The sequence below is a fragment of the Amaranthus tricolor genome, chromosome 3, assembly GCF_026212465.1.
Source record: "Amaranthus tricolor cultivar Red isolate AtriRed21 chromosome 3, ASM2621246v1, whole genome shotgun sequence".
NCBI classification, from domain to species: domain Eukaryota; kingdom Viridiplantae; phylum Streptophyta; class Magnoliopsida; order Caryophyllales; family Amaranthaceae; genus Amaranthus; species Amaranthus tricolor.
In genome coordinates, this window is record NC_080049.1 from 18,543,137 (window position 1) to 18,610,636 (window position 67,500).

General features: G+C 31.6%; 3 protein-coding genes and 1 pseudogene across 3 annotated transcripts in view; 1 reads left to right on the forward strand and 3 right to left on the reverse strand.

Annotated features, from left to right (window-relative positions):
- Nucleotides 1-31,271: 31,271 nt before the first annotated feature.
- Nucleotides 31,272-31,718, reverse strand: LOC130808409 (uncharacterized). The gene has a single exon (XM_057673886.1). It carries the CDS (start codon nucleotides 31,716-31,718, stop codon nucleotides 31,272-31,274), a length of 447 nt encoding a protein of 148 aa, XP_057529869.1.
- Nucleotides 31,719-57,237: 25,519 nt separating this feature from the next.
- LOC130808410 (uncharacterized) lies at nucleotides 57,238-59,007 on the reverse strand (annotated as a pseudogene).
- Nucleotides 59,008-59,341: 334 nt separating this feature from the next.
- On the reverse strand, nucleotides 59,342-60,037 carry LOC130808412 (uncharacterized). The gene is made up of 2 exons (XM_057673887.1): nucleotides 59,968-60,037; nucleotides 59,342-59,874 (listed from the first exon to the last, which is right to left on the reverse strand). The coding sequence occupies exons 1-2, from the start codon at nucleotides 60,035-60,037 to the stop codon at nucleotides 59,342-59,344; spliced, it is 603 nt and encodes a 200-aa protein (XP_057529870.1).
- A 5,323-nt stretch (nucleotides 60,038-65,360) lies between these two features.
- The window catches only part of LOC130808165 (transcription factor MYB92-like), a 2,793-nt gene continuing 653 nt past the window's right edge, over nucleotides 65,361-67,500 (forward strand). Inside the window, exons 1-3 of the mRNA XM_057673624.1 lie at nucleotides 65,361-65,633; nucleotides 66,394-66,523; nucleotides 67,230-67,500. The exon at nucleotides 67,230-67,500 is cut by the window's right edge and continues 653 nt beyond it. Coding sequence (XP_057529607.1) covers nucleotides 65,501-65,633; nucleotides 66,394-66,523; nucleotides 67,230-67,500 — 534 coding nt within the window. The 5' untranslated portion in view covers nucleotides 65,361-65,500. The remainder of the gene's footprint in view (nucleotides 65,634-66,393; nucleotides 66,524-67,229) is intronic.

Here is a 67,500-nt window from a genome sequence, read left to right on the forward strand (position 1 = left end):
ATAATACTTTTAAATATATCTAATAGATAAAATAAAAAAAATAGAAATTTAAAACTAAAAATATATCAATAAATACTATGTAAATATTGATAATAGGATATATCCATTATAAATAAAAAGAGTGTAAGGCTTCTTCACGTTCACTATTCATATTTTGGAAATGAATAGTGTTTTTACTTAGTCATCTTCCACTTCATCTTTGGTGTTACACGCATGTGGTGGATTGCATGTAGGTTGGTTTTGTTTTATTGTGTTTTTGCATGTAGGTTAGTGTTTTTCCTTAGTCATCTTTGTAGAAACGGTTAGAGATGGTGGAAGACAACAAGAGGGGGCGTGAATTGTTGTTTGATAAGTTTAAGTATTTTTTACTTATTTTTGCGGAATTAGATTGCGGAATTAAATATTAAACTTGATGCCAAAAATAAGAAAGAGACAATGCAATTTTATGTGGAAACCTTCTAGACCTCAATAGAAAGAGAAACCACGACCTCTCGGGATTTCAAAATTCTCTATTATATTTTAGGCAATAGTTACAATTACATAAAGCAAATAAACAAACTAGGCTAACTTCTCTTTCTCCTTCTCCTTCTCCTTCTTCTTCTCCTTCTCTTTTTCCTTCTCTTGCTTCAAACAAGGTTTCTCTCTTCTCCCCTAGACTTACCCAAGTCTAGTTACAACAATTCTCTCAAAGAAAAACCTTTACAAAGGACAATTTTCTAAGGATAAAATTAATGAGTTGCACAAGAAAATATTTTAAGTTAATTGGCAATTTTTAGAGCAAAAATATTTCTTGTTAATTTTTGATCTCACATATAGACACTCTTACACACACACAAAACCAATTGAAAAACAATGACTCCTTTTATATAGGACCTCACGTGGCTATGTGCAAGAAATAACTACCCACTACATCCTTAATCCTAAGATTAAGGAGAAGTAAGTGGAACATGGTTTGCAAGTAATAAAGCCACGACTATTTTTATTTTTTATTTTTTTAAAATTAGGCAAGTTAGTTTTTCTTAATTAAACCCATAATTCAAGCCTTTATGTGGAGAAAAATAAGGAAAAGTTTTCTCCACTTTTAGAAAATGTGCCGATTAATTTTAAAGAAGTTATAAAAATATTTTGCCAACTAACTTATTAAATTAATATTGCAACAAATTAATTTTAATCAATACCTCAACTAAAAATCAGAAAAATATATTCTACAGATTTTTCAGCTGACGTTGATTCTTCTAGACTTCAGTTTTATGAATAGAGTATTCTCTCCATCAACAAGTATCTTCAGATCATCAAACTTGGGAACAGTAGACCTCCTGTCTACATTTGACATCCTAAGCGATATCCCTTTTCTAACTTCTTTGGATACATTTGACATGTACAACGTTCATAGACTAAGTCATAGGCACTATCAACGATCTTTATCAAGACCGAATATCGACCTGCACACAATCTCTAAAATACATTTGTTTATGATAAGTGTAGTCATCATTAAAGCCTAAAAGGTCCAACAAATTCCCCCCTTTTTGATGATCACAAACTTATCAACAAACTTAAATGAAATAAAGTAAATCTAGTGTCATAAAATAAGCCAGAGATAAAAATTATTCTATATAGAACTTAGGAAATTAAATTATTACAATCGAATTTACCAAATACATATGATAAACCAGATTACTCTAATAAAAGCAAAATATTTTTAAATAATCCTAAAAATAAAATCAACATAAGTTACCAAGATACTAAGTGCTAACAAATTAGGAGCAGAGCAAAACAGTACCCGACGACTATGAAACTATGCCTAAGAAAAATTCTATCAAAGCATACATATCAATTTAAATATAATCAACAAAGCATGAAATTGATACTACAAACCAATTAGATCATAATTCCTTATCATAATTCCCAATTAGAGCATATACTACTATCCGTAGGCAAAACAATAAAGAAAAATTAAAAACTATGTCATACACCAAGTATACTTCTTAATTTTGTGTAATTATTCCCCCTTTTGACGTCATTCACAAAGGAGATGAACATTCAAACCACAGCACTAACAATATATGTATAGCAAAAAGAAAGGTAAGTAAGGAGCAGGGAAATAAAGTAAGTACTAAGAGATGCAGTTAAGTTAATGCAATGAGTAAACGTCATAGACCATAGTAATAAAAGTAGCAGTTTTCAAAAGTATCAAATTACAACATTGTATCATGCTTGATACATCAAAAACCAAAATAAAATTCTTTGTTTGTTAGATGGAGCAGCAGAAGAAAAGATAATGATGAGATAGATCAGGCAGCAGGTTCTTCTTCATCCACAAATTCGGTCTGCATCTCCACAATATCAAGCTTAGCACCTAGACGTACCTCCATTTGAGTGAGCTGATCAGTGATGGATGCAAAAGTGACACGAACTTCATCTTGAAAGGAATAGAACTGGGACTGAAGATTTTGGAGTTTGTTGAGGATAGGGTCTAAAATAACTGCAAGAACTGAGGAAGGATTAGAGAAACCAGCAAAACCAAGACCTGGTGAAGTACGTGGAAGTGGGGAAGCAGGTGTAGTAGTTGTTGGTGGAGGTGTGGAAGGAATAGGTGAAGGTAGAGGTGATGGTATGTGATGAGTAGGTGGTGTGGCCGGTTTTGGTGAGGAAGAGTCATCATCCAAACTAACTACTTGACGTTTTCCCTTGAAAGCTAGCCGACTACTTTTCCTTGGAGTCATAATGGACTTCTTCTTCATAGGCATCCGTACCTCCTCATCACTAGATGAATCATCATCATCCAGTTCCTCAGCCTCTTCTTCCTTAGAGGCTTCCCCCTCGGTTAAATCTTCCTCCTGTTCACCTAATTCCTAAACTTTCTCTTGTGCTCCCTGTGAACCAACTTCTGCCTCTTCATGAGTGGTAGTGGGAACAGTCTCCTGGTCCTCCTTAAAGCAGTTGTGCAGGGGGGACAATGTATTGTGACTTATCCTACCCTTTTTCTCATTAATCCGTAAAAATTTAAGCACTGTCTTTTCATTAATCTCAGAAAATACAAGCTTCGAACCCACATAATATGTATCAAAACCGATTGCAGTACCTTAAACCATTCGCCTAACATCATGCAATTAAATTCTATTTTAATCTCCTTGACTACACTCGAACAAACCTCATTTTCAATAGAAAAATTTGAAATGAACTCACGCATAAGGTTAGGGTAAATTGGATTGCAACAACAATCAAACATTAGAGTTTTCCAATTTTTATTTTTAAGAATGGCGTGAAGTTGGGGGAAAGGAGTAGAATCATACCAATACTTGCCAAAACCAAAACCAATGGACATGACTTTAGCAACTTCATCAGAACTGTTGGGATCAGCGTTCTTACTTTTCTTTGTAGGCCTGGATGATGAGCCTCCTCCTTTTGGGGTTGTGTTAGGGCGTTTAGAACCGGCATGCATGGTTAATGAACTCGGTTGATGGGATGGTTTTGGTTTAGAGGGAGATGATGGTGGTGAAATTGACGGTTTGATAGAGATTATAAGTATTGAGTAGTTTATGAAGTAGAAGTTGATGTGAGGGTTTAGTGTAATTGAGTGACGTGACATGAGTGAGTGGAAGTGATAGGTGTTATTTTATAATTACGGTGTAAGGACGGTTTCATGGGTTACTCAAGAGATTAATTTTTTCTTTCAATTAATTAAAAGTGAACGAAGGTGTATGATGAAGAGTTAGTGGATAGGTTCATGGAATAGGCGGTTAGTAACGGTTTTTCGAAACAGTTTACTTGGTGATGATCCGACTCCCACCATTTTAAATATTTTACATTGACCATCTTAATTAATGAGTACTTGGGCTAGCCAATTTTTGAAACATAATGATGCTGGGATTTTTGAAAACAAGATCAAAAAGATAAAAATGTTCTTGTTTTTTTTAATATGAGCACTATAACACATAGAAAAAACAAATGATGTTTTGGTCTGATCAATTTAAACATGCATTCAAGAAAGCAATAATAGCATATACTTTAAATAACTGCATACCTGAACCTTTTAATGATTGATTTCTCAATCAGGATTTTTTTGGATGAATCAACCCTTCCAATTTTTATTTTTCTTTGAGAGGAATGCTTGTCATAAACTTTAGCGGAGCTTGCTTATTCCAAGTTCTAGCCTCATCTTTTCATGTTGTTCCCTTGGAAGTAGTTTATTCATAATATCTGCTATTTACTCATTAGTAATGACATGCTTAACTGATATATTTTAATTTTCCACATTATGCTTAAGAAAATGATGTTTTATATGAATATGTTTAACCCTCGAATGATGCACGGGATCTTTAGATATGCATATGGCAATAGTATTATCACAATAAATAGGAACACATTCAAACTTAACACCAAAGTCTCTTAGCTGTTGTTTGATCCAATGCATTTGGGAACAGCAAGTTGTTGCTGCCACATATTCTGCTTCCGCAGTGGATAATGCAAAGGTTTTTTTTTTATGGAACACCAAGACACAAAACAAGAGCCAAGGTATTATACCATACCTGAGGTGCTTTTCTTGTTTATAAGATCTCCTGTATAGTCTGCATCACTATAACCTTTCAAATCATAGACATCTTTTTTTGGATAAAATAGGGACAATCATCTGTTCCCTTCAAATATCTCAAAATTCTTTTTATTGTTATATGATGTGATTCTTTGGGATTTGATTGAAATCTAGCACACAAAACAACACTAAATGCAATATCGTGTCCACTGGCGGTTAGATATAATAAAGATCCAATCATACCTCTATACATGGTTTGATTAACATTAATACCATTTGTATCTTTATCTAATCTAACATTTGTAGCCATGGGTGTGTGATTTGTTTTAGCATTATCTCAACCAAATTTCTTAAGAAGCTCTTTTATATATTTTTGTCTTGAATAAAAATTCCATTAGCCGTTTGTTTAATTTGCAAACCAAGGAAGAAATTTAATTCTCCCATCATACTCATTTCAAATATAGCACTCATAAGATTAGCAAATTCTTTATCATCAACATAAATTTGTACAACCAAAATATCAGAACCTCTATTCTTGAAAAACAAGGTTTTATCAATTTTACCTCTAACAAAATCATTTTCAATCAAAAACTTTGATAATCTTTCATACTATTGCCTAGGAGCTTGTTTTAGTCCATAAAGAGCTTTATCAAGCTTATAGACATGATCAGGAAAAAAAGTATTTTCAAAGCCAGGGGTTGTTCCACAAAGACATGATCAAGCTTCATCAAGAAAACCATTCAAGAAAGCACATTTCACATACATTTGATATAACTTAAAATTCATAAAAGCAGCAAAAGAAATTAGAATTATGATAGTTAAACAGTCAAAGAAATTAACCTCATTTCATTCACGAATTTGACGTTAAAATTTATTTTATTATTGATGGTAGTAATTTGAAAATTTTTTACGATGATTAGAAACTTGTTAATTTGTAATGTGGTTATGAATAGTAAGAAGTAACGTAAACTTTGGAGGTAAAATTTAAAGTTGAGCAATTACCAACTACAATTTGGAAAAATTATAATACTAATTCGAAAACTTTATTTACCCATGTTGAGAATAAATTAAATATTTTATACACATATACAAGTGATTTTTAAACATGAAATACAAGTTACATAACTTGTAACATGTATAAAAATTTTTACCCAAACTTTAAAATATCTTAGATAAATATTTCCTACACCATAATAGATCAATTGAAGGACAAAATCTATCTCTAAAGAGCCCCAAAAATCAGCCACATATTGTTGTCTCAAACCCTCTTTTTAGCCCTTTATACACATACATACTCAAGCTAAACACTCCACCCAAAATCCTCTTTTGTTCTAATCTATTATGCATCATTACAAGCATGTAAAGGCTAAAATAAGAAGAAAAAACAGCCCATAATATGCCATTTCATCCAGCCATAAATACAAATACATTGCTCCCATATTCATCCAAGAACATACACTAGAATCCTACAAAGTTTCAAATACTAAAATACATTCTTTTCTCATCAAATCTTCTTCAAAAACACATCTAAAACTTCTGAAAATTTATGTTTATAAACTCAAATATTCCATAAAAATAATCTTCATTTCAAGAGTTTTCCATAGACACCAAACTTGAAGAAATCCACTAAGAATAGAGTAATTTATGGTTATTCCTTTATCTCACTAATTTTGTTAAAACTTCCTCATGTAAAATTCTTTTTACATGAAATCTTTTATAAACTAAGATTACTATAAAATGGAAATTTCATCATAATAACTAAGAATAATAATCTCCTAAGAAGGCCTAGAAATTTCGGCCAGAAGAAGGAAATTTAAAACATTTTTTCTTTAATCAACTCACAATCTCCTATTTGTATTTCCTAGCCAAAAACTCTCAAGTTGTGGGACTTGTTTAACAAGTGTTGCTCAACACTAATGAATCTCCAAATTAACAAAATATCAAAGGGTAAGTAAATGTAACAATATTTAGTTAAAAATCAAAAGCTACCAAGTTACATAGAAAGATCCGAAATAATGCTATTTTTGAATTCTTAAAAAAATGATTGTAGCAAAGGAGTTGGATCTTAGTTATTGAGAAGTTGTACCAATGGTTGAGTAGCACTTTTGGAGCTAAGGATCGACGTATGTCACATGGGGTGATTTTTAAAAGATTTAAGAACAAGTTGGGAAAGTTTTGTATAAACTTATTTTTTAAAATAAAAATTCCCAAATGGAAGTTCTTAAATCTTGAAAAATGATATCGAAATGATAATTTTGAGTATGGAATGATTTATTACATTTATTATTATTGTGGGCATCATGCATGTTGATTTTATGAATTATTGTATGTTTAAAGGCATAATTAACACTACTTTGTTAAAGTAATTGTGATGTAAATGGTTATATGGACTTGGAAAATATTTGAAGTGCATTTTAAAAGTAATTTTCAGCAGCTATGTGTTAAGAAAATCTCTTGGATATTTTTATTGAAAATTATTCGTTAAAATGATATTTTAATGGATTTTAAGGTGTTAAAATATTCTTATTATGAAACATGGTATTAGATAAACTCTTTATCATCAAAAATAATTAATAACATCATATTATAATGTCTCCAACAAGATTTGGCCAGAATATAGTGAGTTTGAAATTTTGATGATTTTTGAGTAATCGTTAAATTGTTTATCGGTAAATCAGAAATAGTAAAATATAAAATAATTACCGAATAAAGATGTTTATCACATACTCATATGGATAGTAACTAATATTGGTAAAATTTTGTGAAGATTTTATTGACGTTTAAGGACCTTAATAAGTTTTATTCGGTTATTAACAATCGGTAATCTAGAAAGCGGTAAAATATAAAATAACTATTAAATCACATCTTTTGTACATGAAAAGTTTATGAGACACTTATATAAACATTAGATACATTTTACAAAATTTATATGGATTTTCATGACAATATATGGATTTAAATAAATTATATTTGTTTAATCGATAAAATACGACATTAATTATTAAAAATACCCAATGTGATTTTTAATGGTTATTTAAAATTTTCTATCTCTTAAAATAGTTTCTGAAACATCATAGAATTTTTATATTATTTTATTCAGACTTAAATAATTATAAACCGATTTTATTTTATTTATCAATAAAATGCCTATACAAAATAATTAAATATCTTACATGACTTTTATAAGTTTAAATGGCCTTATAAATGTGTTATATGACTTTTAAAAGTTTGGTATTAATTTATGAAGCTAACTATTAATTATTTACTAATTTATAAAATTAATGGAAATTATTTATTTATTAAGAGGTGTAATATTCATAATTAAATTGGAATAAAAATAGATATATATATATATATATATATATATATATATATATATATATATATATATATATATATATATATATATATATATATATATATATATATATCAAAAAGTTATAATTGTATCAATATCCTACTGCCTCATAGTATAAAATATGTTTAACTTAGATGGTTTATAAATTTTATGGATTTAAAACATCATTTAAATAATGATAAATACCTAAATTGTCGAAAATATTCGTAAACTCGTTATAAATTGACATAACCAATTATAATTTGATGGGACAACCTTAAAATCATTTTAAATAAGGTATTACAATGACTTGATTAAATTGGGCCTTGTTGGAGACTTAATATGTATTTTGTAAATCAATTATCGATTTTATTACCGGCAAAACTATCTCGTATTTAAGAAAATAGTGTTTTATGAAATCTTCTGTGATAATGATTTTATAGACTTATGAACTATATTCTAGTTGTTTTGAATGAATTTCAAAACTCTTTTAAGTTATATTTACTTTAAGAATGGTTTCCTTGAAAAATCGTATTGAACTTTAATCACTTTTTGTTACGATGTATTTCCATACATGCTAGTGATCCCCCAATATAATACAAAGGTTACGTTTGATGATACGATTATGCTAATCATGTTATACCCATGTGGGAAGATCATGATTTGATTTTGCTATGTTGTAAATAAAAGATGTTTATCATATGGAAAAAGTTAATATTTTTGACTTTTCAAATGCTATTAAAATTACAAGATATATATTATATACAAAAATATTTTAGCCTAAATGGTGGGTACAAATGTCACAGCAAATGTTGTGTGCATGATTAAACGGCTCACCAATGTTGAGCGTGTATTTTTCACAATACCATTGTGTTACACTTGCTAGACATGTCATGGACGGTAGATCGACTACCAACCGAGTCACAAAATGACTCACAGAGTACTCATGCAAACTTATAATTTGAGTTCGAAGTTGAATTGGATCCATTGAGATCTTTTGATTAATGATGAAAAATGAGAACTTGGAATTATTATGAAACCATTGAATTGAGTTTGAATGATGATATGATTTATCAAATGAAAAAGCATCTTTCAAAATGAATTTACTTAAACCAAAATGTTTTAACAACTTCTTTGACGGGCATTAGTGTGTTATACTCAACCTTTTGCTGAAACTATGCTTTGTATGTTTTCCAATGGTTTTTGTTTTCAGAGTGAACCCCCATGACACCTCGACGGAGAAGTGATATGTGAGCGAAGGATGAACGTGATTTGGAGTTTGACTCCCTTTTGTTTAGATCTCTTTATTGTATCTGAGAGAGTATTAGTACATTTGTTTAGATTTGGACTATTTTAAAGATATAATTCGAACTTCAGACTTATTTTAATTTGGTTGTAATTTTCCTTTGTTTTGGACAGCTAAGACTTTTGTTATAGTGTTGTGGTTTTGGTTCAAGTATTTTACTTGGACATTGGTTAAACCTTTAAGTAACCCCCTTAATTGTGCTGGCAAAAGTGAGCTTCCGCTTGATTAATACTAAATTTCAATTAGTCTTTGCCTTCATAATTCGAGCCAGTTATAGATAGCCTCTAATCTGGCTACCGGAGCAAATTTCTCTGTATAATCGATTCCTTCTTGTTGATTGTACCCTTTAACCACGAGCCTCGCTTTATTTCTTACTATGATTCCATGTTCATCCAATTTGTTTCTAAATACCCATTTTAGTCCAATCACCTTTTTGTGTTTTGGTTTTGGTTCTAAATGCCACACTTTATTTCTTTCAAATTCATTCAATTCATCTTGCATGACAACAACTCAATCGGAATCTTTTAAGGCTTCTTTGTGATTTTTGGGCTCTAATGTTGAGAAACGCAAAGTGTGCATAGAAATTTCTCATTTAGGATTTGGTTTGTATGCCCTTATTTAAATCACTAATGACCAAGTTAAGTGGATGACTTTTTTGATATTTCTACGGTTTGGGCACAAATTCTCTTGTAGGAACAGTTGTGGTAACAGAGTCATTAACTTGATTGATATTCTGCTCAGCTTCAACTTGATCATTATGTTCATTTCTCGGAACAACTGGATAACTACTTCGGTTTCTTCTTGATTATGTTGTTCTTCGATTGTTCTTTGATCTTGCTCTTTAGTTACATCTTCATCATCTTCTAAATTTGCAAGACCTATTTTAAAATTACTTGTTTTCTGTTCACTTGTCGTAAAGTTAGTCTCATCAAAAATGATGTGAATGGATTCTTCTACACACAGTTCTTTCATTGTAAACTCTACAAGCTTTACTATGAGATGAATAGCCAAGAAATATTGCTTCATCACTTCTTTCATCAAACTTTCCTATGTTTCTTTTTCCATTAAGAAGAACAAGACATCTACATCCAAACACATGAAAATAGAAAATATTCAGTTTTACACCTTTAAACAGTTCATAAGGTGTCTTAAAAGTGATAGGTCTAATTAGTACACAATTTAAAATATAACATGCAGTATTAACAGCCTCCGCCCAAATATTCCTAGGAAGACGACTAGCAATTAACATGGTGCTAACAATTTCCTCTAATGTTCTATTTTTTCTTTCTACCACACCATTTTGTTGTGGTGTTCTCGGTACAAAAAAATTATGACTTATGCTATGCTCATTTCAATAATTCATAAAAAACTTGTATTTTCAAATTCTTTACCATGATCTGAACTTGTGTAAACAAGTTGATTATTACTAGATTTTTGTATTTTATTAGCAAAAGAAACAAACTTTAAAAGCCTCTTCTTTGCTAACTAAAAATATAGTCCACGTAAATCTACTGTAATCATCAACAATAAAAAATACATATTGCTTACCACTATGGCTTTGGATTCTCATAGGTCCACAAAGATCCATATCGATTAATTCAAGTGGTTTTGAGGTGGTCACCACATTCTTAGGTTTAAATGAAGACCTCATATGTTTTCCTTTGGCACAAGGATCACAAATTTCATCCTTTTGGTATTTAAAGGACGGTAAGCCTCTTACTAAGTCTTTTGATCTTAAAGTATTAATCAAAGAAAAGCTAGCATGACCTAGACGTTTGTGCCAAAGAAGAGAGTCTTCTTCTATGACATTGAGACAAGTCAAACTTGATTTGGGAACAGTGTTGATGTCCACAACATAAGTGTTCCCCTTACGGATTCCTTCCAAAACAATGTCTCCTATGCCACTCTTAGAAATAATACATTTTTCAGAAGTGAAGTTTACAAAGTTACCTTTGTCACAAAACTGAGAAATACTTAGTAAATTCTGTTTTAAATTCTCGACCAAAAATACATTATCAATTGCATGGGAACTTGACCTTCCTACTTTTCCTTTTGCTATGCTTTCGCCTTTCATGTTGTCACCGAAAGTCACAGTTCCTCCATCATAGATTCCTAATGAGAGAAATTTTGATCTATCACTTGTCATGTGCTTGGAACACCCACTATTGAGATACCATGAGTTGTTCCCCCTCACTAGAACCTGCAAAACGAATTAGTTGTTAGAATCAAGAACCCAGTCTTCCTTGAATTCCTTGTCGATTAGACATGAATTATATTTCTTTACCCAAATGCGATCGACATAACTTTTGTTAGATTTATCATGCTGTTCCCTTTTGGCACATTGATACTTTAGGTGTCCTGTTTTTCCACAAAAGGTACAAACATTACTACTTGGGAGATCGACATAGACCTTTTTCTTTTTATTATTCTTATTGTAACCCAAGCCTTCAGTATTTTTTATTTTAGCATCAAGAAACCATTTAGGTACATTTTTGATTTTCCCTTTTCCTCTTAAATTTAATTCAAGCTTTAATTTTTCATTTTGGGCTTAAGTGGATTCTAGGTCAATTTTTAATTTTTAAAAATCAGTTATAAAGTCATGAATAGGTATGTCGTTAAAGTCTTTGTTTAACCCTAATAATTTATATTGCATTAACTCGACATTAAGAATAATGTTCTCTTGTTTTACCCTTTCCAATGATTTCTTTAAAGTGATGTTTTGATCTAACAGATTAAAGAATTTATTTTGAACATCGGATCTAAAAGAGTTTAGATAGAAAACATGGTCTTTACTGATCTTAAGGTCTTCTTCAATTTGGAGACATTTAACACTATTTTCATCCAATTTATCTTGTATCTCCATAAGCACTCAATTAATTTATGTTTATCCAAACTAAATAGGTGGTTAGGAAATGAATTAGAAGACAATACCTCTTTTCTTTTAGACTTTTCATTCTTGCTGTCGTGTGAACCTATGAGACATAAATTGGTTGTTTCTTCATTTACGCGGATCTCTGTCTCAGCTTCACTCTCAGATTCTCCCCATGCAGCAATCATAGCTTTACGAAATTCTGTTTTATTGAGATTTCCTTTCATCGGTAGTCTTTCGGTTTCCTTTGCCTTTCCCTTGCCCTTTTCATTTTTCCATGTTGGGCAATCTTTGATGAAGTGATCAGTATTTTCACATTTCTGGCATTCGTAGTCGGATTTGGAATTTACAGATTTTCTTTCCTTTTTGTTTCTTTGATTGGCGTATCTGCTAATCCTGAAGAATTTCTTAAATTTTCGTACCAACATAGCAGCCTCCTCCTTATCATATTCTAACTCTTCTTGATCAGTCACTACTAGAGCCAAACCTTTGTTTCTGGAACTGTCAATTGTTCCCAAATGCAATTCGTGAGTCATAAGAGAACCGACCAGCTCTTCCACATTAAATTTTGTAAAATCTTTAGATTCCTTGATGGCTGTGACTTTGGTTCTCCAGCGTTCATCTTGAGGGAGACTCTATAGAATTTTCCTAACCTTTTCATCAATGGGAATATGTCTTCCAAGAGAGACAAGTTCATTTTTTATGTTTGTGAACCTGGTAAACATCTCTTGGATGCTTTCTGTAGGTTCCACAACAAATCGTTCATATTTAGACATTAACAAGTCTATCTTGGAGCGCTTTACTTCACTTGTACCCTCGTGGGTAACTTCCAGGAGATCCCAAATCTGCTTGGCAGATTTGCAACCCATAATACGGTTATGTTCGTTTAGCCAAAGACTGTGAAGTAATTTGATGGCAAGAGCATTCATCTCCATTTTCTGAAAATCTTCCTTTTCATATTCGGTTATAGGTTTAGGAAGATTTCGTTATTGAAGTTTGTAGTAGTTACCTTAAAATCTCTAATTTCGATAACTCTCCATACTTGATAGTTTTCGGATTTAATGAAGATTTCCATTCTATTTTTCCAGTACGTGTAGAACTTTCCATCGAACATAGGTGACCTTTGAGTAGAGTACCTCTCCTCTATTCGTTCATTCATATTCAACATCTCTAAAATACCAGGATATTGCTCACATAATTTCCTAATCAGTTGAGGAACATGGCTCTAATACCAATTCTAGAAACGGTTAGAGATGGTGGATGACAACAACAGGGGGGGTGAATTGTTGTTTGATAAGTTTATGTATTTTTTCCCTGTTTTTGCGGAATTAAATTGCGAAATTAAACCTTAAACTTAATGCGAAAAATAAGAAAGAGACAGCACAATTTTACGTGCAAACCTTCTAGACCTCAATAGAAGGAAAAACCACGACCCCTCGGGATTTCAAAATTCTCTATTATATTTTAGGCAATTAGTTACAATTACATAAAACAAATAAACAAACTAGGCCAATTTCTCTTTCTGCTTCTCCTTCTCCTTGTTCTTCTCCTTCTCTTGCTTCAGACGAAGCTTCTCTCTTCTCCCCTAGACTTACCCAAGTCTAATTACAACAATTCTCTCAAAGAAAAACCTTTACAAAGGACAATTTCCTAAGGATAAAATTAATGAGTTGCACAAGAAAATATTTTAAGTTAATTGGCAATTTTTGATCTCACGGATGGACACTCTTACACACACACAAAACCGATTGAAAAACAATGACTCCTTTTATATAGGAGCTCTCGTGGCTATGTGCAAGAAATAACTACCCACTACATCCTTATTCCTAAGATAAAAGAGAAGTAAGTGCAACATGGTTTGCAAATTATAAAGCCATGGTTATTTTAATTTTTATTTAGAAAAAATTAGGTAAGTTAGTTTTTTCTTAATTTAATCCATAATTCAAGTCTATTTATGTGAAGAAAAAGAAGGAGAAGTTTTTTCCACTTTTAGAAAATGTGTCGTTTAATTTTAAAGAGGTTATAAATGTATTTTGCCAACTAACTTATTAAATTAATAATGCAATAAATTAATTTTAACCAATACATCAACTAAAAATCAAAAAAATATATTCTATAGATTTTTCAGCTGACGTTGACATTTCCAGACTTTAGTCTTGGGAATAGAGCACTGTCTCCATCAACAAGTATCGTCAGAATATCAAACTTGGGAACAGTAGACCTCCTGTCTACATTTAACATCCTAAGCTATCTTCCTTATCTAACTTCCTTGGATACATTTGACATATACAACGTTCATAGACTAAGTCATAAGCACTATTAACGATCTTTATCAAAACCAGATATCGATCTGCACACAATCTCTAAAATACATTTGTTTATAGTAAGTGTAGTTATCATCAAAACTTAAAAGGGTCAATAATCTTCATTTGGGGTTACACATGTCACGTATTGCATGTAAGTTGCCTTTTTCTACTGTGTTTTTGTATGTAGGTTGCTTATATAATGCACTAAACCAATTCTAATTCTTGATCACATTGCTTCTCAACTTTTTTAAAGAAACCAAAATCAAAACCCTGTGATTTTGGGTGATATAATTGAATTATTCTTCTTTTTAATTTTTGATTTACATTCATTGTTCAAAGTAAGATTCTTATTTTGTTTTCTTAATTGTTTTGGCAGGTTTTCTTTAATGCTACATGAAGTTTGGGTAGATAAAAGATCAAGGTTTCACTGAGGTGATTATGAACTTTTGTGGGTTTTGATGTTTGTATGGGAACATAGAGTTGCAGCATATGTTAATCAATAGTTCAAATTTACAAGTTTTCGATCAATTGTTTAGTGAACGAATTTCAGCCAACTTGTTCATGTATTGTCCATGAGTATTTTGATTATTCTGAATCCCTATCTACATTAAATATCATCATCATTCTCCATGACAGGAGATTGATACTTTCAAGCTGTTTAGATTTGACTATTGTACTCCATTGTGCTTCTTGTTGCGAATGTCCTTAGTATGAATTTTATTAGAAATATTTTGATTACGTAACCTTCAAATGACATTAACCTAAATAAAGATCTTTGTATAATCATGTCCTATGGTGCTAAAGTGCTGTTTAACATTGTCAAGTGGCGAACTATATATAGCAAAACATGAAGTCAAGTAAACTTAGATAACTATGTTATAATAGGCAACTTAGCTAATTTTTCTTGACGCCTTGAATTTGCGCGAATGCATTTGTGAATTCTTTTCGGTTTGAGTATGATCAGAAATGTGTGGATGAAAAGCTGCTGCTTGAACTTCAAATTGTTGGGTTATATCCAAAGACTGTGGTAAGTCTGTATTTATGTCACTAGAGTGGTCATTTTTAGTGATGTGCTGTCTGTGTGCAATTCTGAGACCTACATTATTGAAAAAAATTAGAATAAATCTGTTTGATGATTGCTTGATTCTTTTGCTTTACTATACATGCTAATACATGTGAGGCTTGTTAGCATTCTGAAATTTTCTCTCTCTTTTTTTCAGCCTGAATTAACAGAAGAAGAAGATGATTTGGCTTCCTTAATTCCCAAGAAACATGGATTTTTCACTTACTGTTCTGCGGATATGCATTTCTAGATGATATTGGTGTTGGCTATAGTGGATCTTTGATTTAATTCCTACTTTTTGCTTCTATTATGACTTCATTCTGAATAATTGTAACATGCATTACGGAAATAAACAGCTTGTGTAGGGGTTGATGTTTTAACCTTTACTGCATATATTTTATAAATAATGAGAATTCCACCTACATTAATGAAAATTAGGCAATTACTTGATATATCTTTAACCTCTACTGCATATATTTAATTACTAATTATATACTAAATCCTCAATGTGATAGCATATATCATATCTTTATCGCATATGAGAATTCTTAGTCCTTTTTTGCTAGTCACTTTAGAAATTGTGACGTAAAATTATCTATGACTAAAAATAGTCTTAAATAGAAGTAACATACCATTATGGGAATGTGTATGTCGTTGACTTTCACAGTCATCGCAAAACAAAGTGTCAGTGGGAAATGCCTTCTTTGAATAACAATTGGTATTTCAGAGTTATTGCAAGATCATAATAACTCTGTCCTTTACTAAATCATTGGGTTTGATGTGTTCATAAGCCTTTTGCGCGAAATTATCCCACTGTCTTACACTCAATTTCAATCCTCTAAATTTAGACAGATAAAACTGTAATAAACAGTGAATTAGTAACCTTTCGATAATATGTTGAGTATATACTTTATGTCCCAGAAATTATAATTTACGTATCTTTCATCCTTTAGTAAAATATTCATAGTCTTCTTGAATGAATTTCTATCATAATTGTGATATTCTACAACTTCATCTAATACATCTAAATAATAAATAATTATTTATATAGTTTTTTTATTAAAACTTTTTCTTGAAAGCTATTACTTAAAAGAAAATGTTAGAATAATTACCTAAAAGAAAATTTTATTAAGAATTTCAAGAAAAGGAACTAATTTGAAAATTAATTTGGTAATTTTCAGATCTGAAATTTCTTCAGCTATTGTTGTTTTGTAGAAAAAAAGATTCCAATCATGTTTCGTTGATTTATACTCCCATGATTTTTAATGAGTTGAAATAGTGAATTTCCCCATTGAAGCCATAATAGATATTCCCTAAACAGATGATTTAGTTAGTTAATTTATATATAAAATATTACTAGAATATTATATAATTTAAACTGAAAATGTTATATCTTCTCGCTTGCTAATATTAAATGAATAAAGGTTGTCAAATCTTTGTCCTTAGAGCATCCTTACTCATGACAAAAAAAAAGATCATCTTATTATTTTATAACTTTTTTCTCTTCTAAAAATTCATCTTTCAATCTAATTTTATTAACAATAACCTCTTTTCAAAGGTCCTCATCCTCTCTTTCTTACTTTCTTTCTACCCCACCATAATTTCTCTCCTTTAATTTATCTAACATTTATCTATACTTTTTTATAATAATATTTTCATGTACAAAGTTAATATAATTTTTTATTTGATTAAAATAGATCTACTTTTTTATTAAATAAAAAAAATTATTCTTTTAATAAAACTAATATTTTTAATAAATATAAATATAGATATTAATAATAATTAAGAAAAATTCGTCAAATTCAAATAAAGATTACAATGGGCATACATATAATAAATACACAAATTATAAACAATACTTAATCAAAACATAATTAAGACATTACATAATTAAATCATCTACTTACGATTGTAATTCTAAAAGTATTGTCCAAGTTGAACGATCATATCAGCTTCCCTGATTGAAGATTTTTCTTTTGCTTAATGTTTGATAGATATCCCAATTCATTCGATATTCTTCTATTTGAAATTGTTTTTGTTTTCGGGCTTCTCTTTGTTCTTGAAGTTCTGTCTTCTCCTTCATTATTTCTTAATTAAGTCGAAGACTCTCTCCAAATGCACTCAAAGCTTGAATTGATTGATCTGCAACCATTTTCCCAGTCATGCGAGCCTTAGCCTTCTTCACACCCTCGGGGTGAGTAGATGATCCTCCTTGAGGTTCACTTGTTGGTGTTTCAGAATCTTCTTCTGTCCTTGAACTTTTCCCACTACTTTCACTAAAAACACCACCAGTTGGTTGTTGATCCAATCGTTGTTTTTGATTACTTTTTACCTCTTGTTTCCACTTGTTATACTTTCCTAAAATTTTCCATTACTCAATCAAGTTAAAGTTACCGTGTTTTCTTTGATGGATTAAATGCACTTCTTTAAGCACATCTTTGTCTCTTGTGCCACTCTTCTTCCTCCTAAGAGCCTCGTCATAACTTCCAGACCACTTTCAAATATGCTGGAGAAACTCTACCGCAACGACATTTAAGCATGTCAGCGGTTTTTCGTGGGATAAGATGGGGTCATTCCATCCTCGCTGCTTCATAAGCTTCCATAACTTTTTGCCACTTCACTCTTATCTTTTGGTTGGTGCTCACAATTGGATCTGTACTTGTGTCCATAACTAAACATGTGAGAGCAATATCTTCAATCAAATTCTAACTTTTCTTTGAAGGTATAGGGGCTTCATCATTAGGATGTTGTTGAGATGGTTGAACCAATTGAGTGAAGCTCGGTAGCGAACCAAATTGTGAAAGTAGATCTTGAAATGATGGTTGGATGTAGAGATTAGCATCAACATGATGAACAGAATTTCCTCCATTTTCACCGTATTGATCATCTTATTAGAGTTGAATAGTTATCAATATTAGAGTTGACATTGTGAGATTGATGATGGTGGTGAAACATAATTTGAGAATTTTGGGTATTTTAAGGAACTTAATAAGATGAATTTGGGATTTTTTGAGGAATATAATAAAAAGAATTTAGAGTAGAGAAAATGGAGGATTAAGTGGAGCATTTTGATAATGAATTTGAGCACTTTGATTGTTAGAAGATTTTTTTCTTGGTTTTTTTTTAACATTGATTTCTTCCATAATTTGGATTATTTGAATCCATATTTTTTTTGGGATTTTTGAAATGATTGTTTTGGGTTTTTTTTTAACAAAAAAAAAGTAGGAAAATAAGAAGAAAATATGTAAATATAAAATTATGTCAAAAAATATCAATATGGGTCTCATTTTATAGATCTCGAAAAAAATGACCGTTGGTATAATTTTTTTAAAAAAATTAATTAAATACGAAAATACTCGTTAATTACAAAAAACGGGTATTTTTTTGCAGCCAATCACAACGCGACAAGTGGAAGGGGGCAGGTCGCGTGTCAGGGACAGCAGGCAGCCACTTTTCATCGCCCAATCAAAACGCGACATGTGGCGAAATTTTTTTAAAAAATTGGGGTGACCGTTCACTTGAACGGGTCACATGATGACCAATTTTGCTCGCCTTTTCCCCAAGCCACCCAATATTAAATCACCATAAATATTAATTTTCTTCTAATTTGGTCATATGACCCAGAATTAGATCATCATTATTGATGCTCTTAAATTCCCACATATGTGTAAACTTTGTCCTCACCCTCCATATTTCCCAGTCACTTTGTATTTCATAAAGATAATTTAAACTCATTATTACTCTTACATTAAAATATAGTGCTGACTTGTTTATTATGATTTGGTGTGTAATTAGTTTTACAGGTATCAAAAATAGTTTAAATATGAACGCTTTGATGTGTGGCCATTTTCTTTAAGAACTGTGCTCACCCAGATGAAAAACAAAGGCTGGACATTGGTATGATACTTAGACTAGAGAGCAGGTAGGTTAAGTTTTGGTTTCAAACTCGTCGAACACAATGAAATATAGTTTTTCTATTATTTCTTACATTTCGTTAATCAGGAAGTAGTATTTTTACGCACCGTTTGATTTGTGGTATCCGAGTTTTAGGATTACTTTTGATGAAAGATTATGCTATGTCATCCAATGGTGGCTAAGCTTTCATCTACAGGTATGTTTTTGTCTTTGCGGTTTTTTTTCACTGCCTAATAAAACGTTTTTATGTGGCAATGTATATTGGATGAAAATAAAATTGTGAAGAAAATATTATGAGTAGGACAAGCATGATCATAAACCTTGTCAAGGTAACTTGGCTAAATTACATCATTTTTCCATTGTAATTCCATCATTCAATACTAACAGCCAAACGAGCTTCTATTACTTATTCTTGAACAACGTGTATGGAAGCACGCTTTGAACAGTCGCAAATGGAAGGCCATGAAAATGTAGTCCTTAAGCAAGATATGACAGACTTAGGCAAGAGAACATTGCATTGAAGGATGCTATTAGAAACCCAATGTGTCAAAATTGTGGAGGCCCGAATATATTAGGGGAAATATCGATGGAGCAAAACCATTTAAGGGTTGAGAATGTCCATTTGAAAGATGGACTTAGTCGGGTTTGTACTATACGATTCAATTGCTACATAATGCCCATGAACTTATAGTCTCACATACAATCTCAAGCAATGGTAGTGAATTGGAGTCCTAATATACAAGTGGAAAAAAGGTAGTTAGACTAAACTTGATTATACTTGTATAACAGAAAATAAATGATAGGGCAATTTAGAACAAGCATGATCACGAAAATACTACACTTATCAATGAAGCGTGAAGTTTTTAGTGTCTCACGTTTGAAAGCGAGTTGGCTTGTTACTTAGCTTTGTGTACTTGTAATGTGAACTACTTATAGGCTATAGCTGAGTTGTTATCTCTTTTTGTTCTTATCGTATACTTCTATTTGTCAACCTATGCGAGTGGTTTTTTTTATTCTTCTGTACATGCTGAACTTGAGTATCATCATCATACTCAATATATCTTGCTCATAGAAGCTATGATCAGGGTCTGAGAAGGTAGGGAGATCGCAAACTATACCCTTACCTAAGAAGATAGAGAGGTTATAGTCAATGAACTTGAGCATCATATATTTGTCTTTTGACATATCTTGTGTCTGACAGATTACAACTGGAAACAATGACAAGAGATTCCAACTATACGATCCTGGTTATCTCAATACTGCTCCAATTCGATCATCAATTTGCTATATTGATGGTGACGAAGGGATCCTTAGGTATAAAGGCTACCCTATTGAGGAGCTTGCTGAGCGTAGTTCATTTCTTGAAGTTGCCTACCTTCTGAGTAAGTACTCCTGAACCTGATACGCAAGTCTGTTCATAATAGGCTTTTGGTAGACTGGTAAATGCGTCTTTTTAAAACATTTTATGAAGATTGTTCTTCAGTCGATGACATCAAGAATAAAGTTAGTTGAGTAATGGTATGTAATTCATCGTGCTCAGACATCTGTCTTGTTTGATGTCGTTACTGATGAATTCTCAATTTGATGATCATGAGATAACTTTCTTTTTGGAAACCAACTGAAGTGAGGGTTATGGTTTACATGTGATGAGAAGGTAACAATTCATAATAAAAAATTGTGTACTTTGCAGTGTATGGAAATCTTCCTTCTAAAACTCATCCAACCTATTTTTAACAGGATATCATACAAGCAATGCCTCATGATGCTCATCCTATGGGTGTTCTTGTTAACGTGATGAGTGCTCTTTCTGGTTTTGACCCTAATGCTAATCAAGCTTTAAGAGTGAGTAAAATGTTGAGTTATTCATTCTACATTCTTTTCTTTCTTGTTCTAGAACTTCTCTTAGGGGTTTTTTGGCACATGGATTTGGCGAAGGGAATGAGACTTTGTTCCAAAAAAGTCCAAGTCTTTGTTTGTTTAAAAGGAATGGGTATGAAAAATGAGAAAGTCCCTAAGAATTAAGTCTTGTGAGGAGGGGGGTAATTGGTGAGACTTTCATTTTCATTCATTTTTTGCAAGTCCCTAACATGCCAAACAAGAAATGAAACTTTTAAATCTTCAAAGTCTCATCTAAAAAGTCTCACAAGTCCCATTCCCTTGTGCGAAACACCCCCTTAAAGAAAAGCATGCATTTGTCATTATTCTACGATGTAATAAATCGGCTTTATTTGGTTTTCTTACTGTTGCTTTAAAATAATTTTTTCTTTGATATTGGAAAATTTGACAAAATTGAAAGAGAAATAAGCATTACCCTTGGCTAACAAAAAACTCTTATTTTTTTTGGGTAATGTCAATTTAAGGAGAATTTTATTGCATTTTCTTGGTTTTGATTTATGTAGTGATTTTTGTTGGGTATTTAATTATTAGCTACTTACATTTGAAACTTTATGATTCTGGTTCGGTCATAATTTAGCTGAATCATTTCTAATATTAGATTCATATTATATGATGTAGCGCTACTGCTCACACGGATACACAGTAGGGATCGTAAGGACTCTGCAGTCTGGACTGTTGTTGTCTCACGCTACGGCAGCTTCTGTAAGTGTGTTGGTGCCTCAAGGCTACATCTGGAAAGAGGCTGCCGCTACTGCTGCTGTTGCTGTTGGTATGAGGCTGCTGCAGCAACTTCTGTAAGTGTGTTCTCAAAATCTTAATCACTTCAAAACATCTACATTTTTATAAATGTGAATCTAATAGAGTTGGCTATTGCTGTCAGTAATTGTAGAAATCAGTCTATGGATTGATGTGTACAACAAAATTACGCAAAAGGTAAAAAAAGATTGATTTCTTATTAATGAAAGAGCAAGCAATACATAGCTCTAGCTATACTATTATATAGACAGAAGGAAGAGGAAAACTAAGCAATTCAAGAAACAAGAAGTTGGATAAGCTATAACCTATAACAACTTTATAACAAACTAGGATCAGGTGTCAATCTTGTAACAAACTAAAAGTTGTATTAATACTCAATAAACCCCCCACCCCCTCAAACTGGAGGATCAGCGAAGAAGACACCAAGTTTGCCTAAAAGAGTCTTCAAATGTGCGGAAAGAAGGATCTTGGTTAGTAAATCAGCAAGTTGGTGCTTTGTAGGCAAATATGAAAGTTGTAGAAGACCTTTAAGAACCTTATCCCTTGTGAAGTGGTAGTCTATTTCGATATACTTTGTTTGCTCATGAAATATTGGATTCTTGGAAATGTGTATGGAAGATTGGATGTCACAATGTAATGTAACTGGCTGGAGATTACTACGGCTGAGCTCTTGTAGAAGCCTGACCACCCAAGTGACCTCAGAAGCAGCAGCTGCCATGGCTCTGTACTCTGCCTCGGAACTTGACCTTGATACAACACTTTGTTTCTTAGACTTCCAACATATAGGTGTTTTTCCTAAAAGATGATTGTATCTTGTAATAGATTTTCTTGAGTCTAAACATGATCTCCAATCCGAATCAGAATAAGTTTGAAGATTCAAATCATCACAACGTTGAACCAAAATACCTTGGGAAGAAGTGCCATAAACGTAGTTCAATGTGTGTTTCAAGGCTTGCCAGTGAGGTTCTCTTGGTTGATGCATAAATTGGCTTAAAGTTTGAACCGTATAAGCTAAATCAGGTCTGGTATTAGTAAGGAAATTCAATTTTCCAACTAAACGCCTATAGCTGGATGCATCTAAAAGTAATGCTCCCTCATTTGCTGTTAATTTTAATCCAGCAGGGAGGGGAGTAGCAACATGTCTAAAGTCGGTAAAACCAGAATCACATAATAAATCTTTAACAAATTTTCTTTGGGTGAGTATAATGCCATCACTAGAGTATAAAACTTCTATACCCAAGAAGTAGTTTACCAATCCCAAATGTTTAATACCAAAGCTATTATTCAAATAGGTCTTGATGTTACTGATTTCTTGAATGTCATTGCCAGTTATAAGAAGGTCGTTAACATAAATAGAAATTATTTTTGTTAAAGATCTTTATTATTTATGGAACAAAGAATAGTCATATTTTGATTGTGTATATCCTTGATGAAAACGATGCTATATTAGAGTTCGAATAATGTGTTTCAAACTCCAATATTTCCAAGATCGAATGTATGAGGTTTTGTGACAAACAAATTACACTATCAATGATATCGATGTTTGTAGGAGAAAGTAAAGCAATAAAACAACACAAAAATTTAACGAGGTTCACCCAACTTAGGCTACGTCCTCCGGTGTGTAGTATCTCCTATATTATCAAAAGGAGTTCAAAGAACTCTCAAATATGGAGAATTACAGTAGAGAAGAGATATAGGCTAGTGTTTGGCTTGGGGTGTATTTTTTGTGGATGACTACAATGTGTGAATGATAGCTCTCTATTTATAGTAGAGATCTCACTAAGTAACATTAAGTACATTAAAACTATGAATAAATGATAACAAAACATCCCCAAGAACTTGAAGAGTCAAAAACAGTATCCTAGGAGCATCAGAGACATCGCTCGACCAAAGCAGAGGCTCGCTCGGTCGAGCGGCCTGGTCGAGCGAGCTGCGGGAAGTTTCTGGTTGCATTCTGTATGCTTGCTCGACCCATTCTGTGTTCGCTCGACCGAGCGAGATGGTCGAGCTGCACTTCAGAAGGCTTCTGACAGTATTGCTCGACTTGCATAGTAGAGCATCTTGAATTAAACCTTTCCACTTCTTCATTAAGTCCCATAACTCCCATGATTAACTCATTAATTCATACTTTAATCATCATCATAAACCACAAATATTAAGACACATCTTAATACACCCATCCATGACATACTTATGGGATTCCATCCCAAGAGTCACCACATGAATACACCCATCAAATGTGCACTCAAGTCACACCATTCATAACACTTGAGTATTTAGAGCTTCAACTAGTTTTGAAAACCATTGCCGTGAAGCTTGTTTTAAGCCATATAAGGATTTTGTTAACCTACATACTTGATTAGCTTTTCCTTTTAGTCTTGGAGGCAATTTCATATATACTTCTACATGTAAGTTCCCATTAAGAAAAGCATTATTAACATCTAATTGGAAAACTAACCATTTCTTGCTCATAGCTAAAGTTAAAATGCACTTAATAGTTGTCATTTTTACAACCGGGGAGAATGTTTCTTTATAATCTATTCCTTCCTTTTGATTATAGCCTTTGGCAACTAAACGTGCCTTATATCTTTCAAGGCTGCCATTCGCATGGAGTTTAACTTTGTATACCCATTTGCAACCTATGGATTTCTTACCATAAGGAACAGTGGTCGTATACCAAGTATTGTTATTTTGTAATGCATCTAACTCCGTTTGCATGGCTGCCACCCACAGAGGGTTGGAGGAAGCTTCTTTATAAGAAGTTGGTTCAACATAATTTGGTTGATTTGGAGTATTTGAATGATGAAATTTAACTAGATTACACCGGTGTGAAGAGTGTGAAACATTACATTGAAAATTTTGTAAGTAAGACGGAGTTTGCTTATGTCTTTGTGACCTTCTTAGTGGACGTATGTCAAGTGTAGAAGGAATTGATGTTGTAGTTGTCCTATTGCTAATAGTATCCTGGGAGGATCCTATATCATTTACAATAGTGGAATTATCATCCTTGTCTGAAGTATTGATTGGACCAGAAGATATAGGCCCAACAGAATCAATGTTTGTATTATAATGTTCATGCTCCTTACCAACTGAAGAAAATTCTTCAAAAATTGAATGTGTGGTTTCCACCTTATTAGACCAATTAATATGTTCATTTGGAGAAAAAGATTGATTGATATCTAAAAAAGATTCTAAAGATTGTTGCATTTGTTCTAATTCTTGAGAATCTTTTACTGTAGAAGAAATAGGTAGATAGAACTTTTTAATGGTGTCATTGGAATCAATATGCTGAAAAGGAAAATGCCTGTCTTGGAATTTTACATTTCTACTAACAAAGGCACGCTTATTTTCCAAGCTATATACTTTATAGCCTTTTTGTTGTACTGCATAACCTATGAAAACACACTTTTCAGCTCTAGGAGTGAACTTATTATGTCTATGTTGTTTAAGTGTGGATGCGAAGCAAAGGCATCCAAAAGCCCTTAAGTGGCTATAATCTGGTTTTATATGGAATAATGTTTCATAAGGAGAAAATCCTCTTAAAACTTTCAAGGGCATTCGGTTGATTATGTGTGCAGCACATTGTACAAAATCATTCCAAAAAGTTAAGGGCAAGTTTGATTGAAAGTACAAAGCCCTTTATGTTTCTAATAGATGTCTATGTTTGCGTTCAACAACACCATATTGTTATGGTGTTCCAACGCAACTAGACTGAATTAATATGCCTTTTGTTAGGAGTAGATTCTTTGCTTCTCCTTCGATTAATTCTTTAGCATTATCAGACCTAATGGTTTTGAATTTAGTGTTAAAATGTCATTCCGCATAGGAAAGAAAATTCTTCAAAATAGAAACATATTCACTTTTGTGTTTAACAAAATGAACCCATGTAAATTTACTAAAATCATCAACAATTGTGATGAACAATTTGCATTTTATTCTTGTATTGTGTCTGAAAGGACCCCAACTATCTACATGTAAAAGTTCCATAGGAAAATGTGAAACAGCTTCTCTTGAAGTAAAAGGGAGATGTGTTTAGCAGCAAAGCAAACTGTACAAAAAAAAATTTTCTTTACAATATTTTCTTTAATAGAAGGAAACAAAACATTAAGTCTAGAAAATGGTATATGACCTAGTCTAAGATCCTATAATTTGGCTTCTTCTAACAAATTTTCAATAATATTGGCAGCAACTAAGACAACTTTATTTTTGTTGAGAAGAAAAGGAGTCAAGTGAGAATTATTCAGCAATTCTTCATGAAGATAGTACAATCCTTTAATACTTCTACCAAGAAGCCAGGGTTTCATCTCCAAATGGTCCTGAACAAAACAAGAGCCAGGAGAAAATAAAATGTTTACATTCATATCCGAACATAATTTGTGGATAAAAGTCAAATTATATTTAAACTCAGGCACAAACAAGACATTGTGCAAACTTAATTTCTGCGTTAGAACAACAAAACCAGAGAATTTGACTTGCACTTTCCTTCCATCTGGTAATGTTATAAAATGAGCCTTATTATAGACTCTAGCAAATTAATTAAAATGTTTCAAATCTTAGCACATATGGTCGGTAGCACCAGTATCTAATATCCAAGAAGATAAATGATGATTGAAAAAAGTCTTACCAGCTAAACAGGCACTACTACTGGGAGCCTCTATGGTGCTTGGAGTATCTAACATTTCAAGAAGTTTTGTATATTGAGACGATGTTAACTTGGCCGAAATAAAATGCTCCCCATCTCCTTGAACTTCTGTGTGCACAGAATTTGCCCCACTCTTGGAATCTTTCTTCCAAGTGTTGGACTTCACACCTTTTAGATACCCATGAATTTTCCAGCATCGATCAATGGTGTGGCCATAAATCTTGCAATGGTCACAAAACCATGTGGGTCGTTTAGCAGATTTTTCTTGCTCATTTTTGGATACCCATGAAGGTTTTTTGCTCTTTTCAACCTTACAAGCTAAAGAATCAGGAACATCAGCATTATTAGTAATGCTTTGATGAACTTGTTCTTAGAGTACCATTTGATAGGCATTTGAAGATGTTGGTAATTCTGGTAATAATAAAATGGTGCTTCTTACTTGTTTGAATTTGTCATCCAATTGCATGAGAAAGTGAATTAACCTGTGCCCTTCTTCTCTCTTGGAAAGTTTGGAATGTACATTACAAGAGCAACCTGTACAAACACATATAGGAATGGGATCCAAACAATTTAATTCATCCCATAAACCAGTGACCTTAGCGACGAAATCTTCATGTTGAAACAGATTGTATTTGATTTAGAAAATGCATTTGAAAATAAAGAGAAAGAGTTTAGGAGTAGAATATTATTAATGATCTGAATATCATTCTCTTGATTTACAGGAGGAGGAGAAGCAATCTATTTATACAACAAGATTGATAGTTAATTCCAGTTGTACCTATTTGTTGCAAGTTGTAACAAACATAATAGAATAATAACAAACTAACTAACTAATTTCTTAGATTAGCTAACTAACTGTTCTAGGTAGAGCATTCTGTTTTCTTTGAGGTCTATAATAACCAATACCCCCCGTCAAGCTAGGGTTGGTAGTGTCTACCAAGCCTAGATTGGACAATAGGTGTTTGAAATGAGGAGATGGTAAGGCCTTAGTGAAGAGATCAGCAAGTTGTGACTTAGTGGGGAGGTAAGTCAATTGAATTAATCCTTCCAAAACCTTTGTCTCTCGTGAAATGGCAATCAACCTCAATGTGTTTCGTTCTATCATGAAAGGCGGGATTCTTGGCAATGTATATGGCTGACTGATTATCACAATGCAGAGTTATAGGTTTTAAATCAGAGACACCTAATTCCTCAAGCAATCGTACTAACCAAGTCAGTTCACTTGCTGCAGATGCCGTAGCTCTATACTCAGATTCAGAGGAAGATCTTGAAACAACTGCCTGTTTCTTGCTTTTCCAAGAGATGGGAGATTGTCCTAGTAGAACTAGATATCCTGTTACTGATCTCCTAGTATTTAGGCATGCAAGCCAATCTGCATCTGAGTAGGCTTGTAATGTGAGTTTAGAAGTTCCATTAAGAAGGATGCCCTGATTCTGTGTATCATAAACATATTGTAGGACATGCTTTAGGGAAACAAGATGTGGTGCTTGAGGTTGCTGCATAAACGTACTTAGTGTTTGTATAGCAAAGCTTATATCTGGTCTTGTGTTTGTAAGGAAATTAAGTTTGCCAATTAGTGATCTATAGTGAGCAAAGTCTGATATAGGTTCCCCTTCATCATTATGTAATTTTAGGTTAATAGGTAAAGGTGTAGGTGAAGTTTTTTGTAGCTCAAAGCCATTAAAGGCAAGAAGTTCTTTAGCAAATTTGCTTTGAGATAAAACAAAACCTTTATTTGTATTTGTTACTTCCATGCCAAGGAAGTAATGGACGGGGCCTAAATCCTTAATACTGAATATAGAATGTAGATGTTCCTTTAGGGTTGTTATGGAACTGGAATGATTACCTGTGAGCACAATATCATCTACATACACAGCAGCAATAGTGACTTGATTCTCTGATTTTTTTATGAATAGGGAATAATCTGACTTGGATTGAACAAAACCCTGAGATTGCAGTTCAGTCACAAGCTTTGCAAACCATTGCCTAGATGCTTGTTTCAGACCATATATTAATTTCTTTAACCTGCAGACTTTGTGATCAGGATTAGGTATGCCTTTAGGCATCTGCATATATACTTCCTCATGTAAATCCCCATGTAAAAAGGCATTGTTCACATCCAATTGATAAACAGGCCAATGGTTGTGTGAAGCTAAAGCTAGGATGCATCTTAAAGTAGGCATTTTGATGACTGGTGAAAATGTCTCATCAAAATGTATGCTAGGTTTTTGTGTGTAACCTTTAGCCACTAATCTGGCTTTATATCTCTCTATGTCTCCATTGTATTTTAGTTTAATTTTGTATACCCATTTGCAGCTGACTGATTTCTTTCCTTTAGGTAGGGGAACTTCCTCCCAAGTTTGGTTGTCTCTTAGAGCTTGTATCTCCTTATGCATGGCTGTAATCCATTGTGTATCAAGGACAACCTATTCATAAGTTTCAGGTTCTTTTATGGCAATGGTATTAGTATCAACGGAAACCAAGTTGCACCAATGTTGATGATTGAGATGACATTGATAATCTTTGAGATAGGAAGGAGGTTTTGTTATTCTTGTGGAATGTCTTGGAATATTTTGTGTTTGGGATGGTGTACTGGAAGTAGTCGGATGCTCAGTAGATGAGAGGTCAACTGTAGTTGATGAATCAGTATAAGAATTGTCAGTAAGGGAGATGGATGCATCAGGGATATCAAAATGGGAGATATGGGTGAGGGGAGTAGAAACTGGAAGATATAAATGACAAGTTGATGAAGAAGAGGAAGCAGATTGTAAGTGGTAAGGGAAATGTAATTCATGAAATATTACATCTCTGGAGATGTGTATTTTGTGAGACTTCAAATCAAGAACTTTGTATCCCTTTTTTCCAATAGCATATCCTAGAAAGACACAGGGGAGGGCTCTTGGATTGAATTTTGGTCTGTATTGTTTTTGTGTTGTCATATAACATAGGCAACCAAAAGTTTTAAGGTTAGTGAAATCAGGAGCCTTATTATAAAGAATTTGATAGGGAGTTTGAAATTGTATGGGTTTCAATGGCATTGTATTTATTGGGTTTGTGGCACAAAGTAAGGATTCACCCCAATATTGGATGGGAAGTTTGGCCTGAAAATGTAAGGCTCTGGCTGTTTCAAGAATGTGTTTCAAGAATGTGTCTATGTTTCCTCTCAACAACACCATTTTGTTGAGGGGTGTCAAAACAGCTGGTTTCATGTATAATGCCTTTTTGAAGAAGTAACTGTTTCATTGAACCTTGGCAAAGTTCAGGGGCATTATCTGATCTTATTCTTTGCACTTGACTGCAGAACTGAGTTTCCACTAGGAGAAAAAATTGATGCATAACAGCGACTACATCAGATTTGTATTTGATTAAATGTGTCCAGGTATACCTTGAGTAATCATCTACTATAGTAACAAACTGATTACAATTATTCTAAGTGTTAATCCTATAAGGACCCCACAAGTCTATATGTAGTAATTGAAAATTTCTAGTAGACTTTATTAAACTTGTAGGAAAAGAATGTCTTGTTTGCTTAGCAAGAGGGCAGATTTGACAGAATTGATTTTGCATAAAATCAGTTACTAGACAATCAGGAACAACATGTTTAAGCTGAGAAAATGGAATATGACCTAATCTCAAGTGCCATAATTTGGCTTTATTTATACTAGTACATTTGGAAGTATGTGCAGTAGGCAATCTAGGAGATGGTGGTGGAGGTAGAGAATGCTTGAACTGATATAATCCTTCAGCAAGATTACCAAGAAGAGTTGGAGGCCCTTTCAAGGAGTGCTCCTGAATGAAACATGCTTTATTAGTAAAAAATATTGTGGAGGAAAGATCTAAGCATAACTTGGTGACAGAAAGAAGATTGTATTGAAAAGCAGGAGCATGTAGAATATTATGTAAAGTAATTTTTGAATTTAGTAGGACAGTGCCAATGTGACTGATTGGAATTCTTTTGCCATCAGAAATGATGATAGAGCCAGAAAAGGGTTTAGATGAAATAAATAAATTTAGATCATTGCAGATGTGATCTATAGCTCCACTATCAATTATCCATTGAGAGATAGAACAGGAAAGTAAACATATATTACCTGCTAAGTTTGCCTGAGAGCTAATTTCAGGATCATCATTAGGTTCAGTTATGGAAGTAGAATGAGTGTGACTGTTTAGAACTTCCAATAGATAATTGTATTGATCAATGTTGATATGTTGAGCAGATGAAGTATATTCTGTATTTGTGGAAGTTGGGCTTTGCTGACTTTGAACTGAGGCAACAATCCTTTTATCCTTAAAACCCTTAAAACCAGGGGGATAACCATGAACTTTGAAGCATCTTTCATAACTATGTCCTGAGACCTTGCAATGGCTACAGTAGTAAGATGAGGCAGGTCTCTTGTTATGATTTTCAGATGTAATTCTGGGAGGCATGTATGGTCTTGCTAGAATAGAAGGCTGATAAGGTTTGTAGTGTGGAGTTTTAAATGATTGATTATAGGGTTTATTGTGAGCAATGGCAAAAGCTAAAGGGTCTTGAATTGTAGTATTTTGGGCTATTTCTTTATGAGTCTCCTCTTGAGAAAACAGTCTATATGCTTTAGAAAGGTGTGGTAGGACTTTCATCATCAATATATTACTTCTAATACCTGAGAACTATTCTTGAAGTTTCATCATGAATCTGATAAGTTTCCTGTTCTGTTGTTGCTTGGCAATTCTTCCAGTGAGATTGCAAGTGCAGTTGTTACAGAAACATGTAGGAGTAGGATCCACAACATTAAGATCATCCCAAAGTACTTTAAATTTGGTGTAGAAATCAAGAATGCTAAGAGTTCCTTGAGTAATGTCAGCCAATTGTCTTTCTAAATTAAAGATTTTAGTATGAGAGGTATATGCAAATCTCTGCTCAAGATCAGTCCATATATCCGAAGCAATGCAAAAGGACATAACACTTTCTGCAATCTTAGGATCAAGATTGAATATGATACTTGACATGATCATGTCATTGCATCTATTCCAGGGTGAAAAATTAGGGTCTGTGGGTGCAAGTTTAGGGAGCGTGCCTTGAAGAAAATCTAATTTGTTTCTTGTTGAAAAGGCCATGAGAATGCATTTCTTCTAGTTGTTGAAGCCTGTTCCATTGAATTTGGTGGAAACAAGAAGTTGAGGTGTATAATCTGAAGGGAATGTAGTATATGCTTGATGGATCATTATTGGGAAGTAATCGAATGGGAGTGGGAGAGGTTGTGTCTAGTGCCATTGATGAGTTTGGAAGAAAAGAAAGAAGAAAGAAAAGAAGAAGGAAAACAAGACTAACAGTACAACAAAATCGATTGAATGTAGAGAGCTTAATACCAGATTTGCAGTTTTAGGAACGTGGATGAAATTGGATGAACTGATTGGGATGACAGATTTAGTCCAGCTCTGATACCATGTTGAAACATATTGTATTTGATTTAGAAAATGCATTCGAAAATAAAGAGAAAGAGTTTAGGAGTAGAATATTATTAATGATCTGAATAATAACAAGATTGATAGCTAATTCCAGCTGTACCTAATTGTTGCAAGCTGTAACAAACATAACAGAATAATAACAAACTAACTAACTAATTGCTTAGATTAGCTAACTAACTGTTCTAGGTAGAGCATTCTGTTTTCTTTGAGGTCTATAATAACCAATACTTCAACTGACATATCAGAGGAATGTGTGATTTTATTGAGTTGTTCCTTGATAGAAAACAACCTAGCTGAGGAAGGCAACCCATATCAATTAGTGAGTTCAATCCATATTTCTCTTGCACTCTTGCGATAAAGAACAGTCTTAACTATAGAGTAATCTAAAGAACTAAACAATCAACCCATAACAACATTGTTAGCCCTTTCCCATGCCTTGTGCTTAGGTGAACTGACAATGGGCTGAGTCAAGGTGCCATCTACAAACCCAAGTTTGTTTTTACCCGATAAGGCAATGGTTGGTGAAGGTAAAAAAAGATTGATTTCTTATTGATGAAAGAGCAAGCAATACATAGTTGTAGCTATACTATTATATAGACAGAAGGAAGAGGACAACTAAGCAATTCAAGAAACAAGAAGCTGGCAAAGCTATAACCTATAACAACTTTATAACAAACTACGATCAGGTGTCAATCTTGTAACAAACTAAAAGTTGTATTAATACTCAATAGTAATGTAGATGTTATAATGAAAATGTCTTTGTTCTACACACTGTTCTAATAGAGTAATGTAGATGTTACCTTGAACAATCGCCAAGGGTAAATGGCAATGTTATAATGAAATCAGGATATAGTTTCAAATGATCTGGTATTTAAAGTATTATCATACAGGTTAAGGTTTTTATTTCTGTATCAATGATAAGTAATTTACTAATGACTTATCAAGTAATTGATTTTGTAAGAGGATTTACATAGTTATTTTAAAAAATTAAATACCATATATGAGCGATAATGTCGTTCCAGACCTCTAAAAATAACTAATAAATTAAAAAAAACCATTGTTAAGTTTTTAATTATAACTATTGCAATCCATTAGTGCAATAGTTTGTTTCATATCTATTCTTCAACATTCATAAGGATAGTTTGTTTTTTTCACTGCTTGATCTTTGAGTTCTTTATCCATTCATAATTTTGGCTGGTGTTGTTTGATGATGTATGTTACTTCATTTCGTCCTCAAAATCGATTGAACAATGTAATATTTTTCCAATTTGGTTTTTTTTGTTCATATCTAAATTTTAACTATTTGAAGGGGGTTTTATTTGCTTTTTGGTTGCTTGATAGCTTTGGCGGTGAGAATGGAAGAATAAATCTATGAGAAAGAGTTGAATTTTTAGCACTAAATTTTAATGGCGCTCGCAGATCAAGGGCCACCATTTTTGTTTCCAACATAACTTTAAGTAAGCTTAGCTCACATACACAATTATTGACCTTGAAAATTTGTATGAATGGTTAAGTGATGAGCAAGTATGTGAAGACAATGTTCATGCAAGCTGCAATGGCCACCATGGATGAACTGCTTGTGTTGGCTCAAACCGATAGTCCCTTGTAGAACAACAACTGTTAAAGTCATTAAATTTATAGAACATCTATTAAAGTCAAACGATCTTTAGAATGTGATATCCATTATTTGTAAAATGTGAGAAGGTTGTTCCTACTATTCATTTTTACATAGAAGAAATCATTCTCTAGCTAGGTGGTCTATCTCTTGCTTTCTGAATTTGACTAATATTTCCTCCGAACCAATTAAGTTGTCCCATTTACTTGGGCGCGGTTATTAAAGATGGTGTGGGTCTATTAAAAAGGGTAAATAGTGAAGGGTAAGTAGTGAAGGGTAGTTGGGTAAGTAAGGTATATGGGGATATATTCGTAATTACGTGTGTGAACTAAGGATATTTAGGTAAAAAAAATTGACAAAAATATAAATGTGACAACTAAAATGACTTTGCCAAATAAGGAAATGGGACAACTAAAATGATTCGGAGGGAGTAATAATTAGCACCAGGGTTCATATTCCACTCTTTTTTACTTGGTATGATCAAGCTCCACTAAAGTAGTTGCATATATTTCCCATTGAAGCATCATGAGAATGAAAAAGTCAGGAATCAATCTCAATATCTTGATTGAAAATCAATTATTGCATGGATCAAGTAAACACGTAATAAAGTTTGTACTATGAATGCTTTTACATTTGCATGTTGTTAATTCAAACAGACCAAAGCAATATGTTCATTATTTTCTTCATAATAATTCATAAAATCATAATTAATTTCTTTATTTCCTATTTTTTTATTTTATTCATATTTCACATTTTTTTTACGGTCAACTTAAATTGAGAGCTTTTGGGAAAACGGTTCTTCTTCACTCAAGTAATGCTAAGGCAATAAAGAGATGGGACTTGGAGGAGTAACCGTCACTTCAATCATTTAAAAACCCTGCTTCACGTCATTACCCATTACTTGCCCAAACCTTCTCTCAATCTCTCAAGAAACCGTCCTTCCTTCTTTCTCAAAACCTTCAAAAATTCAAAAATGAAAACCCCCAAATCCTCTAAATCAGGCAAGAAAACTCTCAAATCCTGTATGCCCGATCAACCAAAACCACTAAGAGTAATTGTTCCACCTCCATTACTGCAGGATGTACCACCAACACCAACTGAAACCACACAAGAATCACCAAAACACTCCACTGAACCCACTAGTACCAAAAGAAAAATGTCAACAGGTGATTCATCTTCTAGAGTAGTTAAGCGATCGAAGCAGGTTGATCCAAACAGCGCAGAAGAAGTTTCAAAGGAGATGACTGTAGGGTTCGGGTTGGACAAATATTGGTATGATTCTACGAACTTTCCTAGATTGCATGAGATTTTACAGTATCAAGAATGGGAACTGTTAATGTCAAATTTCAGTTGCAATTCAATTTTTCCAAACCTAATGAGAGAATTTATTGTAAATTTCTCTAATGATGGCGGTATGTGTACTAGTGTTGTTAAAACTGTTAAAATTGAATTTAACAGCGCATTATTAGGGGAATGGTTTAATGTTCCCAATGTTGGTTTTGATACATATCATATTGGGTCAAAGATTGCATTTTCTGGCATTAATGAACGCACAATTTTAAAATTTTTAGGAGTTGATAAAAAGGGGAAGATCAGTCACAATGTTCTGTCCCCTATGCATAAATTGTTGTACAATGTTGCTCGCAGATTTATCTTACCACGAAACTCAAAACGTAGTCAAGTGAGTTTGCGTGATGCCACCTTGATTTACTGCATGGAAAAACATATTAAAATAAATTTTCCTTCGTTGATGATCTCTCATTTATCAGACTGCATTGAAAAGAAAAGTTTTATTGGTTATGGAGGGTTGTTAACATGGATTTTTAGGAAGTTTGAGGTCCCATTGGAAGGGTTGGAGTTCCCAATGGGTCCCAATATGAAAATTGGTGCTAAATGTTTACAAAATTTGCATTTGAAATTGAATGATGAGGGAGTATTGATGTATGAAGGGGTTGTTGAAGTAGAATCTGATGAGGAAGATATTGAAAAAGAAGAAGAAAAATTGAGAGAGAGAGATCAGGAAGAAAAAGAGGAAAAGGAGCAAGAGCCTGTTCCCACTGACCATATTGAAACAGAAGAAAAAGGGGAACAGGATGGAGAACCTAGTAAGGGGGAAGCAGAACAGGAGGGAGCCTTAGGAGAAGAGGCTCATCACAATCTTTGTGATGATACAAGTGATGAAGAGATTGTGATAGCTCTGAGGAAAAAGGCTAAGTCAATGCAAAGGAAGAGTAGGAGGTTGGCCTCGAAACGCAAGGCTACTTTGGTTGATGAAACACCTTCTGACACCATCCCTGAGCCCACACCTGATAAACCTACCTCTCCCAAGCCAGCCAATTCACCACCACATCGAATTCCATCACCACCATCATCACCTATACCGTGTACACCACCACCACAATCACACACTTCACCCAATATTGGCTGTACTAACTTTGACTCTGTCCCTGCAGTTTCCTTACATTCCATTCTCTCCAAGCTCCTTGATCTACAGTCTCAATTCATTGCATTTCAGGATGAAACTCGTGTCTCGCTTGCTTCTATTGTGGATCAGCTAAACCAAATGGAACAACGCCTTGGTGCCAAGCTGGACACAGTGGAGGTGCAGACTGAGTACATTGATGAAGAGACTGACCCTTGATCCCTCTGCTCAAAAATTTAATGATTTGTTGGCTGTATTACTTAACAAACAATTTTTCTTTTTGCCTTGTACCATCTGGGGTACATGGTTGTTGTAACTTTGAACAAATTGCTATTTTTCTTTGTTTTTATTTTCATGGTCTGTGACAATTAACTCTATGCAGGTTTGATCATTGTTCATAGCACTTGCTTTTATTATTGTTGTTTGTTGTTTTCATCCCTAACAAATCTATATGGTTTGTGCTGAGATTTGATAACTTCCAATTCTTTTTGATTGATGTCAAAAGGGGGAAGATTATGCACAAACTTAACAGGAGCAGTGAATACACAGTTACATATCTTGTTGATTTATATTGATTCTTATGAATGATATGTGTGCTGCTGTGTTTATGCTAGTTTAGTGATCATCTGTGTTGCTAAGTTTGTTGAAGTTCTCATGAAGTCCTCATGAATATTTGATTCTGTGAAAATACTTAATAAGTTATGTTTATTATTATTAGGTTTATTATAGTTTTATTATGATAGTTTTTATTTATTTTTCTTATTATGTTAGTTTTTATTTATTATGTTATATTAAGTCTTTATTTATTTTCGTTTAACTTAGTTTATTTCATTTAAGTTTTAAGTTAATTAATTTTGAAAAATTTTGAAAAATATTTGATATTTTAGAGTAAACTGTTTGTTTATGAATGCTTGGTAAATTATATTCTAACAAGTTGATTTGCTAAGTTAATTAGAGTTACTTTAATCTCTAGTATGCTCTATGAATTTTGTTTTACTCTATTTTTACTTAAGTTTGTTTATAAAGTTTGCCATCATCAAAAAGGGGAAATTTGTTGGCCTCTTAAGGTTTTGATGATGACTTCACCTTTAAATAAACAAACATATTATTAGAGATTGTTTTGTAGGTATATATCCGATTTAATGTGAATCGTTGATGAAGCCTATGACTTGATTCGTGAAAGAAGTACATGTCTCAAATATCCAAGAAGTTGGGAAATTGCTCTTGAAGACAGTTTACTGTTCCTAGAGTTGAAGTTCTGACGAATGTTGTAGATGGAGACAGTGTGCTGTTCCTTATGATACAGGTCCGAAGAAGACATTGACTGGAAGATTACGAAAATTAAGTTTTCTGTTTTTTGTTAATGTAAAAGGTTAAAATTTAATTAGTTGCTTAATTAAATTTATTTATTAATTGGCAAAATAATTTTAATTCGCCTAAAAACATGGAGAAAATCAATTCCTTGTTTATCTCCTATAAACTCGGAATTCAAGAGACTTGTTCTCTACTTTGAATTGGTCTCCTATAATTTAGGATCTTCCTTAATCCATGATGTTTTAACCGTGCATGTGTACAGCAGTTACATTCCACTCCTACCTTTAACTAACTTTCCATTTTCTTTGGGAGCAAGTAAGTTATGGAGAACGTGGGATATGTGCAACTCGTGGAGAACGTGGGCTGAGTGCACTGCTTGCTGTTTCCCTTATAAAAGAGGGAAATTACGGTTCAGTATGGATGGATGGATGAATGAATGTTGCATTGAGAGTGTCCATCTAAGGGAGATTTAATTGAGAAAAATATTCTAAGTTTTAAATGCCAATTAATTTATAATATTTTTCTTAAAGCAACAAATTCATTTTGATCTTTATGAGAATTGGCCTTGTAAAGGGTATTTGAGTGTTTTGTTGTAATTAGACTTATGGGAAGTCTAAGGGGATAGAGAATAGAATCGAGAAAAGAGAAAGAGAAGGAGAAAAGAGAAGAGAAGAGAAGAGAAGAGAATTAGGCCTAAGTAGAGAAGTTTTGAGTAAAGCGTTTAGAGAATTGAGAAGCTTCAAGTGAAGCAAAACATTGTTATGTGTAATTGTAATTGATTGCCTTAACATAGTGAGAATTTTGAAATCCCGGGGGGTCGTGGTTTTTCCTTCTTATTAGGCCAAGAAGGTTTCCACGTAAAATCTTTGTCTCCTTTATTATTTTTCTTTTCGTTTTTAAGTTTAAGTTTTGTTCTTTACTTGATACAATTCCGCAAAAAGTTGAGCAAAAAATCTTAAACTAACAACACAACAATTCACCCCCCCCTCTTGTTGCATTCGATCATCCATTAGTATTTCTACAACAAGATATTAATTAGTAGTGAGTTGTTCTTATATTATGCATGTAAAATGAAATGCCACATTCTGCATTAGTAATATCATCTTTCGAAAGTAGATGCAAATTAAATACTAATTATTACAAATTCAATTCAATTATGATTGATAGTTTGAAAGAGAGATACATGAAAAACTTTTCTCTGTATTTTCTTCAATGAAGGCCAATGGATTTTATGTGTTTATATCCTAGTAATCAAGATCTTGGCTAATTATGGAAAACCCACTAATCTACCCAAAATACAAGATATTGATGTGTTGAAAATATCCTAATCAAATCACCTAAGGATACTAACAAAGATTTACATATATTTCCATAATATTTCCCGTAATTTCCGCAATACCCCCCCTCAAGTTGGAGCATGGGGATCATGAATGCCCAACTTGGAGAGTAAAACATCAAACTGTGTCTTGCCAAGAGCCTTTGTGAAAATATCTGCTAACTGTGAAGAAGTAGAAACATGACCCGGAGTAATCAAACCTTCAGTTATGGCATCACGAACAAAGTGACAGTCTATTTCAATATGTTTTGTTCGTTCATGAAAAACAGGATTCTTTGCAATATGCAAAGCCGACTCACTATCACAAAATAATTCAATAGACTTTGGATGATTAACGCCCAAACTTAAAAGCAAACCTTTGAGCCATTTCAACTCACAAGTAATAGCAGCCATTGATCTGTATTCAGCCTCTGCTGAGGAACGAGAAACAGTATGTTGCTTCTTAGTCTTCCAAGAAACAGGTGATTTGCCCAAAAAAACTAACCATCCTGTAAGAGAACGACGAGTGAGTGGACAAGCCGCCCAATCTGAATCACACCAACCCTGTAGAGTCAAATCACAATCTGAATGCAACAGTATACCCTGACCCGGAGTACCTTTCAAGTACCGAACAACTCGTAACGCGGCCTCCCAATGTTCTATTCTAGGCGTCTGCATGAATTGTGACAAGATGTATAAAGAGTATGCTAAGTCCGGTCTTGTTACAGATAGATAAATTAAGCGACCAACAAGTCGACGATAAGCTTCCGGATCAGTAAGAAGCGCCCCAGTAGCCAAACCGAGCTTATGATTTTGTTCTATGGGAGAACCACTCGGCTTGGCCCCTAATAAACCTGCCTCAGAAACAATATCCAAAGTATATTTTCTTTGGCACAAAAATAAACCTGCACAACTACGAGCAACTTCAATACCCAAAAAATACTTCAAAGGACCTAAATCCTTCATCTTAAAACAATCACAAAGATATGCCTTAAAAACACGTAACGCAGCGGAATCATTCCCAAAAATAATAAGATCATCAACATATACTAAGACATTTATCTGAATTTTTGCCTTAGTGTATGTAAAAAGGGAATAATCAGAGTAGGATTGAAGAAAACCATACTCTTTCAAAGCCATTACTAGCTTCGTAAACCAGCACCGGGGAGCCTGTTTCAAACCATACAGAGACTTTCTCAACCTACATACCAAGAACGGGTCAGAGCATTCAAATCCAGGAGGTAATTTCATGTAGACTTCTTCATCAAGATCACCATGTAAAAATGCGTTATGTACATCCATTTGATGAAGTTCCCAATTCTTGGATGCAGCTATAGCCAAGAAAGTACGAACCGTTGTCATCTTTGCAACTGGAGCAAACGTTTCGTTGTAGTCAATCCCTTCTTGTTGATGATTACCGAGTACTACTAACCTGGATTTCAATCTTTCAACCTCACCGTTGGACAAGAATTTTGTCCTATAAACCCATTGACAACCGAGGGCGCGTTTTCCTAGAGGGAGAGGTTCCAATGTCCATGTACCATTTGCCTCCAAAGCCTGAATCTTTTCTTGCATTGATTTCTTCCAATCAGTACTTTTCATTGCTTCTTTAAAAGACTTTGGATCAGTATTATTAACAATAGCAGCAATAAACTTTCGGTAATTTACTGAAAAATTGTCACAATGAATATAATGTGCTAAAGGATACGGTGTACCTGAAGGATGATCAGAAGATAGAGCCGGGAGAGATGGAGACTGACTTTTAGCAAACACAGTATGAGTTACATGATCGCGGAGCAAAACCGATGGATACTTCTGTCGAAGTCCACGTCCCAAGGCCTCAATGGAGTCATCAACATTAGTCATCAAAGGTGGCGGTTCAGTGTCATCATGAACCAGCAAAGGCGGAGGTTCAGCAGCTTCAGTAGTGGGCTGTGCAGACGCAGCTTGTGTTGGCTGCTGGTCAGAACCGAGCCCATTGCTGGCAGCTGGGAGGGCGCTGGTTCGTGGCTGCTGTGGACTGCTTATTTCTCCTGTATTACGATCTCCCACTTCATCATTAAAAGCATGCTCATCCCTCAATTTTACACAATCATCATTACAATGTCCATAATCTAAAAAATCTGCATCAATACCCATACTTTCAACATGACTAGATTTTATATTATTATCTTCCGGACAACTAAACGGAAATACATCCTCAATAAATTTTACATCACGAGAGGTAAAAAATTCCTTCAAATCGAGATCATACAAATACCATCCCTTTGTGCCAAAGGGATATCCCATAAACACACATTTTCTACTTTTACTAGCAAATTTATCCCCCTTCGTTTTTTGATTGTGAGCAAAGCACAAACATCCGAAAGTACGAATGGCTTCAAAAGCCGGAGGTTTATTGAAAAGTATTTCAAAAGGGGTTTTATTTTGTAGAATGGGAGTAGGAGTTCTATTGATCAAGTGAGCTGCAGCAAGAATACATTCCCCCCAAAAATAAATAGGCAAATTAGCTTGAAATCTCAAGGCTCTCCCTACACTCAATATGTGTTTGTGTTTTCTTTCTACCTTCCCATTTTGTTGAGGAGTACCCACACAAGAAGTTTGAAAAATTATTCCTGTTGCCCTAAAATATGCAATCAAACATTTAAACTCTGTGCCGTTGTCACTTTGAACAATTTTAACAGTTTGAGAAAATTGTCTATCAACCATAGCAATAAATGACATGAACATTCGAAATACTTCAGTTTTATCAACAATTAAATAAACCCAAACAGCTCTAGAAAAATCATCCACAATAGTTAAAAAATACCGAGCTCCACAAGACGACGCATGTCTATAAGGACCCCACAAATCACAATGTATTTTTTCAAAAATTCGAGAACATTTATTGTCACTCAAGGGAAATTTATCTCTGAAGTGTTTAGCGCGAAAACACACTTCACACCCGTTATTTAGAGTACTCTTACTACTACCAATATGAGGAAGCAACTTAACGACTTTCTCGGACGCATGACCCAACCTTCGATGCCAAAGTTCCAACTCTGAAGTAGCGTCAATTGCGAACACCACCTCGGGTTTGCTAAAATAGTACAATCCATCTCTCCTAGTGCCCATTCCAATCGGATCCTTCATTCGGTCCTGTATAACACATGAATTAGAATCAAATGTGACATTTGTATGTAAATTATCATTAAGTTGTGAAACCGAAAGTAAATTACAACTCAAGTTAGGTACATAAAGAACATTGTGTAGAGTAATTGAATTAGACAAACGAACCGAACCCTCCATAGATGCAAATACAGTATCTCCATTAGGTAAACCGACAGGACAATGAGATTGACGAACATCAAATAACCAAGAGTTATCACCTGTTACATGATGTGTTGCGCCAGTGTCTATAATCCAAGAAGTGCTATCAAACTTACCATTGAGACGATTTTCTGGTATGGTAGTATTACCCAAAAATCCTGCAATTGCCTTCCACTGCTCGGATGTAAAGACTTGCCCATTTGACGTGCTGCTGCTGCCAGATGTGGCGTTTGCTTTCACCACTCCACGACCTTGCCCAGGTGCTACACTTGATGATTTACCACCCTTATCACTCTCGGACCACCCCTCCGGGTACCCAATAATCTCATAACAATACTTTGCAATGTGACCCTTCTTTTGACAGTGAGTACACACTTATAATGAGTAACAATTTGCAGCAATATGACCTGGTTTTTTGCAGTAATTACACATGGAAACTGACTTGTCTACACGACTTCTCCCTCGGCCCATACCACCCACACGAACCGAAAAAACCAGCAGCATGAGAGGGTTCATCTTTAAGACGATCAAACCCACGGACTAACTCTTCTTGAGTCAACTGTTGATATGCTCGATTAAGAGAAGGTAATGGGTCGTGAGCAAGAATATTTGATCGGGATTGTGCATAATAATCAGAATAAAGGCCAAGCAAGAATTGTTGTAATTGATCATTCTCCCTACGTTTTTTATGCTCTCTACCTAAATTAGATTCACATTTACCACACTTACAAACAATTAAAGGTTCAAGCTTGGCTAATTCATCCCACAATACCTTTAATTTACCAAGATAAACAGCAATAGACATATTTTTTGTTTGTTCACAGGAATTAATCTGAGATTTCAATTGTTGTATGCGAGGGCCATTAACTACACAAAATCGTTCTTTCAAGTCATCCCATAAACACTTTGCATTATCATAATTAGAGAGCATAGATTTTACCTCGGGATCAATGGTATTCATTAACCATGATACGAGCATGTAATGAACAACTACCCAATCATCCATAGTTGCCGGCGGTACAAAAGTGGTGATGGTTCCATTGAGGAAGCCAAATTTTCGTCGGGATGAAAGAGCTACAAAAATGGCGTGTGCCCAAGCATCATAATTGTTTAATTTTGAGACGAACTGGGGTAATAAAATCTCCCGGACGATCATGTGCGCCAAGGTAAAACGGGTTATTTGGTGCAATTTGTGATGGTGGTGGGTTATCTTCATTACCAGCCATTTCTAAAGAAAGGAGAAACAGAGAAAAAAAATCGAGAGGAGAGAGAACGAGGAAGGTGTAAAAAAAAGAGGAAGGTGAAAAGACTTTGTTAAATTGGAAGAAGCAAGAAAAAAATTAAAAAAATAATGATAATAATAATTAACCTGCTCTGATACCATGAAAGAGAGATACATGAAAAACTTTTCTCTGTATTTTCTTCAATGAAGGCCAATGGATTTTATGTGTTTATATCCTAGTAATCAAGATCTTGGCTAATTATGGAAAACCCACTAATCTACCCAAAATACAAGATATTGATGTGTTGAAAATATCCTAATCAAATCACCTAAGGATACTAACAAAGATTTACATATATTTCCATAATATTTCCCGTAATTTCTGCAATATAGTTCGATTAAACTTAAAATCTTCATTAAAATAGGATTTCTTGAGGAGACTATTAAACTTTGTCACGAAAAAGTGGAACGTATGTAATTGTGAGAGAAGATGAGGACATTGGCAGCACGATTTTATTTTGGTAATAGTTACTAAAAAATTAAACAAATTATGAGTGGGGGAAGACTACAATTCTTGCTTAAGCTACGCCCTTACAATGTTCTACAATGGAATACTTTTTTATACTCCCTAATTTAGTAAATTGATTTAACAAACTAATTTTATACTCCCTTCATTTTCTAATATTATTCCCGTTTAGAGTATTCTATTTTGGAGAGAGAAATTTGATTATGATTTTTAAGACATATATAGATGATTAAATATATTCATATGAGATCTTGTTATATTTGTCTTAATGTATACTTTTTTATCATATATTTTTTATAATTTTTTATAAATTTTTATAATGTGTATTTAGAGATATTGAGGCTCGAAATTTACTTTGAAAACTATACAAAAAGTAAATGGAAGAACAACAAAGAACGGAGAGAGTACACGCTAATGGAATCAACTTATTATGCATTAGCTAATTCTTAACAATAAACTATTTATTCAATGAAATAATCTATCAAATGCTAGCATCAGTTAGTAAATCACCCAATAGACTATTTTGACAAACACATTTAATTTATAAGGTTCTTTAATATATTTATTAGTTTTACTTTATTCTCCTTTCAAAAATTAAAATAATTACTTAAAACATTAATTATTCACAATTTTTATATTAGATTCTCTTAAGAAGTTAAAATAATTAATTATAAAAACATTTTAAAAATTTTAATATACAATTCTCAGAATCATATGTGACCATTCTATATTATATATACCAACTAGATGATCATCTGCGCTAAAGAACGACACATTTTGGAAATTATTATGTATAAATAATATAATCGTTACAAAAAGATTAAATAGAAGTTAAGAAAGAGAACTATGAATAATAATTTTAAAAAAATCACAACAAAGAAAATTGAATAATAAATAACAATATTACACATTATTAGAACATAATTGTTGATTACTCGTGCTAAGCACAAGCTATTTAATAATCAATATATATTAAATGTATGTATGTAATATTAGAGTATTACCCGTGTTAAAAACGGTATACAAAAAGTTATTTTATTAAAAATTGAATAGACTAAATACTCTAACGTATGTAATGGAGTAGATACACAAGAAAAATGCATGGATAAATGCTTATTTTGATTTTTAGATTAAACAACTAATACAAAATGAAAATAAAGAGTACTTGTAAGATAAGGAAAATATAATCTTGAAAAACCCAAAACACAAAGTTTCTCTCTCCTTTTGACATTCGAAAAAAAAATCAATTTCTTACCAATTTCCAACTTATCTTTTAAGAAAATTCCTCCTTGAGATACCATAAACTCCTATACCATATTTTAGTTTTTAACACTTCTAATTATTCAAATTCAACTATAGTTAAAATATACTCCCTTCATTTACCCAATTTAGTTTTTAACACTATTCCTAACACTCTTAATTTGAATTATTCCAAATATATAACTTAAATCATAGTTAATTGAGATCTTATTTGATTCGTTATAATGCAATTTATTATTATCAACTTTTTATAATTTATAATTATGCACAATAAGATGCATTAGGATATCGATTAATATATTTAAAAATGTGAAACTAAGAGAGACAAAGATAGCAAAGTCATCATATCATATCATACAATAATCTAAAGAAAGACCACTTAATTTTAAATGACGCATTTTCAATGATTGACTACTTGGCGAAATATAATCAACTTAAATTGTTGATATATTTCAATGAATTTCCACATAGTAATATTTGTAAATGTAAAGAAGAATTCTAACATAGAAAAATTATCAAATTACAATTTTATCTCATTTGCCTTTCTCTTTTCTAGGAGACTTTGCTTTTGAGCGCACATTTATTTCTGGGTGTTGATAAATAGGAATTGTGTATAAAAGTCAGAATCTTGCAAAAGACGACATTTTATACAGCTTCACTTTGTTGCTAACCTAATTTGATTAACTTTAAGCCTTTGAGTTACCCATTCATTTTTAATCGGAAAATTTGATATCAATAATCAAACCTTTCATCCATCCACTGTGAATAACCCCACCTTTAGATTAATTTTAAATTATTCAACCTTTGTCTTTAGTTTGCTAGCAGCATCTTTTATTTTTTAATAAATCAACCTTTGCCCTTAGTTTGCTATCAGCATACCCTATTAGTATGCTGATAGCAAACAAAGGGGAAATGTTGGATTATTAAAAAATAATCCATAGGTAAGATTATTCACAGCAGATGAGTGAAAGGTTGCATTATTATTTATTGATATCAAATTTTCCTTTTTCATAATAATAAGTTTATTTATTTTTGTTTGACCTCTTTTCGTCTTTCCTTCGCAATAGAAAATAAATATATTTGCAATTTGCCACTTACTCGATCAAGCTATTTATCAACCTCATTTAGTAAACATTTTAGCATATAGAATGATGACTACTAATATACAGTATAAATAAAGAGACATGCTCAATTTAGAGGTAGAAAATATCACAGTAATTTGTATTAATATATAGAAGATAAATCTTAAATAGAAAATTTATTTTCAAGCTTACTAAAATCACATATAATACTCCAACACATATAAAGGGAAGAAAATTTATTTTCAAACTTACTAAAATCACATATATTAATCTAATTGGTATAAAGTATAAATCTTCTTAATCTTAAATAGGCAATATTTATAGTCATATAGAATTGCAATAGCATGCATTAATGTATAATAATCTTGTCTTGAAAGATACAATAAAGTTATAAGAAAGTGTTTGTGAGAAGCTAATTTGAGCGTAAAAATTTTTACTAGAGGCTGACACGTGTCATTAGGTGGTCTTTGTCTTTAGTTTGCTAGCAGTATCTTGTATTTTTTAATAATTCAACCTTTGCCCTTAGTTTGCTATCAGCATACCCTACTAGTATGCTGACAACAAACAAAGAGAAAATGTTGGAATATTAAAAAATAATCTATAGGTGAGATTATTCACAGCAAATTAGTGAAATGGTGGATTATTAATATCAAATTTTCCTTTTTAATAATTTTAAATTTATTTATTTTTGTTTGACCTCTTTTTGTCTTTGCTTTGCAATAGAAAGACAAATATTTTTACAATTAACCACATACTCGATCAAGTTATTTATCAACCTCATTTAGTAAACATTTTAGTATATAGAATGATGACCAATAATATACAGTATAAACAAAGAGTCATGCTCAATTTAGAGATAGAAAATATCACAGTAATTTATATTAATTTATTGAACATAAATCTTAAATAGAAAATTTATTTTCAATCTTACTAAAATCACATATAATATTCCGACACATATAATGGGAAGCAAATTTGTTTTCAATCTTACTAAAATCACATATATTATTCCAATAGATATGAAGATATAAATCTCCTGAATCATAAATAGGCAAAATTAATAGTTATATAGAATTAAAATAGCATGTATTAATGTATAGTAATCTTGTCTTGAAAGCTACAATAAAGTTATAAAAAAGTGTATGTGAGAAGTTAATTTGAGGGGAAAATTTTTTTTACCAAAGACTGACATGTGTCATTAGTGATCTTTGTTTTAGTATATAAAATGATGATTATTGTATATAGAAAGATGATTATTTTTGTGTACCGGGATTGAACTCTTTTGATGTCTTATAAATGATCTTAAGAAATATTAACGGCCCGTTTAGTACATGGTATTAGAGGGCGGTAATGGTAATAAAATTAAGTAATAAAAAATTTGGTTGTTTGGATGCCTTCAATGGTAATGGATGGTAATAAAATAAGGTAATAAAATTACCAAAAAGGGCCATTTTTATTACCATCAAACAACTTGGTATTAGGTTGTAATGGTAATGAAGTATTACTGTGGTAATAAAATAAGGTAATATTGTTTTGAGCTGAAGAAAAAAAGGTAATGTATGTATATCCAAAAAAATATTATTATTAAAAAATGAATCATTAGATAGAATAATTTAGATATAATAATGTTTTTATATACAAATATACAATAATAAAACTAAGAGTCATTACCATTTTTTATTACTAACAACCAAATGCAATCAATGGAATATTATCTTCCATTATCATTCTTTAGTCATGCACACCAAACAAAAGAATCTTCTTACCAATTCTCATATCCATTCCTTTATTACTATTGCCATTACAACATTTCATTCCCATTACTTCATTACCATCAACCAAACGGGCCCTAAAGGTTTTACTTAAGTAGATATTTCTTTGATTGAGCGTGCTATAATAAATTTTTTTAATACTTAGTATAATATTATGCATTATTTTTATAGCTGCCGTCAGCATATCTTACTTTCGAAAATGTATACGTCGAACTTGACAATGATACAATGATATTCAATGAAATTTTTCTATCAAATATATATATATATATATATATATATATATATATATATATATATATATATATGAGTTTTTCTCACACCCTCATTCTCTCTATTCGAAACTCATAATATCACATTATAAAAATGATCTTTATTATAATAGTTATTTTTTTGATATATTTATATTGATTGTGTTGTGTCAGCTGGAAAATAAAATAAATAAAAATATTTTAAGAAAATTGTTAAAAACGAAAGATAAAAAGTTGTTACAATGTAGATTATATAGGTTCTAGATCCTTAGTTTTAGAATACGTTTTGTATAAATACATTGTTATGTATTGTTGTAAGGGTTAAGAAAAACAATTATAAAATTCTTTCTTTAAAACCTAAATTAAAGTTGTTATCTTTGTTATGATATTGGAGCCAAAGTTTTAATACTAAACATGAGAACAAATAGTAGAAACAATACCAATGAATCAGCCTTTGGAATTCTAGCAGAGGTTCAATACCAATGAATCAACAATTGAACAACCTACCAATAGTAAATTCATAAATTTGTCCGAAAAATTCAACCACAGCAAATTACACAAATATTTCGAAAAACCAAATCTCATCACTACAAAAAAAAAAAAAAAAAAAAAAAAAAAAAAAAGAAGAGGTGATGAAGAAACCAAATTATAAATCAGCCAAATGTCACCGAAAATAATAAAGGAGAAACTACATATCCGGAAAAATTGGAGAGCAAAAAATCTTACCAAAAATAGAGAAAACTACACAACTTACTGGAAAAGATGGGAACGCCACACATCTTACCAAAAAAATTTTGTAAAAAGAGAAACCTAAAAACCTAATAGAGCGGGTAAGAATGAGAGGAAGAGCGAAATGGCGTATGCCAAATCCTAAAAACCCTAAACCCTAACGGCCCGTTTGGTTGATGGTAATAAAGTAATGGGAATAAAATGTTGTAATGGCAATAATAATGAAGGAATGGATATGAGAATTGGTAATGAAGACTCTTTTGTTTAGTGTGGATGACTAAAGAATGGTAATGGAAGATAATATTCCATTGATTGCATTTGGTTGTTAGTAATAAAAAATGGTAATGACTCTTAGTTTCATTATTGTATATTTGTATCTAAAAGCATTATTGTATCCAAATTATTCTATCTAATGATTCTTTTTTTAATAATAGTATTTTTTTTAGATACTTATATACATTATCTTTTTTTTCTTCATTATTTTTTTTTTCAGCTTGAAACAACATTATCTTATTTTATTACCACAGTAATATTACATTACCATTACCGGTTGTTTGATGGTAATAAAAATGGCCCTTTTTGGTAATTTTATTACCTTATTTTATTACCATCCATTACCATTGAAGGTATCCAAACAACTAAATTTTTCATTACTTAATTTTATTACCATTACCGCCCTCTAATACCATTTACCAAATGGACCGTTAATGCAACCATAATAATTGAAATAACTCTTGGTCTTAAAGATAAATTAACTGATGGTTCTCCTAGGAAAAGGCTATTGTTTTTTAAAAAAGGGTTATCTATCTCTTGGAAGATATAAAAAAAAACCTCTATGTGTCATAAAAAATTATTTACAAAAACAGTATATGTTTATCTTGTTAGATAACAGATGATGAATCTTGGATATTTCCTACATAAATTATGTGAGGCCTACAAAAATAGTGAATAGACATTTGACTGACAATTAGCGAATTACAACGTCCTAATATTTCAAATAATATACGTAGTACAAAAAATACATTTATTTAAGCATGATCCTCGGGAGCTTCCTTATCACGTTATGAAATTTGTTCTTAGATAAGCGTACTCTTTCGATTGGGCTCTATTTTACTTGAACTCTAGCATCTACTTCAGTGTTTTATTTTGATGCAAATTGAAGCAAATGTCATGATATTTGCCACTCTACTTTTAGATATTGTATTTTTCTCCGTTAAAATCTCATATATTTCTTGGTCTTGTAAGTGCATGAACACATTATCTACGTCTAGTACCGAGGCATCATATTGAGTTCTTGCAAATGTTGTCATGGAAAATATATGCATTCACAATTTACTTTTAGGATGGCGATATTCATTATCTAAGGCTATTATTGTCTCTACTAAGATAATAATAGTGTTGTGCATATGTCCCATATTATTCCAGTTCAACACCAGTGAACCAAACATATTAAGATTGATATTCATTTTGTTCATGAAAAGGTTTCTTGGTCATATCCATATCCTTTATGTTGCCTCTTTTTATTAGTATGCTACATAAAAGATTTGTGAATATATTAATATTTTGTAGGTCAATCATGTCAAATAATAATTATAGCATTGTAACTAAGAAGCGTTTAATGACATTTTTCAATTAAAATTATTGTGATATATGATATAATAATCTCTAAATTATTTGAGATTTCCGTAATCTATCATTAATCTATTATATATATATATAGATGGGCAATAGAATGTACTCATATTTTAAGTCGTAGCAAATTCAATTTATTTTTGTATGTCGTGATCATTTACTTTTAATCAAGAAAAAAAATCTACCAAATTAAAAGGAGATTAGTTGTTAAATAGATATTTTTTTGCATAATCTATCATTGAATTTGAATGGTGAAAATGAAATGTGTAAGTGTCAAATTGTCAATGGAGTGTATAGGAAGTCGGTAACTGTAAATCTGTACGTAGCACTAGCGCGTATCAGGTAGAAACCCTGTGAAGCAAGCAAGTCAGTTTGTTAAGCTGATTACTAACAATCACTGAAAAGTTAAGTATATAACTTATCAAGGAAGTAATAGATATTCATGACATCATGCATGGCTTACCGCTTATATTTCCTTTCTAAATACACAGCTAGTATATTGGTTGTTAATTATTTAATACTCCCTCCGAACCATTATAGATGTCCCATTTGCTTGGGCACGGTTATTAAGAATAGTGTGGGGTCCATTAAAAAGGATAAATAGTGAAGGGTAAGTAGTGAAGAGTAGTTGAGTAAGTAAGGTATACGGGGTATATTCGTAATTACTTGTGTGAACTAAGGATATTTAGGTAAAAAAAGATTGACAAAAATAGAAATGAGACAACTAAAAAGACTTTGCCAAATAAGAAAATGGGACATCTATAATGGTTCGGAGGGAGTATTATTTAGTGTATTGGGGACTACAATAAAATTAAGGGAAATTATCAATGGTATCTTTAAGTTTTTGCACTTTATTAATGGTATCTCTAAGTTTTTTCGATTATTAATGATATTCGCGTGTTATTGAGCGTTTTACAACCGTAACCTTTTCTAGTTTTTCCGTCTAAAACTATTAACTTTTTTCTTTTTCTTTTATTTTTAAATTTAAAACATTAAAAGAATAAAAGAAAAAAAAAAGTTAACGATTTTGGACGGAAAAAATTAGAAAAGGTTACGGTTGTAAAACGCTCAATAACACGAGGGTATCATTGATAATAGAAAAAACTTAGGGGTACCAATGACAAAGTGAAAAAAGACAAGGGTAACATTGATAATTTCCTTAAAATTAAAGTTATTTTTTTAGAAACTATACTTATTAGGCTTGTCAAGTTACAAAAACTTATTTCCATATTGTTAGAATACATAACATATCATGGTGTTTCAACCATTAGTTTAAACTGATTGTTAGGACCTCAAGGTATGTTATATACTCTTGTCGCGTTGACTTCTAACACCATATTAAGGAATCAACTCAACTAAAACTTAAATTGATAGTTGAAGCTTCAGAATGTGTTATATACTCTTCTAATACATATTCATGTAACAAATGCATTAGATACAAAGGTTGAGGATGAGTACGTTTATTCAAATTGTATGAATCATATTAAATAAAATTGAAAAGTAAGATTAAGTATTAAAAAAAAGTATAGACCATAAAAGAACTTGTGGTATCATAAAAAGGACAGACAAAATTAAAATCTCATTTATATATCTACTTTTTGGTTTCTTTACCACTTGATAACAGTTCTAGGGATCCGTATTAATCTGAATGTAATTGTACAAGCTTAATTATGCAACAATCAGTCGCTTTGGCCGAGTGGTTAAGGCGTGTGCCTGCTAAGGATTTTCAAAAAAAAGCGTAATTATGCAACAAATTACTGCAAATAAATAAATTATATAAAAGTGAAATTTTTATATATTAATCAAAAAGATTAAAATTGTACTATCTGAAAAGATAAAACTAAGAAATTTAAAGTTAAATTTTCCATAAATAATTTAAAAACAGTTTCCAGCTAAAAAATTATTACAAATAACTATCTACATTATAAATAGAATTTTCGAAAAAGCTGCGCTAAAATAAACTATTAGAACAAATAATATCATTAGAATATTATTCATTCTTAGTTAATTTTTTTCTTATAATTTATTGTACTATTTGTTATTAGTTCCAACTATTTTCTTCAATTCTCATGCACTTACATACTTTGCTTGTTGCTCAATTGATAGAGCATATGCATGTTGAGCAGAAGATTAAGGTTTCGATCTCTACTGGGCGTAGGTATCAGCTGGAGGGTTTTTTGACTGCGTGCATTCTCTTTACTCCCTCATTGAGGGAAGCAGGTATGGTTTGTCTGCATTTTTAGAATAAAAACCCCAACCCAGACCCTACCTTGTACGGAATACTTGAAGTGTCTTTTACCTTTTCATGCACTTACATCTCGCCTATTTAAAACCATCCAGACAATTAAATATTATTTTTTTCTCATATCAACTAAAGTAGTTCTTAATAAGTATGTCAAATTTTTATAAGGAACAAATTGAGAGGGATAGAAAAATTACTATCTATTTTATAAATTTTTTTAGCAAACAATTTATCTTCTGGATCGTTCAGGAAAAAACCTATAAAACAAATAAAATAACTCTAGCTATTTTCTACCTAAACTCTGGATTATTTAATCTGATTACGCCTGTCCGACAAGTAATCTCATTGAAGCAATCTTCCACTTTTTCATGCTTTGTCTTTGTCAAAAAATCGATACAATATTTGACAAACAACTGTTGGTTATAATTGTTGGCTGTTTTAATTAGTTATAATATTGGGTGACAAGTTAGTTGTTTAAGTTGTTTATGCCAAGTAATATGAAAGTGTTTGGTGAATATCAATTGTTGACAATTGGTTGTTTAATATAGAAAAAGTCAGTGGAAAATCAACAGTCAATAAAAAAACTTATTCAAAGTAGCTTTTTAATAATGGTTTAAAAGTCAGTTTTTTGCGGTAGATATAAAAGTTGTTAAAAAAAACTACTAAAAAAAGCTAATTTCCAAATAATGCAAGAACTTTTTTCATAAGATTTTTAATTTGAAATAGGGTTTTTAGAAAAATTGGATGATGTTGCATAGAGTGTTGTTCAATAGATTTTTATTTTCGAATAATTTTTTAGCAAACTTGGATGATGATGCATAGTGGTTTTGTTGAAAGATCAACTAACCTAATATTTTTGTGTTCCATTTAATTTGTCTCTTTTTAATGTAAGTGTGTATAAATGAAATTTATCTCATTTTTAATTTTAGATTTGATCACACCAGTTTATTTAGTATATTTTTCTTCTTTATCTAAATATTGTTGCGTTTAACCCATAATAATCATCATAATCATAATCATAATTATAAATACTACTAATTTTGAAGAAAAATGACAAATGACAAAAGTATAAAAATCTTGCCATTTGGAATTATTTAATTGGATGAGAAGCCATATATACAAAAATAATTTCCCTATTAAAAAAATTATTTTGATGGTAGGTTTTAAATAAAGAATATTTTAAGAATATAATATACTCTATTATTATGCATGCCTAATTTGAAATATAACATTTGATTCCAAATGTTATTATATGACTTTAAATTTCAAATATAACACTTAAATGAGGCATACGTAATAAATATGATTATGATTATGATGCCTCGTTTAAATATGAGCCTAACTAGGAAAATTAAAAAGAATTAACTCTAGATGTTATACTTATATAAAAATTTATATTTACTTTTTTTGATATGTATATAAGAATATATAATTGAACAAAATAAAATAAATAAATTAAAATAATAATAATAATATGTTATTATTAACTTGGAGTGTATAAATAATTTGATTTAATTACATTAATATTTACATTATACTCATTTAATAGAAAATTATTTTTTTTATCCTACAAAAATTATTACTCCCTCCGTTCCTTTTTAATCTTCCACATTACTATAACGGGTAGTTTCAAAAGTTCTTCCACTTTAGAATACTTTCTATTTTTAGAAAGTTTTTATCTCACTTTTACCCCTTAAAATCCCCCTTTTTTTAATGTACCCATTTTCTTTTATTTATAATTATTTTCTCTCTCATACTTCCAATACAATCATTACTTCATTCACACTACTATTTAATTAAAATAATACCCACTACAACCTCATACTTCCAATACAATCATTACTTCCCACTATTATATAATTAAAATAATACCCACTACCACCAAAGATTCTCTTTTTCTTAATCTTTGTGAAATACCCAAATAGGAAGAACAAATAGGAACGGAGGGAGTACTTAATAAGATCCATTAAAATATTAATTACTTAATATTTTAAAAATGACTTTAAACACATGATCCTCAAACTTCATAAAATTACAAATTTTAAATAATCATGAATTACATTTGCGAGTGAGTATTTATAAATGTTTAAACTTTATAAAATCGTACATTACACGAGTATTTTGCTAGTTAGACATACTATTATAGTTTTTGTCTCAAAAATGAATAGGGTAAAGTAGCTAGAAAGAAGCTCTAGCATGGTAGTCTAATTAAAAAAAAAAAAAAGAATACTTAAATAAAATCTTAGTAATTATAAGCAATTGAAAATTTTAGAAGAATAATCCTTGCATCAAGATTTGATTTGACTCTCGTCTCTGAGTGGGTTGGGGTCACTGAAGAGATGCTAAAACATTAGAGTAGTATACGGTCTTAATTAGGTTGGAAATTATGTAACTTGAGGAATAAGATAACCAGTTTTCTGCTTATAAAAAGAGTATGTAACAAGTACTATAAATCAAATGCCCTACTTACATGCTTTTTACTCTTTCCAGTTCAATTGACACTTGTCTGTTTTCTTATGGTTACTTGGACTAAATCTCTGCACGTTTTAAGTCATTAACTCTACCTAGGTCTGATATAGAAATTTTGTCCTTTCATATATTACTCTCTATTATTATTATTATTATTATTATTATTATTATATTGCTTACTTCTCAAACAAAATCCTATATTTTTTGTGCTGGCATTTACTTAATTACTTCTGTAATATAAAGAACTTTCTGAAATTTAAACTCATGTATGTCTAGGTTGCGCTCTGGATAATAAAAAAACCTTTATGTTATATTTCACATATCACAATTTAGAATTTATTTTTAAATGTTGAATTGTTGCAAATATTATATTAGGCGAATTTTGAATTTGAAAATATGGAATTGGGTCAATTTCATATAATTCCAATAACAATGTAAAATTAGTCAATTATTAAAATTTGCAAATTTCAAGTATATAGGTGTCATTTACAATTCTTAAATTTGAATGTCAAAATTAAATTTCGAATTTTCAAATGAATACTATGTTGCCAAACACTACCTAAAGCTATTGTTCACATGTGTAATATATAATACAAATGAAAAGTAGTCGAGTTTTTTTAGCGCACATGTAGAGGTGAGTATTTAGCTTGTTTTTTATATTAGCACCCTATTTGCTCTTCAAATCTTTGTTAGATATTGAATGTGGTATTTATTTAGGATTATATCATAAATATTTAGTGTTTGGAAGGATACATTTAGGTCATCCAAATTAAGGAATTTTATGTTAACGTTACGATGGATAATTTTATATTAAGTCAAGAAAATAACATTAAGCCTTAAGCCCGAACTAATGCACAAGTCAAAAATGTAAACACATTAGACAACAATATAAAAAAGCTAATACATAATCCTAACATCTAGCTAAAAGCTAGCCAATAACATCCATTGAAGAACACATCCTCTTGTTTTAATTGTAAAATAGGTTTTATAAATGTATTTAAAAACCCAACTAATACAAAATATGCAAATATAAGCATATTGGTTTGAGAACATTTATCTCATTGAAACAATTTAGTAAAGTATAAATGAATTAAATTAAATATGATCCAATAAAAATATTACTTAAAGACAATATTAATTTTTCCTCTACCCGTGGTATATTAGTAGTTTATTATTTTGGACACGAAGTCTTCTAGAGTGTGAGGTGGCTATTTCTATTAGATATCTAGCTAGTACCACTGAAGTATTTATATTTCTTGAATGTTTATAAATTGATTATGCTTTAAAAAGATTTCTTTTGCTACAAGGTTGTTGGGTATGGAGGGCAAATAAAAATGATCCGATGCGATGTTGGATATTTGCTTTATGAAGTGACAAAGGAGATGATGACAAAAGACATTGTTAGTATTTTAAACTGTGGTTTATTTGCAAAATAAGATGGTTAGAAAATTAAGTGAGTTTGCTGCACCAACTTTTTGCTTACCAGACTTTACAATGGTCAAATGTGTCTCCATCAATCCTCAGATTATTTCTTGACAAGCTACTAGTGTAAAACGAATTAGAACATCCTTACTCATCACCCAAAAAAAAGGTCATCTTACTATTTTACAATTTTTCTCTTTCCTAAAATTTCATCTTTCAACCTAATTTTATTAACAATGATCTCTTTTAAAAGGTCATCATCCTCTCTTTCTTACTTTTTTTTCTACCCCACTATAATTTCTCTCCCTTAATTTATCTAACATTTATCTTTATTTTTTTATAATAATATTTTCATGTACAAAGTTAATATAATTTTTTATTTGATTAAAATAGATCTACTATTTTATAATTGAAAAAAATTATTCTTTTAATAAAAATAATATTTTTTAATAAATATAAATATAAATATAATTTATATAAATACTTTTTAATATTTAAGAAAAATTCGTTAACTTCAAATAAATATTACAATGCACATACATAAAATAAATACACAAATTAAAAAACTAAAATTTTAAATGATACATTAATTGCGGTTCTCTCCAAACTTTTCCCAGATATTTTCAACCAAGTCATCTTTTAAGGATAAATGTGTTTGTCGATCTTCAACATCATCCTTATATTCCAAGTATCGATTGATATCAACAATTATATCTGTGTAATACTCAAAGTCATCATTTAATCCACTTGTACCTTCTGATTGACCTTTTGGGCGATCTCCCATGAACTCTCTACCATCAGCATAGTGTGTATATGTATCTCTTTCATCTTCCACTATTATATTATGCATAATTATACAAGAAGTAATTATATCAGAGAATCGTTCTTCATCCCAAGCAAGTGAGGGCTTTCTAATTATTGCAAATCGAGCTTGCAACACCCCAAATGCTTGCTCCACATCCTTTCTTGCTGCTTCTTGATGTTGGGCAAATAACCTTGCTTTTGCTGTTTGCGGTTCAGTAATAGACTGAATAAAAGTAGCCCATTTAGGATAAATGCCATCAGTGAGATAGTAAGCCATACTGTATTGATTTCCATTCACCGTGAAATTGACAGGTGGTGCCCTTCCTTCAAACAAATCAACTAAAAGAGGTGATCGATATAGCACGTTGAGATCATTATATGAACCTAGCATCCCAAAAAAGGCATGCCATATCCATAGGTCATGATCGGCGACAGCTTCAAGAATTAATGTTGCAACACCAGCTCGGCCTTGATATTGCCCTTTCCATGCTGCTGGGCAATTCTTTCACTCCCAATGCATGCAATTAACACTACCAATCATGCTAGGGAATCCTCGTTCTTCACTAAAGGCTAATAATCTCGTCAAATCTTGTGGTGTTGGTTTTCTCAAATAATGTTGCCCAAATTGGTTGATTATTCCCTTTGTGAAATGAGTGAGTGCTTTTCGTGCTGTGCTTTCGCTAATTCGGAGGTACTCATCAACTTGATCAGCAGCCACCCCGTATGTTGGTACACTTTTGTAAAGCACTTAGACCTTTTCTACCAGTTGCATCAATGTTGGTAGTGAACCATGGATCGTTGTTGGAGACAGCTTCCATTATCCGTAAAAATACATGTTTCCTCATCCTAAACCTACGTCGAAACAATCGAGAAGAATATGTAGGATTTTCAGCAAAATAATCATTAAATAGTTGGGAATGACCTTTTGAATGGTCTCTTTGAATTCGACATTTTTTTTTGTTCTCACCCTTGGTTGTAGTGTTGAAACAATGGGAGGAATTGTGTATTGAAAGGCATAATCAACCATATTATGTATTAGTTCATTCTCTTCCTCAAAAGATGAAGAACTTGAAGTGGATGAGGCAAAATTGAACTTAGAAAAGCTCATTTTGAAGTTATACATCCAATTGAATTTGGATGTGCACATATATAATATTATGCATGCCAAAAGGTGATGGAAAGGAAAAGACTAATGCATGCCAAAAAGGTGATGAAAATAAGAAGACTAATACATGCCAAAAGGTGATGGAAAGGAAAAGACTAATGCATGCTAAAAGGTGATAGAAATGAGAAGACTAATGCATGAAAACCTTACATAATTAAAACATCTTTTTAAGACATTACATAATTAAAACATCATTTTTAAACATTACATAATTAAACCATCATTAAAAACAATACATAATTAAAACATAATTAAGACATTACATAATTAAAATATCTACTGACGATTATAATTCTGAAGGTATTGTCCAATTTGAACAATCATATCAGCTTCCCATGGCTGAAGAGTTTCCTTTTTGCTTAATGATTCATAGATCTCCCAATTCATTCGATATTCTTCCAGTTGAAGTTGTTTTTGTTTTCGGGCTTCTTTTTGTTTTTGAAGTTCTGCCTTCTCTTTCATTATTTCTGAATTAAGTTGAAGACTCTTTCCAAATGCACTCAAAGCTTGAATTGATTGATCTGCAACCATTTTCCCAGTCATGCGAGCCTTAGCCTTCTTCACACCCTCGGTGCGAGTGGATGATCATCCTTGAGGTTCACTTGTTGGTGTTTCAGAATCTTCTTCCGTCCTTGATCTTTTCCCACTACTTTTACTACTAACATCACCAGTTGGTTGTTGATCCAATTGTTTTTTTTTGATTAGTTTTTACCACTTGCTTTCACTTGTTATACTTTCTTAAAATTTTCCATTGCTCAATCAAGTTAAAGTTACCGTGTTTTCTTTGATGGATTAAATGCGCTTCTTTAAGCACATCTTCGTCTGTCGTGCCACTCTTCTTCCTCCTAAGAGCCTCATGATAACTTCCAGACCACTTCAAACATGCTGGAGCAACTCTACCCCAACGACATTTAAGCATGTCGGCGGTTCTTCGTGGGATCAGATGGGGTCGTTCCATCGTCGCTGCTTCATAAACTTTCTTAACTTTCTGCCACCTCACTCTTATCTTTTGGTTGTTGCTCACAATTGGATCTGTACTTGTGTTTATGACTGAACATATGAGAGCAATATCTTCAATCAAATCCCAACTTTTCTTTGAAGGTATAGGGGCTTCATCATTATTATTAGGTAGCTGTTGAGATGGTTGAACAATTTGACTGAAGCTCGGTGGTGAACCAAAATGTGAAACTAGATCTTGAAATGATGGTTGGGTGTAAAGACTAGCATCAACATGATGAACAGAATTTCCACCATCTTCACCATATTAATCATCTTGATCATTTCCTTCATTTTCATCATCATCATCATCATCATCGTACTCCATCTCATTTTCGTCTAAACTTTCACCTCTTATTGGAGTTGAATAGATATCAATATTAGAGTTGACATTGTGAGAATGATGATGGTGGTGAAACATAGTTTGAGAATTTTAGGTATTTTGAGAAAATGGAGGATTGAACGGAGGATTTTGATACTGAATTTGAGCACTTTGATTGTTAGAAGATTTTTTTCTTGGTTTTTTTACATGGATTTCTTCCATAATTTGGATTATTTGAATCCATATTTTTTTTGGGATTTTTGAAATGATTAATTTGGTATTTTTTTTAACCAAAAAAGTAGGAAAATAAGAACAAAATATGTAAAAATAAAATTATGTCAAAAAATATCAATATGGGTCTCATTTCTCGAAAAAATATGACTGTTGGTATAATTTTTTTTTTTTAAAAAATTATTTAAATACGAAAATAGCCGTTAAAGGCAAAAAACGGGTATTTTTTCGTTGCCCAATGACCAAGCGACACGTGGAAAGGGATGCAGGGGCCGTAGTTTCTTGTTTTTTCTGATTTTTTTGGCCAATGGATGCGTGACACGTGGCAGAAATGTTGAAAAAAAATTGGTGACCGTTCTATTTCACGGGTCACACGATGACTCTTTTTTCCAACCTTTTGCCAACCCACCTCAATTAAGATTACCAATAAGAGTAAATTTACTCTAGTTTGGTCATGTGATCTAAAATTAGATCACCATTACTCATGCTCTAACATCCTTCAAACTTCGAACTACTTACAATAGGGATGTAACTTCAATTCGAATCCGCCCGATTCGACCCGATCCAAGGAGTTAAATTTGATTTGAATCTGACGAAAGTAATATTTGACTCTAAATCCGATTTTATAATATGAGTCCAATTTAAAGACAGAACAAAATTGGGCCTCACAAAAAATTCAATACTTTAACCTAACTCTGACTCCAACTTGAATTGATCCAACACCTGACTCTAAATTTGAATATAAGCCATTTTTATAAATTAAACAAATTTGAACTTCATTTTAAAAATAAAATGCTAATTAATTTATTTAAACTAAATTTGTTAACTTGACATCTGAGTCATAGATTGAATGTCAAATTCAAGTAAAATGTATAAGCTCGATTTGTGTTTCATATTAAGTCAAGCTCACAAAACTTATATTATAATATCAGTTAATAATACATAATACTCGAAGTTTTAAATGCAATGTTTTTTATTTCATTATTAAATATTAAAAGAGAGATGGAGTGAATTATAATCAAGATTAACAAAAAACGTTAAATTAACTTTAATCAAAAACAACTCTCAGAATCGCATCGTAAACTGAATCATAGAATCGAACAATTCAAGAATTTCGCAAAAATAAATTATGTATATTATTTAACCATTTTTATCGTCAAAGAACACCAAAAACTATTTAATTTTTTAAAAATTGTTATAATTCAAAAAACATATACTTCTATATATACACTTTTTATTTGTTTCCTTTTTTTCTCATATTTTTGTTAATTGACAAACATAAAAGATATACAGTAATCACATAAATCAATAATTAAAATAAAAGCAACAAGATACAATAACAATAATCCCTATGTAAATTAAGCAATACCAAATATATTAATCTTGTAATAAATTTATCAAAGCCACATTATATTGTAAAAGTTTAATTTAAAGCCATAATAATTTCATAACAACAAATGAAAAAGCTCAATAATTTTCACAATCAATAATTCAGAAAATGACGTTCATAATTGATACTTTTAATTTCACAAATTGAAAAACCTCAATATTTTCCACAATCAATGAAAAAATAAGTCACTAACACCAAATGAAACCAAGTCTGAACTGGTAATATAAATAAAAACAACAGCTCGAAGGTAGTAAGAATTTTCATCAAAAATCTAAGAGTCCTAACTCCTATTTGTGTTGTTCATATAAAATAATCATATCATGATCAAGAGTCTCAATTAAATCATTAAAAAGTAAAAAGTAGATATTAGGATCGAAGAACGTATACGGTCAAGAGTCTCAATTAAATCATTGAGTGGGCTAAGGCCCAATTTAGCATTGTGGAGTATTTTAGAATTGTGTAGAATCGATAGAATCGTACAATTTTAGTTGCAATTATACGATAATATACGATTCTAAGGATTCTACAATTCAAAAGACATATTTTCTTTATTATATATTGTATTTAAAAGGCCATGTTATAACTGAGATAAGACTTAATAATTGAATATTTAATCTAAAACTTTATAAAATATGTCTTGTTTTTATATGATTATATCCCTCATTTTATGAGATATTTGAATATTTAAATGTTTAACATATACTAATTTATCTTAGTTGCAGCTAATACCTTTTATTAGGTTTAAATAAACAAAGTCATTAGACGCACAAAATTAAAACATCCATAATCGTTCTCCATAGAATAGTTATATGATAACATCATGGCCGGTTCTTGGGGCATGTGAGGTAGCCGACCTTATTTAATGGTGCGATTTAAATTCGATTTTGAGCAATACTTTTTAAGTGATTTGTTTATAAATTTTTTTATATTTGAAGCAATCCAATATTATAATACAGGTACAGTAAAAAAAACGCTTGTGGCTCAATAGATAGAGTATCTGCATCTTGAGGAGAAGGTTTGGGGTTTGACTACTACTGGACGCAGGTATTAGCTAGGAGCCTAGGAAGTCTCTTGACTGCGCGCATCCTCTGTACTCTCTCCTTGAAAGAAACATGTATGGTTTGTCCACATTTTTCAGGAAAAAAAAACCCACCGGATCCTGCCTTATGCGGAAAGTTAAGAGTGTCCTTTACCTTTATCTTTATAATGTTACAATAGATTTTGTATGGAATTATTTTTCTTGAAGTTGAAAAAATTTTATCTTTTAATATAATAAAGTGTCCCATTTTAAAAGACATCATTAAAATAAATAGGGCCTCTAAATTCTTAACTCTGCCACAATAATATTATTTTTTTTATATAATGTTATAAATATTTTCTTTTCTTACCACACGTGTAATTTGGTCCAAACAGTATTTAGGATTTTGGTTATATATTAGTCAATTCCTTTCTTTGCCTTTATTAGGTGTAATACATTACTACAATATGCATATAATTGATTTTTTTCTAGGAAAAATCTTCCTCTTTTGACCATCTTTTTCTTATATTTGTTAGAATTTTCCACTAATCAGTCTGGAAAATCATGTTCATTTCCTTTTTTACTTGTACTTCACTTGGGTGTCCACCTTAATTTTACTTTAAACCATACCTAAAATCTTGGATTTAGCTTTTGGATTCAGCAAAAATTATGTATTTTAATCCCACTGGTTTGAAATTTGTATGATTATTTCCTTCATTGAATCTTTCAAGAAGATATAAATTACATTCATTCATGTTCAAATGTCAGCCTAGAACTTCCTTGCTTAAGTCACTTCTTTAACCCTATCACATTTTGTAATGAATTACTCGCTTATATATATAAAACTATTAAATTAAAGTTTTGGCTGAGTTGCTCACTTGATATCATAGAAAAACTAACATAATAGACAATCACAAGTTCTAATTCCGTTAATCACTCATGTTGTTGGAATAATTAAAGACTATTAAAGTATACAATATATTCTAGGATGTCAACCATTTGCTTAAGCTTTAGGTTAAGTTAGTTCCTTTACACGGTATCAGAAGCCAGTGTGACAAGAGGTCACGAGTGCTAATTTTAACCACCATTTATTTAAAGTGGAATATTTAACGCCAGGTATGAGGTGGACTAGTTCTCCATCCAAAAGTCTAGCTTAAAGGTCTTCAACAGGAGCAACAAGTAAAATAATCTCTACTTGAGGCGACAACATATAAGGCCCCAAAAAACCTTAGCAAAATGAGATTTTATCCAACAGTGAATATTGATGATTTGAAATTGTTTTTAATAATGTTTTTAGCAAAACATATAGGAGCGAACATTAAGTAAACATATAAGAGGTAATTAAACAGGTAGAATAATACAAATATCAATAAATGGTATGATCATCTAATTAAATAATTAATGTGCATTTCTATTCCATTTTTTTTTTCTTTTAGGGTTGTGTGTGTTCATTTAAGAAAAAATTTTCTATTCCATTTTCTTTTTTTTTCTTTTAGGGTTGTGTGTGTTTATATTTAAGAAAAACATTATTTTAGTTGGGTCCTATCTTATTCAATCCAACACCAACGAAATATACGTAGCGAGATACAATTGTTGGTTTGTATTTTAAACACTCTAACAATCCATGAGCTAAAACTTAATTCTGATGAAACTAAATAAAAAAATAGAATTAAATTACTAATGCTTTTCGCTCCCCCATCCCAGACCCCATTCCCAATCCCCAATCCAAAGCAAACATCTATATATTTTTAGACTCAATTTAACCCCAACACCGGCCACCTCATCTCCAATCTCTAATCCCTAAGTCTAAAATCTGATGTTCATGCATGTTGGTCAAAAATCGATCACTACACAAATTAAAGAAAGAATCGATCCCTAAAATTTAACCCAACATATGTAATTCTCAAATGAGAAGCTTTTTTTAAGATTTGGTGTACATTAAAATATTATGGATTAAGTTTTATCTCTTTTATTTTTACTCTCTTCACTTTATTTACTTTTTATTAAATATTCTGAAGTAACTGGAAAAAAAAACTTTTTTAAAAACATAATTTAATTTTTTTTAATTTTTATTTTTAATTTTAATTTTAATTTTTTAATTTCAATCTTTTAATTTTTTAATTTTTAAAACTTTTTAATTTAATAATTTTTAATTTTAAAATTTTTAATTTTAATTTTTTTTTTAATTTTTTAAATTTAAAAAATGTAAATATTGGTCCATAATAATATTAGTGTGGACTAAGTCCATACTAAATGGGCGTTGAACGATTGAAGTGAGCAAACTATAACCCATCTAAAAGAATTTTTCCAAATCAAAATTGACTTGTTAATTTAAGATAAAAAAATTAGTCACTTATATCAATATTTTATTATCTAAATTATATATTAAAATTTTACTTCCTCCTTTCTTTTTTGTTCTTTTCGTTTACTTTTTACATATTTTTTTTAAAACAAATTTTGAGTTTTAATATCTCTTAATACATATAATAAAAAATTAGAAAAAATATATATTAAAAAGTTATAAAAATCCTACATAAATATAATTTATTTTCTAAATATGTCTTAAAAATATTAATCAAATTTCTTTTTTTTAAAACCAAAATATTTTAAACGGAAAGAACTTTAAAATACATTATAAAAAAGAGAAGGTGCTGGTAAACACTAGCCAATAGGAGATACCCACCTAAGTCAGCTGTTTTAGGCATTATAATATTAATGTGGAAGACTAATGAAAGGAGTGACTTGTGCATATAAATACTAATCATAGTTGTTGGTAGGACTCCAAGGGGGCAGGCAGCCAAATCATAAAAAACATTGAGGATACAAGCTAAGTTATAATAAAGGAAAGTTTTAGCTAATTCTAATTACTAGTAATTATCATCATAATTACTAGTAATTAATAGAAATCCTATAATTAGTAAGTATGGGGAGATCTCCTTGTTGTGATGAAACTGGGCTTAAGAAAGGGCCATGGACTCCTGAGGAAGATGAGAAACTTGTTAAGTTTATTCAGGATCATGGCCATGGCAGTTGGAGAGCTCTCCCTAAACTTGCAGGTAACTATCTCATTTGTTATTAAGGGTTAATTAAGACCTTAATATTGTTATTACCTAATTTATAAAATTGATGAATGAAACAGTTTTACGGTGAAACTATCTTTATTGATCTATCCCAATGTATATTTATTGGGTTGAAATGATCACTTACAATTTTAAAATGATCAAAAAAAAATTTTACAACTTAGCATCGAATTTTCATAAAACACTAGTGGTAGCACTTTTATAACGTTTTTCCACATGGTAACATCCAGTTTATGCCTTATCTAACTGCCTTAGTATTTTTCGTTCAATTTTTGTCAATTTTTGTTTAATTCACCATTTTGACATTTATTAAGTGTTGGCTTTTTTCTTTATAATTTGCCCTAAACATTTGTGAGCGTTGATGAATTAAACGGTGAGTTAAACGTCAAAATGGTGAACTAGACATTTAAGAACATAAAAATGGTGTAAGGAAAATTATAAAGACAACAACCAATATTGCAACACTTAATAAGGTTAGAAACGTCAAAATGATGAATTAAATGGGAATTGACAAGAATTTAACGGAAAAATATTACGACAGTTAGATAAGGCATAAATTGGATGCTACTATGTGAAAAAATCTTACAAAAGTGCTACCATTGGTGTTTTATAAAAGTTTAATATTACCATTTTGTGGAATTTCCCATACAAAATTGAGCTAATTATATAAATTAATTTTATAATAAGACCGTCTCATATAAGACTTGTTGCTAATTTTGCTAAATATATGTTTCAGGTTTGAACAGATGTGGAAAGAGCTGCAGGTTAAGATGGACTAATTATCTAAGGCCTGATATCAAAAGAGGCAAATTTACTCCTGAGGAAGAACAAACCATTCTAAATCTCCATGCTATTTTGGGTAACAAGTGAGCTTCTTTTTCTTACCCTGATAATTCCCCCAAAAAAGGCCTTGTTTTCTTAACAATTTTTCTACAGTGATTTTTTTACTAATTTCAATTAGTTTTAAAAATAGAAACAGTGGAGTAGGTTAAAAGTTATTAAGAAAATTGTTATTCACTTCAAGTCATACCTATTTTCTAACGTATACTAATTTTAACCCCGAAATTTGTTTAGTTTGAATTATCAAAATACATTACTACCAAACAATCTAGAAATAACAACCAAAAATGTGTAAGAACATTGTTAATTAGGAAAATTTGAAATATCACCTTTAGATTATTTTTTAATAATCTTAGCTTTGTCATTCATTTGCCCACAATATACCTTATTACAAATAATAGTTAATAATAGGATATGCTGCTACCAAACTAAAACAAAAATTAAATTATTTGTAGCGAAACTAAGAGTAAATGTTAAATTATTACAAAATAATCTAAAGTCGAGATTATATATTTATATCATTAGAGTTTAATTAATTATCTTTAAGTTTACGGTAAACTTAAATTAATGTAAAATATATTTTTGTAATAGTGCCAAACGATCTCACACTATTTTCATGTTAGTAATCAAACTATATGATTTTATTTAAGGCCATATTATCGTTATTGTAATTTCTATAACTAATTATTTCTATATTTCTCATTGTTCCATGATTTTTATTTATGTCATTAGATGGTCAGCAATTGCAAATCATTTACCCGGAAGAACAGACAATGAGATTAAGAACTTTTGGAACACACACTTGAAGAAGAAGCTTATTCAAATGGGTTTTGACCCGATGACCCACCGACCTCGAACCGACATTTTTTCAAGCTTACCGCACCTAATTGCCTTAGCAAACCTTAAGGATTTAATAGAAAACAATTCATGGGATGAACAAGCAGTAAGATTACAAACTGAAGTGGCTAAGCTTCAATTTTTACAACACCTTTTTCAGCCTCCT

What these genes read in the sequence shown, in the direction of transcription:
- LOC130808409 (XM_057673886.1), bottom strand. Translation starts at nt 31,718, where the DNA reads ATGGCCTTTTCAACAAGAAACAAATTAGATTTTCTTCAAGGCACGCTC.
- LOC130808412 (XM_057673887.1), bottom strand. Translation starts at nt 60,037, where the DNA reads ATGTTTCACCACCATCATCATTCTCACAATGTCAACTCTAATATTGAT. An exon ending in CTATTCAACTCCAATAAGAG is followed by an intron (nt 59,875 to 59,967) that starts GTGAAAGTTTAG and finishes AATATGGTGAAG; the next exon opens with ATGGTGGAAATTCTGTTCAT.